The following is a 64,251-nucleotide window of genomic DNA, read 5'->3' as shown; positions in this document are numbered from 1 at the left end:
CGCCTTCCTGCAAGGCTAAGTGTAGCATAGCCTTAAAAGACCCTACTCACCCTCACAGCACCCTGCTGTAAGTGGTGAGGCTTGCCCTTCTGCAGGGGTCATCCTGGAAACTGGGTTACAGTTAAGTGATGTGTAATGCACTGTACAGTGTGGCCTTGTTTCTTTAGAGAGAGGCAGGAAAATGCAAACACAAGATGTTGAATCGGCAACAATTCAGACTAAGTGGGAGGATATTAGAGGATAGAGTATTAGGAGCGTCACTGACCCAGATTAACCCCGCGTCTCCTTGCTGGACCACCAGGCCGCACGCTTGACCTGTTTCTAATATGCCCCCAAACCCCCCCACTTCTAACCCGGCTGGTTAAGCTTAGCATGCTAATCCTTTATTCCCAGTAACCCAACAGAAAAACATCTGTTTTCTGCAGTAGAGGCTGAGGACAAATGAGGGGTCACGCAATCTCAAGCTTTCCTGGTTGTTAAAACAACAGGGTGGGCAGACAGCGCCAAGGTCACCGGAGGCCAAAGGTGAGACCAGACCGGTAGCTAATTGCTTTTTCTTGTCTGCAGGAAGGCAGCTTCGCCTACTCAAAGGCTAATGTTAGCTTAACAATTCTAAGACAACGACCATAATGAAGAAAGACCATATGTAACACTCATAAAGAGAACCATCCAGTGCAGTTAAGTTCAGTTTTAATTCAACATTTATAAAATAGGCATGAGGGAAACATATAATGTGTAATATAGCACAGTATTTCACAAATACAGGGTTGTGTAAGACTATTAGCCAGTGGCGAACTGTGATTACTAGTGCTAGGCCTTCAGTTCAGGTCATAAATGTCAAAATGAGGGAAAAAACCCCTACGTAAATGCTGGTTTCTGCAGGCATCATTATGGTATTTTAATAATATGTTAGTGCTAAGCTAACAGTGGCCATTCTAGATTAAACACACTCATAAAAAACATTCCATGCTTTATCTTGTCTCGGACATATTAATGCCCATTTTACCTTACAGCACTTTTACAGTGACTCCTTCAGAGCTGAGCACAGAGCTGCTGCTTTTTTCCCCTCCTACTGAAGCGTGTTGGTCAGGCAGTGATGTAGCTAGAACATCCAGAAGATGTCGAGTGACGTTTTTCTCACAAAATTGGTCCCATGTGGTTGCTTGATTTCTCGGTCAGTTCCCAATTACGTTAGTGATTAATCTTAGGCCTACAGTTCAGCTCCTGTAATCATAACCAATGGGAGAGCTCACTTGGCTGTGTCTATGTAGATACCAGAGAGAAAAAAATTACTACAGTACTTGCAGTAAATACAACAGGCATCTTGATTATATTAAGAAAATAATACCTAAAATTACAAGCATGTTTTTATTATTATTATTATTATTATTATTATTTCACAGTAATTATAGAAGGCATAGAAAGTCTTGAGGGTTCCTCACTGCTATGAGTGAACAATAACTATGATAAGTAAGAGAAGCAACAATGGAAAACAGAAGATAATAATGAACAGCATCAGAAAAAAAAACAGACTGGTGTTTAGAGCAGTTTAGGAATGTAGAGTTGTAATGTAAATAACAATCACAGGATGTTTTGTGAGTCACAGGATTAGCATATTGTGTGATTAGTGTACTGTATATCCAGCATCAGAGATGTTTGTGTGAGGTAGAAATGACATGACTGATTGTTAGCTTGAGGGCTCAGGGATGAAGACTGTTCCCTCATCTGGTGATCTGGGACTTAATGCCTGGTGGTGATTGAGTAAACAGTGTGTCTTAGGGATGGTATGGCATGATAATTTACTGTCATTATATCAGTTTTTGGTATTACTTCAGTATTATTAAAATATGCTGGAAAGCACGTTAAGGGGGAGGACGAGGCAGGATGCAAGTGTAAGTGCTTGGTTTTGTTAAAAATCCATGACAAAAAGGTATTTACAAAGGTGACAAAACAAAGACAGAACACTACTGAACAAAATACTGAAACGGAAAAAAATACATGAAGAAAACTAGAAAACAAATGAGAGATAACCAAAACAGTGCAAACATAAAGCACACAAGCAGGGGGATAAACACACATAGGACAAACCAGAAAAACCTGGGACTAATGAGAGGACGGGGCTAAAGACAACAGACAGGTGAGACAGATGACAAGAAGGCAGGAATGTGGGAGAAGACAAACACCAGAACAACAAAGGCACATGGAAGAGGAAAACAAAAGGCTAAAACAGAAAGACAAGGACAGGGCAAGACAGGATGTTACAGTACTAATACACATTGAAATTATTACACCATAGGTGTGTAGTTAAACTGATTATCTCGTATGTTTTTATAACACCATAATATAAATTACAATTCACTGAAATATGAAATTATCAACAGCACTACTACTGTACACTGTTCAGATATTTACTATGTAAACAATATCTAGTGCTGTCCTGGTTTATGCTGGGCAGAGAAAATATAATTAATTAATTAATAGAATTATTAAAATTCGAAACAGTATGATTATCACTGAGTTTTATACCACCATGGTTAAAACCTATAACTGCCTCATTCCTAGTCTGTAGCTTAAGTGTCAGAAGTCTCTGATAATACTGCGAGTTTCCTCTTTCTGTTATGAATGTGCCATGTTTCAGAAGAAGGAATCTCAGCCCAACTGGAGGTCTCATGGTTTTATGAATATGGGAATTGACTGAAACAAGTGTTCTGTTTCAACCTCCCAAAGAAGAGACAGGACGTTGATTTAGTCATGCTTTGTTGCTCTTTGTCAAACTAAATGATGTTCCAGTGTCTTCCTAGAAAAGCAAATAATGTAATTCCAATGCCAGCAAAATCAATACAAAAGCAGCAACAAATGCCATTTTCAGTTCAATGTATGATACGCTGCATTTCTGTGGGGAAAATCAAAAACTGAATTTTCACAAACTCACTGTGTCAAAGACTCTGTCCAATTCTTACTCAACTAAAACGGAAGTATGGAGCAAAAAATTGACTTTAGTGAAAGGAAAAAATTGAGAAACATTCAAGTCTATACAGTCAAATGCAAAAGTTAAGGCCTGCGCAAAAAGTTATGTTGCTTTTAATTTTTTTCCCTGATATGTTAAATTCAGCACATAAATAGAAATTGTGCAATAAAATTGCAGAAAAATGGCATATTTAAGGTTGTTCTCTGTAAAATATGTGTAACTTATTTTCACTTACAAAATCAACAGGACACGTCCTTTGGCCAGGGGTGTTCAAACTTGTACAAACGACTGTGTGTACTTGTGTGTATCTTTTTTATAGTACATTTTTGCTCCATAATATGACCTCGAATGTTTGCATACAACTCTTAAAGTAAAAAGTAAATGTTTAAAAAGATAAAATAAACAGTCAGCACAGCCTTCTTGATTGTTTTAGAACATTAAATTAACTTTAATGTTGGGCGTGCGCTCATAACACACTACATAACTCAGACTAATGAATCTGCCTTGTCATAACCCTTTTTAACAAAGTTTTATAAGAGTAACAACAGCAACAGAAAAGGAAAAAAAAAACAGAATACAAGAAAAATCTCCTGGCCTTTGAGATTTTTAACAAGGACTTCAAAGATCTAATTAATCCAATCCAGTGCTCCTTGGGATAAATAATATCGCCATATCGTCTATTAAAAGTCTGTTTGGAGATACAAGGTTTTGTTCCAGTCTTGGGATCATAACCTTGTAAGTTTCTAAGGTCTGAATACTTAATCGTTTTTCTCAGTATGTATATTAATTTTTTTCTGTGAGACCACAGTTTGAACTAATTTGCTGGAATGGTCCATATGTACATGAAAAAATGTATTGGCTTTGGAACGTTTTCAAAATCGTTGTTCATTTTTCTCAGTCAAAAATAGCTCAGAACCCAGGTTCTTCATTTGGGCATGAATGATGCACGACCTCAGAGGTTGATGTATGTCTCTGGTGACGAGCCCTGCCAGATCTTTGCTTCATCACTATCATGCCCTATTCCTCCAGCTGAGCTGTTGACTCAAACAACCAAATAGTGTAGCTGAGTGGACCCATCTCTCATTTCAAAAGCCTATTAAAGTAATCCTTGTTTTCGCTATTCAGGATTTATGTATACGGGTTCAAGTAGCTACAGGTGCAAGATGATAAACAAATTTGAATGTGGAAATGATGAGCACTGTGGAAATCGGCTGTCTAAACAATGCTGCTGAGAGTATTATTCCCACACCATCACGTTCGTAGATGCAGATTCTTCGGTATGACGCTCCATTTCCTGTTGTTCCTGTGCTGTGGTTGTTTTTTTTTCACAGAAATGAGCGGGTGGGGTCTCTGCATCTCAGAGCTCATCTTCTCCGTCTGGGTGTGTGTTTGTGAGCGAGTGAGTGCGAGAGAGAGAGAAAGTGCTATAATGTTGGGTGTGGTGCAAGTGTGGCCACTTTAGGTTATGTGGGCAAGGGTGTGTAAACCATAGCAGCTGTGAGCCCTGTTCTACAACACCTCTAGTTGTGGTGTGTGTGTGTGTGTGTGTGTGTGTCTGTGTGTGTGTGTGTGTGTGTGTGTGTGTGTGGTGCTGTTGGCCCTCAGATAATATCACTGAGAAGTGTCTTTCCACATCCTGTAGTTTTATCCTGTCTCTCCTTTTGTTCCTGCAGAAAGCCCTACAATTATGGCACTTGCGTGTTAGAGAGTGTTTTGATAAATCTTACTTAATAACAATGCAAAGTCTTAAATGGTTTTACCCATAATTGCATGCTTTATCCCAGACGGTGGCTCTTGTAAAAAATGCTGCAGACACTGGAGCCCGTATGACTGCGTGGATGAACTGTGGTTACTACAGACTAGGGCTGAACAATCTATCACTTGTTACTCAGTATCGCAAAACTATCGCATTTGCTTTACTGGTATTGTAAAAGGCTGCAATATGCAAATAAGTCTTTTAACAGATCACAATTTTACTGTGCAAAGAAAATTCTGGAAAATCTCAGAGGATCTGTTTTGATGAATGGAGTACACTCTATGGCCAATGGTATATGGACACCCCTTCAGATTATTGATTTCAGGATTTTCATGTGAAATCACATAAGCACATGGCACATGCAGTCTCCATTGGCAGGCGAATGGGTTGTATTGAAGAGCTCAGTGACTTTAAATGTGGCACTGTCATAGGATGCCACCTTTGCCAGTCAGTCAGTCTGTGAAATTTCCACCCTGCTAGATCTTTTTTAATTAAAATCCTGAAGATTAAACAGTTTTGGATTATCTATAGGAGACCACACTCACAGCTCCATGTTAAAACTATTAACAGGCAAGCTTATGCTGACTTTAAGGTAAGCAAAGCTTTATCTGGGGTACTATTTGTTAAAAAGCATTTTAACATGATGTCCAACATTACAAAAATAGTAAATCACACTGATTCATTCATGACATTCTATCTGATTTATTCATGACATAGTAGTAGATACAGTGTGTCAGAATTAAGAAATCAACAGAATTATTACTCATATCCACTGAGAATGCAGATAACTGCTCTCCACTTGGAAAAAAACTTCACTTGCATTCTGCAGAAATGCCAACACTATCATAATGAGAGTCCCATGTAATTGTAATGTTAAATGTACGTTTATTTAATTCAGGTGAACGCTAAAATGTTTAAAAACATCATATAACATTAACATACATTAAAAGATAAGAACATTTTGCTTAGTCCTGAAAAATGATCATTTTGCAAATATATATAGTTCTGTTAGGACAATAACATTTTGTTTAATCTTCTTGGTATATAACGAAGAAAACGCCTTTTTTGATGTTAGATTTACTCTCATCTCTTTCCTATTTTGTTTAACGGTAACATAGTAGACCCACTTGTAAAATAGATTTATGTTGATTATTTAGCTTTACTGTGGTCCTTCTTCCCCAAAACTCTCTAATCACTAACTGTCTAATTATAATATTGATTATTCGTCAACCAACCAGAGAATGATTTTCAGTTTTTTTCTGCTTTTAAAAGAAATCATCTCAATATCAAAAATCAGAAATGCACATAACAGCTGCAGCAACAAGCAAGCATAGCTTAAATTGTAGTTCTGCAAACTGCAAATGGACACACTGTGCTTTTCAGTGTATACCATTACAGTTGTATGTCTGTGTGCACTGGTGGGCTTGGTTTTGCAAAGCTTGATATTAGTGCATATCTTTGGGAGCTATTTTTAAACCAGCGGAAAAGGCGGGTGCAGAGGGAATACAGAGAAGATTTAACAGGCTCAGCAGAAACATTGCATAATGCTGCCCACATATCTTCTTACAGCTCCATACATACATACATACATACATACATATCTATGTAGTCCCACTTACTAATGTGTGTGAATTTCTTTCTCTCTCCCATCATTTCACTGCCCTGGAGAAAATGTTCCAAAATATCATTTAGATGACATGAAATAAATGCAAATGAATTCCCTCTCCGCTCCTGAAACCCTTTTCTGCTTACCAGCCGCAAAGAGAGAGCTTCACAGAACAACGGCGCTCTTCCCAGTAAAGCCCACTGCAGCACTGATAACACACACACACACACCACATCTCCTTTCACGCTTTGAGGAGATGAGAGATGTGAGGAATTTCTCTGGGATTACCTACAGTTCAGCGGACTTCCCAGAATTCCACACACTCGGAAAAGGACTTCCAGGAAGTGGTGATTAGGGCGAACTGGCAGAAAGCCAGACGAGTGGGATCACCCGTTAAAAACCTCTTTCTCTCTCTCTCTCTCTCTCTCTCTTTCTTTCTCTGTTTCTCTGTCATTTTCTGTTCCTCCCCCTCTCTTACTGTCTTGCTCTCTCTTTCTTTCTGTTGCTTTTCTTTCTCTCTCTCTCTCTCTCTTTCTGTTGCTTCTTTCTTTCTTTCTTTCTTTCTCTCTCTCTCTCTCTCTCTCTCTCTCTCTCTCTCTCTCTCTCTCTCTCTCTCTCTCTCTCTCTTTCTGTTGCTTCTTTCTCTCTCTCTCTCTCTTTTGTTCTCTCCCTCTTTGTCTCTTTCTCTGTCTCTCACTCTGTCTTATTTCTCCCCCTCACTCTTTCTCTCTCTCTTTCTTTGTGTCTCTCTCTTTCCTCTTTTTTTGCCGCCCCCCGATTCCTCCACCCAGTTATTTATTCAGCCACAGTAAATAATACATGTTACACAGACACACTTTGGAGCCAATTAGTAACACTTACCCACATCAGCACTGGCCAACAGCCAGATACAGAGTTTAGAAAACACATTTTATGTCAAGGAAATGGAACCAGACAGGTAATCTCTCTCTTACCTCCCTCCCTCCCTCCCTCTCTCACTCCCTCCCTCTCTCACTCACTTTCTTTCTCCCACTGCACCCCCAACTCTCACTACCTCATTCACTCTCTCTGTCTCTCTCTGTCTCTTGTCTCTGTTTCCCCCATCTTTCTTTGTTTCTTCCCCTCTCTTTCTCTACCCGTCTCTCTCTCTTCTCTCTCTCTCTCTCTCTCTCTCTCTCTGTCTCTCTCTCCCTCTCTCTCTCTCACTCTCTCTCTCTCTCTCTCTCTCTCTCTCTCTCTCTCTCTCTCTCTCTCTCTCTCTCAGGTTTCAGTGGTAGAATGTAAAAAATCCACCTGCCCTTCAGCTAGGAGTGTTAAAGAGGTGTGGTATCATTTGAGGATGAAGTGTGTGATTTTTAAACACCTCTGAGAAAGGAGAAAGATTGAAACACATATTTCCACCACGCAATTCTACAACATCTAGAAATTTCAAAAATGAAAACTTTGTATATAGTATTTTATACATTGTTTCACATTATTTGACCACAGCAGCTGTCCTGCACATGGTGTAAAAATTATAATAATGATAAATGGACTGACAGAAATTGTCGAGAAATATTTGGAATAAAATCTTATTGCATTAACTTGCATTAAAACTTAAGAATGTTTCTGCCGTCTCCTGTAAAGGTACTGTTTAGAGACAAATGGTTTTGTTTTGTTAGAAAATGTCTCTGAAAAAAAAAAAGTTATTTGAAGTTCAGTTACTTATTCTCATTTCTTTCTTCTGTAGTTTGATTACTAATTGGCATATTTGGAAAACAAACTTCTCCAACTTTTGTTTAATTTTCACTGTTATTCTGACCTGAAGAAATAAACTGCTGTCCACCTCTGTTACTTCCACACATGAGATGTAATTAGTCATAATTAGGCAAAGAGGTTTGTTTAGCTCTTTAATGAAGTTTCTGAAGTGATGACTTCAGGCAGAGACAGACAGAGGCAGAAAAATAGAGCAAGGAAGAAAAAAATAGTTTGTACATGTGATACTGAATGCAGTATATCTATTACAGTGACTCTGCCAATTACACACTCACGCACATGTTCTCACACAGCCGCAGGATACATAGCTTAATACATGACCTGTAACACATCAAAGAATCACCCTCCCTCAGCTCAGAGCCCAGCAGTGTAGTGTGGCATTTCTGCATTTCCAGTTCTTCATGGCTTTCTTATTTTATCTTCTTCCGATCCATTCAGATAAACCTTACACCCAGACAGAAGCTCAGGCCTTTGAGATTTCTGACTGAAAGGGGCTGAGTGACTGACCATCATTCTCAGAAAACTTGATGGTCCATCAAGGGGAGATTACGTGCAATAACTGAGTTTATTGAAAGCAGATGTCCTTTTCCTACAAGTCACGGCAGGGTTATATTCTCCGAGGTTTAAACTGAGCCCGCTGCGCCTGCTGTGACATAGAGGACCTGGGGTGTGTGTATGTCTTCATTTGTTTTTGTAGATTTTCAGGAGAAAAATCTCCAGACTTTGTAGAAAACAAGAAATGAAATTCTAACCTACAATGTCAGGACCAACAGATTATATATATATATATATATATATGTATATATATTATATATATATATATATATGTGTGTGTGTGTGTGTGTGTATGATTCACTCACACCAGCACAACACCAGTCAGTGTCACTGCAGTGCTCAGAAGATCCACCACCCAAATAATACCTGCTCTAGAGTGTAGAAACAAAGAGGTAATTTTAATGAAGTTAGTTAAGTAGTATAGGTAATACATTAATAATGAATTTATTATACACTAATATACTTATTTATTATTTACTTCTATATGTACTGCATACATCCGTTTACCATATTTTTGGTGTTGGCATTAAATCTGCTGACGAACGCATACTGACTTATTTAGGACTTGGGACTTGACTTGAGACATGCCTTTACTGAGACTGCCTTTCCAAACAATTGACTCAAACAGTAAGTAAACCGTCTCAAACCCTTTACACAATGCAGTTATACAAATGATCACAATTGTCTGTAGAAAACGAGGCTAGTTTTTCCTGTGCTGACTTTTCTAGCATGCACCAGACATTTTCTCCTTTAAAAGCCTAGAAAAGCCACTCTTCCCCTTTGACCTGTGATCATCTAAAAATACCAGAAACGAAGGCAGGTATATGTTTTGCTATCCTATTGCATTCATAATTGTATTGGCATGCAGTTTCAGCACATTGCAAAAATCTTCAGTCTTCAAAGATTTAGATGTCTGTTCCTCATTCATAATGTTAAAATCTCTTTTATCATTATGTGGAGATAAGGTTCTGCTCTGACGACAACAATGTAATATATATGGGACATGTTCTTATTATACACACGAATACACATATGTACATACACTTACATACTGTTGCTGTCATTTTTATTTTTGTTTTATTTTATTTTTTCATTAAAATATATTTTCCTACATTATCTAAACACAGCAGCTGTCTGTTACATTGTGTGAAAATTTCATGATCAATGAAGCAATAGAAATGCTCCATTTGAAATAAAATGTAGTCATTTCAACCTACAATAAAAGAAAAGAACGTTTTTGCCTTCTCTTGCAAAGTTACCATTTAGGAGATACTTGTTAATATTTGGAAAGCAAAATATATTCAAGACATATTCTTATTACATATAAGTAAGTACTTATATTACATATGGGACGTATTATTATATATACACTTACGTAATCCTTTTTTATTTGTTCATATGGGTAGGTCCTAACAGTGTATAATAACAAGTGTGTGTCGTGTGTGTGTGCGTGCTGAGAAGGAGCAGTTCTGTGAAGGGTGCCCTGCCCGAGTTCTCTGAATTACTTGGCATGCAGTGCCAGCTGATGCTTGCTGACGGCAGCCTCTCGGTCTTTTTCTGGATGGACTTTAAAGCTACAGAGAGAGCCAGCACTGAGGCTTCCCCCTGCTCTGCTCCACTGCCCTCCCCAAGAGCCCAGCCATCACTCTCCCTCCCATCGTCATGATGTAACCTGACGAAATGCAATGACGGGCAACTGACTGAGCTTATTCAGCATGGTTAATGTAGGCCAATACAGTGCCTCCCACTGCAAGCCCTGTAATGTGCACTAACGTCTGGGGCACAAAAGCACTCAGATGAACTGCTGTCTGAGGTCAGCAGGGTGAGGACTGTTTCAGCGTACGCAGAAGCAGACCTGCCTACTGGAAAGCATGCAGCCTTCCTGGAATGCGAGAGTGAGTGGATAATTTGCTATTGATCTTTCCACAACTGGAGATCCGAAGAATGTGGCCCTGCTGGTTACCATGGCGATGGAAATGTGCTTTCATTCTTGTCACTTTTTTTGCGGCCTCTCTCTCTCTCTCTCTCTCTCTCTCTCTCTCTCTGTCTTGTGAAGTGTTTGAGAGCACTTGTGTGTTTGTGCAATTACACATCACTTTGCGCTGAGACAGTCAGACTAGGCTCAGTATTATTTCATTAGTTGAATGGCATTGGTTCATGGCATTTTTAGATTCCATGGCTTTCAGTCTAGCTAAGAGGGCAATATATCCCATATCTGCAACCTGTACTAACATTATCATAACTGAACTGGAATGATATCATGGAAATGAGAATGTGCTTTGAAATTAAATGTGTAATTAAGTGAGAAATAAACTGGTTGTTCACATGATCCAAACAATTGATTTAAACAGTAAATAAATCGGCTGCGTCGTTTCAAACCCTTTACATAATGCAGTTATGCAACCAATCACAGTTTTCTGTAGAAAATGAGCCTACGTTTACTTTTTCCTTTGCTGATTTTTTCTAGCACGCACCAGACATTTTTTCTTTTAAAAGCGTGGTAAATCCACGTCCCCTTTGACGTATGGCCATCTAAAAATACCAGAAGTTTAACACCTGACTATTACATTTTTATTTCTAGTGCCCTGCAGTTTCAGCATTGGGCGAAAGTGCTCAGTCTTCACAGATTTAGATCTGATTCTGCTCCTCATCCACGATGCTAAAATCTTTCTGTAGACCACTGTGTCAAACTAAACAGTTAAAAGAACTGATAATTATCCGATCAGTTGAATTTGAGGCAACAGATCAGGGAAACACTACTAACAGGCATTACATACGAGTCTCAGCGACACCAGTGAAGACAAGTGGGAATCATATGAAAATATAGTTTTCCACTAACATTCACAAACTGAAGCCCAATTTAGACAAACCAGGTCTGCTAGTGCTACTGATCAGCTTCTACTACTGCTTTTAACGGCCACGCTGTTGTTGAAAAGATCTGTGAGTTTAGAGCGCCCCCTGCTGACTATTTTTTATAACTTTATTTTTTTGTGGACTCCATTATTATTTAACAAGTCAAAACAAACATGGTTAAAATCATGGTACATATGCCAAGTATGGACAAACTAATGTATCAAAGAGGAGTATTGGCTGCCAGCTGAAAATCCTTGTTGCTAAGATCCTTGTTTAAAACTACAGCCTCAAAAATGACCACAATATTGAATCAGAGCCTCTCTGATGCCGTCTAAACTAAAACTATATATTATGAGCTTCAAAGGCAGGAATTATTGGCAAGGTTGCAGTTCAGAATACCTTGTGTCTATGGCCAATACATAGAGCTGAAGTGGTATAACCTGATGTAAGAAGAACAATTTCAGGCCCCGCTGAGTAGTGGGAAGATGTGGTCTGATTACTGATCTTTCATTCTTCTTAATTCCAGTTATTTTGGAAAAAATATTATATCAGGAGAAAATGAAAGGATTCATTCAATCTGCTGTTTCTGTTCCCAGCTGATAAATATGCTGGTTAATCCATAATGTTGTGTGTTGCCATTTCATATTCTATGTCTAGAGTATGTGTAGTGAATTCTCAGTGTAGTCACCTAACAACTATGAAATTTGATGCTGTTTTACATGAAAAATCATTGCTGTCCAAATAATTGGTCTCCTCAGTTCCCAAACACTTACAGAGTGCTGTTAAAAGAAAGGCGATGCAGCACAGTGGTAAACATGACCCCGACCCAACGTGTTGCTGGCATCAAATTCACAATGGGCATTTATTTTTCAAACAACAATAAAATTTCTCAATGATGCCAGGAGGCAGATCCAAAGCTGGCGCTGCTGTATAGTGGTCTGTTGAGCAATCCTTAAGCTTCTGATTACTTCTTTTCATTATCTAATATTTTGTTAGGTGATCTTGTTATTTTATTGGTCTCCTGTACACTGTGAAGGCCAATGCTTAAATAATGAAGATGTTATTTCAAGTTACACACCAGATTATCCTGAGCAAAATGTGCCTGCAGACAAACAAGGTGGTCAAAATATTTTCCAGTACAGTTTAGTGCTGGAGATCATATTTGATTTATGTATTTGCCTCCAATATATTTTTGTTACAGAAATGTACAGTTTTACATTGTAGTCTATTATTTATCTCTTGATGTTTGCAGTCATAGTCCATGCTGTTTGGATAAAGTGAGATTAGGCACATTCCTGCAGAATTGCTATATATATATATATATATATATATATGTATATATATGTGTGTGTGTGTGTGTGTGTGTTCTTTTTTCATTTAATGTAACCACTAGGGTGACCTAAAATTTGCCAATAGTCATGACAAATAAAACAAAACAAACAAACAAAAAAAAAAACAAAAAGGAAAATTATGATTTTTTGTATTAACCTCTTTCTGTCATTGTATTATTGCATTTTTGTGAATGACCTGTCCAGGGTGTATCCTGCCTTCCGCCCAGTGACTGCTGTGATATGCTCCAGCTAGCCCATGACCCAGAAGGATAAGCAAAAAATGTTGAGCCAGAAGGCTTTGAAAATGTGTGTGTGTGTGTGTGTGTGTGTAGGTGTGTGTGTGTGTGTGTGTGTGTGTGTGTGTGTGTGTAGGTGTGTGTGTGTGTGTGTGTGTGTGTGTGTGTGAGAGAGAGTTGTCTGAACTCTATCCTCCAGCAGAGGGCAGTGAATATATGTCTATGTTTTGGTCAGAGTTTCTTAGTACAAAGAAGGAAATATAGTAATTTAGACTGCTAAAGGCTACCACACACAGGAGGAAAACCACTGCTTCATGCTGGGCCGCCACAGGTTCTCTAGCGTTGGACAGCAGAGAGTACCTAGTACAGCTACAGCACATAGGAAGTGTCAGAGAAAAAGCTCCCATAAACTACAAATCGTAGTTTCCATCGTGGATCTGAACATTGATCTGGTGGACACCTACAAATATCTGGGTGTCCTGCTTGACAACAAACTGGACTGGAGTGTCAACACAGAGGCTGTGTACAGGAAGGGGATGAGCAGTCTCTACTTTCTGAGAAGGCTCAGATCCTTTAATGTGTGCACCAAGATGTTGGCAATCTTCTACCAGTCTGTTGATGCAGGTGCTGTCTTCTTCGCAGCAGTCTGCTGGGGAGGCAGCATCAGAGGGGCAGATGCAAATAAGCTCAACAGACTGATCAAGAAGGCTGGCTCTGTCTTGGGATGCTCACTGGATAGTTCTGAGGGGTGGTTGAAAAGAGGTCTCTTAATAAACTCACCGCTATCTGGAACAATACATCACACCCCCTCCATGACCACCTTCAGCAACAGACTCTTTCAGCTTCGCTATAGTAAGGAACAGTACAGGAGGTCATTTGTACCAACAGATCATTTGTACAACACCTTGTCACTGTGCCGGGACGTTACTGTATGCTGAGCCACTGACAGAACAGTCTCACTGGGCACCAACTGGACATTACTACATCTCTCCACTCATCTTACTATGCACTGCCACTTTGATTATACATTTATACGTATTCCATATTGCACTGCCACTTTGTTTATTTGTCCACAGATATTGCACTTTGCACTGTCACTTTGTTTATGCATCGTTATGCACTTGTTCATGCATTGTTTACAGTACATAGTAACTTGTTCATTCACTGGATGGGACCACTGCACCACTGCATCATCAACCGCATAGTATTTATGCAATTTACTTGTTACTTTTGTACTGCATATTATTTATTGTTTTTAGTATATCTGGGATTCATGAGGTGATCTATCTATCTATCTATCTATCTATCTATCTATCTATCTATCTATCTATCTATCTATCTATCTATCTATCTATCTAATTGTCCTCACACAATATGCTGACTGTCGGTTGTTGGACACCGTCAGGCCTTTGGTAAGCGCTGTCCAACTGTTGGCAATTTGAGCATGTTAAATCAGTGCTAGCAGTTGGCAATGAAAGAGAGTCCTCTCATTGGCTGTTCAGCAATGTTGTAAACTTATGTAATTCGCTCTGGATAAGACGTCCGCTAAATACAGTAAATTTAAACGCAAATGTTCAGCCTAGCGAGAAGAGAAACAAAAGTTAGCAATGCAAGCAAACAACAGCTGAGGGCACTGATTTTTCAACACCAGTGCAACTAGTACAGTTTTATCAGTAGGGATGACATTTTCTCTATTCAAATGTCCAGATGGTTAAATGATTAGCAGGAGATCCACCAACCAGTTCTGATGCCGCGTGTTCAGCTCTTCACAACCCCGTGGCTTTTCCCCAGTGGTGAATGAAGGCTATAATGCCAGGAAGCCTCACTTGTTCCATCTCCAAGCCCAGTGTTTCCTTCATGAGGTCGAGCTCAGCACCAGCCACTAAAAGGAAGCCTAAGTGAAAAAGGCACACCTTCTGCATAGGTGCAAGCCAGACATTGTGCACTCAGCTCAGGCCCATACCATGACTGGGAGAGGGACTTCAGCTGAAAGGTCATCACTTAACCCTTGGCAGTTATGCTGCTCTTTTGGAATAGCCTGACGAGCCAGTGTCAATGAGGGCAGTGAGCTGTACCTCGTCTGTGCTGCACTCAACCCAATATCCGCGGCGCCAGCCGATTTTCCTGGCTGGTTTCCCTGCCAGCTCCAGTTTGCGGCATTGCCTGGCGCAGTGTACCTCCTTCTTGCACCACCAGCACACCCGTATTGTGACATTACTGTTCATTCTTTAAGTGTATTTTTTGTAATGTTTTTGGCTTTTTTAATGGGTTTATATCACAATGTAAAGGATCCTGATGATTTAACAGGTTACCAGTGGCTGAAACTTAATGCATTTGATGGTTTCCTAATGGGATCTAAATGTATTCCACAGGAAACTAGTGGTCTCTATTGGAAACCGTTACGGCAATACCCCTTAGAAAGCATGGTTTCTAATGGCTCTTTTTCAGCAAAAAAAAAAAAACCACTGAGTTTTGGGGAATTGTTGTTGGTATATTAAATAATTTCATACTACTTTGGTTCATTGGTCACTCAAGAAATGCACTCTTGACTGGTTGGATATCGGGGACCCTCTTTATTGGAACTTTTCTTTTTATTACAGAGCCTGGCATGAGAGTAAGTTTGCATATGGATGGTGGGGACAAGTCCCTACCAATATTTTAGGAGGACAAAACTGTTCTTACCAATATTTGAGCAAACTTGTTCACATTATCTTTGGTTTGAAGTCATATTAGATAATTCTGATGTGCCCTCACAGAGGCTGCATCTTCAAGATGACCAATTTAGGCATGCTAGCATTTGACTGGCCAAAGGGGAGGGGGCTATCTGAAAGCTCATGACGAGCAAATGTCCTACTTACTGCCAAACACTAAGCAGACTAGAGCTGATCAGTGAGCTGACAACAGTAACTCATCTGTAAGTTACCTCAAACATGGATGAAAATGTATGCTTTCAGATGACCTTCCTCTATTGCTATCACACATAAGGTAATTTTGTCAGTGTCACGTTTTGTACTTTGTGGATATCATACCAAAAACAGAAGGGACATCACCAGCTTTTTCCCCATCCAGAGCGTAAGTAATAGGTAGTAAACTAACCAGCCAGTAGATGTTTATTTAAAATGTAAACCTGCTAGCTAGACGTCACCAGTCTATCCACTGTGAACATAGTTAATGTAACTTAGTTAACCATGTTAGCCAGCATAAACCAGTAACCTAACCTGGCATCTGTCATCTGTAAGCTAGTCAGGCTGTGAGCAGAAGTAAACATAAAATGGGTGGATATATTCAAAATTTCAGTCTAGAAATCCCCTTTAATTGTTACCATCAATGAATTAGTTTGTATGGACAACAGGAAAGACAGCAGCAGGCAAGAGAAATAAGATGATAACGTAACAGGTAAACTTTCAGGGTTTCAGGTGAGGTCCTACGTTTGGATTTGTAGAGAAGCATCAGCATTAGTCTTAGGATGTTCAGCAAAAATAACATTTGAAAATCAACACAGTTGATCATGAGTTTATTTTGACATCAGAACAAGTTGGTTTCATAAGGTTTCATACTATTCATTCAATATTTAAGACTGCCCACAAAAATAAAATGGGACCCAAGGTTTAATCATATGTTTGTATGTATCTTATTCATCAATGCATCGTTTTATTACATATATGAAAATTCAGAAATCAATTGAAGATGCCGTAGGGCAGGTTAAGGGAGAAACAGCTGGACCTTCAATGCTTCAGGTTAGGTCTCAAAATGATACTGGACATTAAACATATGCTGTGAGTATTATTGGTTTTGCAATGTATACAGTCCCGGTGGGTGTGTCAGGGGACGGGTGTCGTGTCTTTACCAATACTGAGACTAAACCTACGCCCTTGGAGCCTGGGGAAGCTGCTAAAAATGACAGCTGACAGAATGCGGAGAGAATTTAGCCAGCGTTACAAGAAGTGCTCTAACTTTACATATAAACATACATACATACATACATATAAACATACACACATACATAAATCAATAAATAAGCAAGCAAGCAGTCACTGACGCCGCCTTTAGGACGCGTCATCACATGGGTCTCAAAGGGAAATACGAACTTTTCTGAGGTCCACTTCCACTTTATGCTGAGACCCTCGTTCTGAACAGATGTAACTCCAGCAACAATAAAGTTTATTCAGGATGAGGACTGTTTATCTGAGAATGCTGCTCTTATTCCAAAGCGCTGTTTCCTCCTTAACGGAGTTCAGCGTTAAAGGAGAGATCAGGAACTTTGCTGTTGGAAACGGGAAAGTGTTCGTCGTCACCGACTCTCAGCTCCTCCAGATGAGGCTCGATCTAGTAGAGGAGAAACACAAGGACATATCTAACCACACACATCACCAAGTTAATATTTTACTGCCTTTCGACGCGAATAAGACCCTGATAACCTGCGGAACCTCTGACTGTGGATACTGTGAACTCCTGGACATCAATGACATCAGCAGAAGTCTCTACAGGGAGGATGTTACAGTCGGACCATCTGTTAATAAATCATCTGTTTCCTTTATTGTAGATTTTGATGAAGGAAACGGAACTTATATGTTGGTTGCCAGAGAGAAGGTTCCTGATCATTGTGACTCTGTTGGTGGAGTGTCTCTGCGGAACACTCTGGACTCTCAGATAGGAGGAATTTTCTCTAAAGCAGCCTCTTCAAACGAAGCCAGCATTTCTCCACAGAGTGATGCTGAGTGGATCGACGGCTTCCAATCATCTCCTCCCTCTCACTCGTACCTGCTGATGAACGTTAAGTCTGGAACAGGTCCAGCTGTGGTGGTCTTAAGGATGAAGAACAGCCGCAGTAAAACAGAAATGACCAGATCTCTACAAGGTGCAGTGCTACAGTGCTGTGATGATAAAGACCGTAAAAAGCTCTTATCCTCCTCTGCAGTTCTCTCCTCTGGATCTCCTCTTCTCTGGGCGGGAATATTCACTGCGCAAGAAGCGCACGACCCCCAGAACACTGCTTTGGCCATTTACGACCTCAGTCAGATCAGAGACCGAGTACCTTCATATTTCAGCTGTAAACCACAGTGCACAGCTCAGGTGAGAAACTACTAGAGATCTCTAAATTCAATAGTAATTATGATTCATAATATTTTAACCATTTCTTACATGAATCATGAGAGGATGTTTTAAAAAGTTTCAGTTGTCTTACACAAAATGTACTTAACATCAAGAGCAAACAAATAAAAATCTCTGTGGGGGTCCTATTTGGGTATATCTACACTGGGGACACCTATTTCTGATCTGATCTCTTCTAAATATTTATTATAACGAGTAACTACACAATTCATTTTCATTTTTCTTTCAATGTAAACATGTTACCATAATGCAACACTGTAAACATTTGATTTCTTGAAATTCAAATAGTCATTTAACACCAAAATGAACTGAATTTTTTTAACTAAAGTGAGCACTCTAATAAAATATACTGTATGTTGATATACAGTACACTGCTACATAACAGACCTGACTGCAGTGGGCTTCTGGTCAGTAACACGTTAAATTCTAAATATGTTAGATTTCTGTCCTATATGAAAAAAAAACTAACCACACAATTGTGAACCATATTGTAGCATCCACATAAAAGAATATGCAGTGAACATCAGGCATATGAGCAAACATTCTTTTATAATTTTGAGCAGGCACTTCAACAGGCAGCACAGGGAGGGGGTAACGCTGGAGGACATGAGGAGGGTAAACTGTTCAAATACTCTGTAACTCACCCTCCTTGGTCACAGTTACTCTAATTAACTTCCATAAACAACAACAACAACAATAACAGCAGCAGCAGCACTTTTTAACCCGAGCTTGACGCCTCCCGAGAGCCGCTTTGCAAGTTCCTCACAGCAGCGCGGCCTGTGGCAGATAATACTTCTGAAAGAGTAACAATTCATTTTCTCAGTCCTGTGCAGTAATGTGTGTACATTTTCATAACCTAGTGTCTTAAAACAGAACAATCAAATAAAAGGTCTGGAGACAAGACGGGGTGTGTGGAGTCAATACAACTTAAAAAATACAATTGCAAAGAACTGTGGTACAGTTATGTTCCCTGACTAAAGGTACTGAAGAGGTACCATTGAGTGTTCCACCAAAATGACCCTCAGCATCTATAGATCAGTAACTGTCATCTCTTTCCCTCAACATGTTTCTGGTCTCTGCAGAAAGGAGATCATGCTCTGAGTCCTCGTGCTGTGGTGCTCAAACACAGTTCAATGTCATCTGTAGCAGCAGAAAAGAGAGGATCCTGGATTGAGCTCTACATCGGAACTGCAAATGGACAACTGATGAAGGTCTGACTTTCTGTCCATCTTCTAATACATAACAGAATATGATCTATATCTGTCTCTCTCTCTCTCTCTCTCTCTCTCTCTCTCTCTCTCTCTCTCTCTCTCTCTACTATTACTATTCTTTTTCATCATGATTTCTTAATCTTTATGTGTTTCCAGATTGTGCTGGACAAGGCTTTGAATTCTGGCTGTGTGACGGTGCTGTACAAATCTACTGATGACAGGATGGTGTTTCCCAGAATGCACTTTGACCCAGTGGATCATAAGTACATCTACATAGCTTTGAGAAATCAAGTGAGTGTTAGAGCCAAACACCCATTAGCATCATTAAAGATATCTTTCATAAACAGGTGGCATTTTAAACAAGTGACACTGGCCTTAATAATTATGCTTGCAGAACTTTCTGAACTGACATTTCAGATTATTGAGAGGCAGTGCTCTAAATGAGAGCTTTGTTACTGCAGAAATTTCAGGAAACACATGTACCTCAATGTTTTAAAACTAATACCATAGATATTTTATTGTGAGATTAAATTGGTTGTAAATGTCTGTGTTGTAGATCAGGCGGGTAGCAGTGACTCAGTGTGGTCTGTACAGCACTTTGAGAGACTGCAGAGCTTCTCAGGATCCGTCCTGTGGCTGGTGTCTGACTACAAACGAGTAGGTTTCTCACTCATTCATACACATCTCTTACATTCAAAAGTTCAGTACTTATTTTTATTAATCATTTTTGTCTCACGTGTAATGATGCATTACATGGCAGGTGTTTCTACAGTCAAATAAATAAACTGCTGCATGAACTCAACTTACGCCACACATTTCCTTTAAGTCAAATAGAGTAGAGTTGGAATACTCAGACTTTGCTACCTCAATGTAAAGATCAGTTGTTGATGGAACAAAACTGACAATTTCAGTTATTTGAATTTCATTTGAATGGATTTCTCTTTGGATCAAAATAAACAGGTTCATGAATGTTTATCCATTGGATAAACATTCATGGATAATGTGCAAAAGCTACCCTATATACCCTGCACATTATTATTTACAAGTCTATTTTGGGACCATAGTTCTACTTAAAGGTTAGTGATATAAATTTTCATCTATCTTTTGTTTCCTGGGACATTTCACGCCCATCTCCTCTTATCTCCTCTTGTCCTACCTCTGTTCAGTGGGGATTCTATTAAAATAAAATAAAATAAAATCGAACAAAATAAAATTGACTCACTCTTGAAATTTTTGAAGGTTTTAAACACTAACTTAAAGCAGAAGCCTCCCAGAACACCAGCAAAGTTCTCAGAGTTCTCTCTCCTCCTGCAGTCACGCAATCTCTGCTCCATAAGCTGAAAGGCATGGTTCAAACTAGCAAACTCTCATTGTAAACCTGCTACAGCCAACAGAGGAAATTAGAAAATTGCCACAAGGAAAAAAAGTTCAATTATATTTTCATATACCAGCTGAAAATGAAGACAGTTACACCTGTGTTGTTAGGTATAACTTCTAGGGCAATATTTAGAGTAGATTTGATCACACTGGTACATTGGTTTGAAACCCTGAAGGCATGAACATGTTTTGTGTAATGAGTCAAGTAGCCATAACTATTAGCAGTCCATATTCCTTCAAACTTTTTTCTGAATAAGGACAGTTATGTATGATCAACATGTAAAAAAATTACAGATGACCTATGAAACCTTGAGGTATTTGACTAACAAGCACAGTGTGATAAAATAGTTAAATACTGTATATCATTAACTGTATAACACAAGGCAAACCCAGATGACATATTTTGTTGAATTTTGAAGTGAAAAGAAGTGAACACCTCTGCAGCAAATTATTTAAAGAAAAAAAACAATTTTCTGCAAATGATAATTGATATTTGATTAAAGCTGCACTGTGTCAATTTTCAGGCTTTGGAGACCTCTTTGGTCGAAATGTGTAATGTGTGAAAGAACATCTTATAATGTGGTTTGTGCTTCAGACCCCTATCCCGAGTGGATGAATCTGATGATTGCGAGCGTGAGAATTCAAAGAAACTCTTCTTTTAATTTTAACAAAAAATCTTAGATCAATCAAAAGCATAGTGTATCTTAGAAAAGAAAAAGATATTGTGACAGTGCAAATGTGTGGAGACCCTACTAAGTCAGTGCTTAGTAACACCCCTTGGCAGATATCACAGCTTGCCAATTTTTTTTTATAGCGAGTTTGGAGTCTTTTTCTTGTTTTTGTAGACTTATCAGCCACTTTTCTTTGCAGAATTTTTGTAGTCCTGCTATATATAATTTAGATTTTTTTTAGGTATGTGTTGGATCATTGTCCTGTTCATAAAAATTTTCTCCAAACATAACTTAGGTGGTTGTGGTCAAAGAGTTTTACAACACTTGTTTCCAAAATGCCTCTGGCTTATCTAGATGTTGTTTTGCATACTTCAGATTTGGACTTTTGTGATGAGGTCACAGGTGAGTTTTCTTTCTGATGACTCTTCCATGCATATCACGTTAGTGCAAGCAGTATTTCACAGTAATACAGTGCACCATCACTCCTGCATTAGCAGATTCTTTGCTGTTATATGGAAGTGCTATCTGGGCGTTTTCTCAGTCTAATCTTGCATTGACTTCAACAGTTCCTTATTTCTTAATGGTATTTCAGGCAGCAGAAATTGTTTTGGAAATGCGCTTTGATATCTTTTTTCAGAAGCTCCTTAGAGGAGACCATGCTTGTTAAGTGTAAACTGCGTTAACATTTGCAATAAAAATGATATTTTTAAAATATGTTGCTGTAGAGGTTATGCTTACTTCTTTTCACTTTCAAAAATCAACAAAATATGTAACTTGATCAGGGTCTAAACATTTGCACACAACAATTTGTGCAATTAGTTAAAGAGCATATGTGCAAAGACTACACCAGAGGGAAATGGGACAGTATGTACAGTGGTTAAAGTGATTATGCATTATGCAAAGTGTGCATTAAAGTGCATGTGCAGCTGTTTACTGCAGAGCAATGTGAGAAGAGTCATTATTGAGAAGGATTACGTCCTTAGGAAAGAAGGTGGTGGTTGGTGTTTCCACCATTAAAGCTGATACACAGGGTCATCCAACTACATTACCAGTGCTGTCATTCCATGTGTGATAATGCTGTGTAACACTTATGTTTGAAATGTTGTTTGGCTTTAGACAAGAAGAGTTGTACTATTCTGCTTTTTGAAATATATAAAAACTACAGATAAAATGTTTCTGTGTTAACAGGACATTTGTGAGCAGAGTGTAAAAGAAGGCTTTAACAATGACATTATTGGAGAAACATTTCTGTTTTTGACACTTTTTTTATATTCCATTTACAAACAGTGTTTATGATTTTGTTCAGAAGAGCCATCAATCAACGTTGCTAAATTGCTGAACATTTTGTTTATATATAAAACCTCACATTAAGTAAAAAGTTACATTTTACATGTTAATTTTAAAAAGTTTGGGGGAAAATAACCCTACAGTAAGCTGGGCTGAGCCCTACATCATTAAAGACACAGCCAGTGCTCCTAGCAAGGAACCATACATGCGTGCAAAATATCATCAGGTCCTTTAGAACTCATGTCCTAAACATCAATTATCCACCAATTCAAATTCTGCCTTTCTTCCTCATTTTGGTCACTAGATGCTCTATCCAAGATGAGTGTTCAAACTCTATTTGGATCTCCATTCCTGAAGACTCTTTTCAAGAAGAGCTGATTTCTTTTCATGTGAATAAAGTCTCCACCAAGGTACATCACATTTTCTTCTTGAGTGAAATCTCAAAAACATTTATCTTTGCTTTAGACAATTTATACCACTACTATCTGTCTCATTTAGGTCATTCTGAATCTTTACCTGAATGTGGAGGTCACACACAGCCCTTCTTCAACATGTACCTTTAAGACAGGAGATAGGAATCTGTGTGACAGCTCTACTGTAGCCTTTCCCAACTGCTCCTGCACTTTCTCCAGCCAGCACCTGCCTCCTGATGGTCAGTTTTGATCTTTAGATCTATATAATTGGTACACTTAGGAAGCCCACACTATCATTAGAACAACCAAAGATGAACAACAATGGGGAAACTCATAAATTGGCCTGAAATTTAGGAATACAATGTTAATTTTCTTTAATGCAGCACACAAGAAACTCAATGCTATTCAAGAGTTCTGACTACCTTCTATATCTCAGCTTGTATATTGAGAAAATGTTATCTTTTGTATATACAGGACTCAGAGTCACAGCGACTGTCACTATTGGAGATCAGAGAATCACAGAGAGTCTGAAACTGAGGAGCTGTCCAGACATCACAGAGACATCATCATATGATAAGTAAGAGAATCCAGATCATTACAAAATGCTCTGAGCAGCAACTGTCCTGTAGTTTGAAACATATACGTATACTGTACAGTTCTGGCCACCATTATTGGCACCCCTGAATTTTAAGTACATAATGTACAATATTTCCAAAAATAAAATGTGTTGTGAAACCTCTTTGGCCAACAGCTAAGGATAAAAAAATAATAAAAAGCAATGGAGGAAAAAGCATAAAAATGGAAATATGGATATGACACAATTATTGCCGCTCTTTTGATGAATTCCATTCAGATTAGACTAGATTAGACTCACTTGTGATAAATTGGAAATTAGAATCACCACAGAAGGCCACTTTACTTTCCCTGATCCCTCACAGTGCTGAAGACAAGAGAGCTGTCTGAGAGCATCAGAAGTGCTATTGTCTCCAAGTGCAAGAACGGTGAAGGATACAAAGCCATCTCCAAAGTCCTTGCCATCCCTGTTTCAACAGTGCGTAATGGACTTAGGAAGTTTATTGCTAATGGATCTGTCAAGAACCTCCTAGGACATGAGTCAAAGAGGAAAATAAGTGAGAAAAGTCTTCGAAGGTTGAACTGTGAAAAAAACACCATGTGTAATATCCAAAGAGCTAAAGGCAGACACAGAGCAATCTGGAGTGATGGTTTCAATCTGTACTATACGCCGCACACTAAACCAAGAAGGACTTCATTGGTGAAGGCCAAGGAAGACGCCATGACTAAAAGAAAGACTTAAGAAAGCACGATTGATGTTTGCCAAAATGTACCTAGACAAACTGCAATCCTTTTGGGCAAATGTCTTGTGGACTGATGGAACAAAAATAGAGCCCTTTGGTAAAGCAGACCAGCAATTTGTTTATTTAAGATTAAATGAAGCTTATAAACAAAAGAACTTCAAATATGGTGGTGGATCCATAGTGTTGTGCCATTAATTATATCCATGCCATATTTTGTTTTTTTTTTCTCCTTAAAATGACTTGAAAAGACATGATTATTTTGTTTACTAACTTTAGACATCCATTAAAATATTCTTTCACAGACCTCACAGTTTCACACTAGACACAATACAATTATTTAAAATGTACACATTACACACGTCTAATACATGATTATCGGCTCGGCTGCCTTTTCTGCTGTGACGCTGCACTGCACGTGTGTGTTTTATATGCAGGTGTGCAGCGTGTATCTCGGCTGGGTGTCAGTGGTCTCCCAGTAATCAGATGTGCAGTTGGTCTCAAGAGTCTGCACCACAGGTACACACACAGGTAAGGTTATGTAAGAAATAAGGTTATGACAGCATACAGGTGAGTTCATGGCACAAACAGACAGGTTTACATATTAATGAGCTCAAGACTGTCAGGTTTTGTACAATGTCTAATATAGTTTTAATTTTACCAACCCAATTCCAAAAAATTTGGGACAGTAAATAAAAGTAAATGAAAACAAACAGCAATGATTTGCAAATCCTTTTTGACCAGTATTCTACTGAAAACAGTACAAAGACAATAAGCTAGCTTTCAGCTAGTCAAGTTTTTGTATAAGCATGTTCTAAATTTGATGCCTGTGGCACATTAAAAAAAAATTGTTACCTACCACAGCATTCATTTTAACAATGTTCAGTAATCATGCGGGAACTGAGGACTCCAATTGTTGTAGTTTTTCCCATTCTTGCTTGATATAACACTTGAGCTGTTGGTCTATTCACTCACACAGTTTTACCTATACATCTGTTTGCCTGTGGAAAGTTACTAGACAGGAGTTTTTGGTCATTCTACAAACTTCCCAGCATTACGTTGCCCCTGTCCCAGCTATTTTAGAATGTGTTGCAGGCACCAAATATGGAATTTTGCAATTAAATACCTGGAAAAGACAGTTAACAGTTATTTTTATTTATTTGTTTTTCAATTAAAAAATGCTCTGCGTTGTGTTTTGCAAAATAAATGTAGATTTTCATTTAATAAATCAAGTATTTATTCTTGATTATATTTGAGAAATCCTGGAGAATTTCCAACCGCAGGTGATTCAACTCCAACTGCAGACAAACACAACTGTTCTGTAAAAAATGTTGTTTTGAAAAAGTTGGCATTTGAATTCAGTTGTTTGAACAAAGTAAAAATGTATGAATGTTTTGTGAAATAAAATTTGTTTATCTTCTCTGTAGGATACTTGTAAAGAATTACTTTCTGAGAAGGACACAGTAAGTAACTTTTTTCACACAGTAGAAAATAGATCTGTCTTTGGGGAATGTTTGAAAAGGGAACTAAAGGTGTGAAAAGGGAACTAAACTAAACTTGCTGTTTTCAACAAGAAACACAGTATGGTGGGTCCTGTGTTTCTCTTTTGGAAAACTGGACCCCCACTGTAAAACAGCGTGGGTTAATAATCCCATTTGAACTTCACATGTACGGCCAGTTAGCAAATAGCTGCCAAAGCTAGCTGGCACAGCTAACACAGTGTAGTGCACAACAACAGCACAGAACAGGCTAATTAAAGCTACATGACTAATGGTTACACCATGACAGGGCCATGCAAGGGCTTATGGGTATGCAGATGAGGCAACATAACACACACAAAGCCCCAACCACCCCAGTGTGAAAGATTGGTGTTAAAGCCAGTTTCAAATGCATCTTCTCTTTATCCCCATTATCAGCCAGAGATTTTCTCCCTGGAGCCTAATCAGGTCTCCTTTCACGGCAAAAACAATGCAGTGCTAAAAGGAAGAAACCTGGAATTGGTCAAGAAAATCCATTTTCAGGGAGTCATGGAGTGCACTTCAAAGGAGTGAGTGTTAACAGAAGTGTATTTGTGTGTGTGTGTGTGTGTGTGTGTGTGTGTGTGTGTGTTTGTATGCATGATGTATTTGATTTGTGTCTCTGTGAATCTGCTGTTTTCCATCAGGACTCCAGTGTTGGAGCGCTCCACTGACACTCTGAAGTTCAGTATTCCGAGTGGGAATAAAGGAACTGTGAGGGTGTGTGTGGTGACAGAAGACGGCCATTGCCACGGTAATGCTGCAATCACTTATGGCTCCCAGCCCACCTGTACTGGACTGCAGCCTAGAAACACCTGGACCAGGTAGAGCAGAGGCAACACAGACACTCTTCATAACAAAAGCATGTCATCCACTTTCAGGGTAAAAAATAATGCACAATTGACTCCCTTCATTAAAAACCATATATTAACCATTCCACCCTATTTTGGATTATCAGTTACGTTGTTTTCTTTTACATTTACTTTTATCTTTAATGACCTCTTTGTTTTATTTATATACTGAATTTCAGAACTGAATTTCAGAACTTAATTCAAATGAAAAGTGAATTTTTCACAAAATACATTAACAGAAGCTATACAGGAAGAAAAAGACCAACCAGTATCGACACGAAACAACATTTTTAAAAAACTGTTCCTATGTGACTTGTCTAGATGTATTTTAATGTATTCTGAATATGTTACTTTTTTGTGTTGTAATCGAATATACTGCTGAATACATTTATGTTAGTTTGTTCAGTAGTAAGCCATCACTACTTTTTCAGTATTTTGTGCAACCCTGTCTAGACGTTATTATTCCCTGAGAGGAAATTATGGAAAGGGCTCTGCTCTAAGGAGTAGATACCTTTTCATTTACTCTGCATAAATGACAGAAACAGATGGTACTTGGTATTTATTCTATAGCAGTCTTGAAGATGAAGAAGAGTTTCCTACCAGCACCACTGCTAAATGTGTTTTGCTGTCTTCACTTCTCTTTCTCCAGTCTCTAGTCATTTTGTAAGTGTTTACACTTCTGCTATAGATGTTAGGCTGGCAAATTACTTTGTTTTATAAGTGGAAATGGAGCCAGTGTTTCTCAGCTTGCTAAAGTTTTGGTAATTTAGTCCTCACTTCCTTCTGTATCACTTCTAGTTATCAGAATTCATTGGCTTAGTCTTCTTCAACTCCTACCTCTGCTGTTCTGAATCCCTTCTCTGATTGGCTGAATAAATATCTAATGTTTTTCTTTCAGTGGTTGGAGGAAGATCCACGTGTTGGGAAACAATCTGGAGTTTGTGGATGAAGTTACTGTTCATTCATCTCTCAAACTGATCACCCTCAACTCAAACAAGGTATATAAGTGTGATCATCTCTCAGAATGAGTTGAGCACAGCCACTCTGTTTTACAATGTAACACACAGTCAGTAACTCAAATGCATAAAACTTGCTTATGACTCAGCTTGAACAATGTGGATTTATGTACAATTTGGCACGCACACATGGAAGTGGCAAGATGTTACAAGAGAGTTTGCTCAAATGTCCAATTCATCACTCATATCATTAAAATCTGATGTATCTGTCTGATTCTCTCAGACCTTTTGGTTCCACACTCTTAATCAGAGAGAATACATGGACTCTGGGCCGTTCAGTGTCTCTCTCAGAGTGGGAAACTCAAAAGTGGAGTGTGCAGATAAACTGCTTTACCTCCCAGATCCAGAATTCACCAGCTTCTCCACCTCTAAAGTGGACAGTGATGTGCTGGTCACCATACAGGTAGGGTCAACATTTCTGTTATAAGTTGTTACAATTGTAAACTAAGTCCAAGATCACTATCAATCCATTAAAAATTAAAAAAAAGCAAAGTTTATAAGTACCTCAGCAATGAGCCTTATTTGATTAACTGCTGGAACATGAGAGCCAAAGTTTTAGTAGAGCCATTAGTTTTGAGTGCAGCATCATTAAAGTTAGATTCAGGCTGTGTTCTGTAGCCCTTTATTTGCAATTGATTGTAATAAAATGTAACTGTATCTTGGCTCTGCTTTACTGTATCTCACTCTCTTTCTCCCACACTTTACTGTTCTCCCACTAGAAAACAGAAGACATGCTCAGTATCAGTAAAGAAGATGTGATAGTGTGGGGGCTGCAGGAAGAGAAGCAGTTTGAGTGTGTGATTGATGTGATTAAGTTTACTGCTCTCACCTGTGGAATTGTGGGAGAAAAGGGACGAGAAATCAGAGTGGACTCAATCAAGGTATGACAGTTCAGTCTGTTATTGCTTTACTGGACCATTCTACCAAATTAGTTCTAACTGCACTCCTACAGTAAGAAACATATTGAGGCATTATGTAAATCGAGGGTAAATACCTGATTCTGATATTTTCAGGAAAAGGATCTTAGTTTTGCCACAAGAAGAAAAATATTTTTATGTCTATAGATTGGTCAAATAAAAGGATGTGAACTGCTGCTTGTGATGCTTCAGAATGTTGGCAGCAGCCTGATCCCTTCACAAAATGAAAAACTCATCAGATTTACACAACTCGTTAAACATTTATCATTAAAACAGCTCATTTTGACAAAAAGTGTTTGCATGCATGTGTTTCGAATGTAATCCTGCTGGTAATCACTATTTACTACCTGTAATCTTATAACTGTCTCTTTTACTGTAACTGGACAATAATACAGTTGTCTTCTTTGTATTCTGATCACGTAATGTTGTTACATTAATTCCTTTACTTCCCAGCCCAGTGTACTGATTAGTGTTTTTGAGTTCTGCTAAAAACTAGCTAAAATTGTCACTACCTAAACATTTGGTACAGATATTGTAGTGTTATGATTGTTTTGGTCGTGACAAAATAGAATGATCAATCATTTATTTTAAACAATAGGAAAATGGTTTTAGTCTAAATTCAAACTCAAAAGTCCAAAATGGGTTTTCAACTCTTGATTTTAAATTCATTTTTAGAATGATCCTACTGCAGACTGTAATGTCCCCATTATATTATGGACACTAAAAAGCCACAACATGAGTGTGAATGTTTAGTCGGAAATCTATATTGGAATTAAATGGCTTTTTACATAACATATTACAAATTAGCGGTGAACTGTGAATGTTAGAGCTGAGCCTTACATGTGGGCAATAAATGTCAAAACTTAGTCAAAATATGAGGAAAAAACCCTCAGTGATAATGTTTACACAGATAGCATCCCAATGGGATTCTAGTAGTTTGTTAGCACTAAGCTAACAGTGATTTGCATGAACACTTTCTGACAAGAGTAGTATAAGCAGTAGCATAAAACTACAACAAACTACAGCTACAGCTACAAACCAAACATCTGATTTCTTTAATCTTTTTCAGATCATTGTTGGCAATTTTACCAAACTTATAGAGATGACACAGCATGGCACAGGGTATTTATATGCACTTGTTGCAGTGGGCATTTTGATTCTTCTTGGTGCTGTTGGTGAGTATTGAGCTGCTGGAAGATATTTATGTCTGTGGTTACTGTTAACTGGTTACTTAAGTAAAATGTGTTTCTCTGTCTCTCTTTCTCTGTGTGTGTGTGTGTGTGTGTGTGTGTGTGTAGCTGGATTCTTATTTATCAAGTCAAGAAATCGATGACTTCAGACTCAACTTGACAAAATCAAAATGGCTTTTGGATTTTAACACCAGTGACTTGAACCCATAGTCATTGGTCAGAAACAGCATAATAGGGTGCAAACAGGTGGACCAGAGCCTATATGTCCAGATCTATATGAGTTTATAATTGCATGCTTGTAAAAAGCAAGATATTTTATTGTTTGTGTTTAGCCCAGGGGTCAGCAACCCAAAGAGCCATTTTGTCAATTTCATAAAAATCAAACCACCTTGGGAACCACAGTATTTTATGTCTCTTCACAATCTTGGCTGTAAATATGTCTCTGTATGTGCCAATGTACTAGTATATTCTAAAAACACAGGAAAACACAGACTTACTTCTTTAAGCTTTAGCTCAGCTGTAGTCGCTTTTCTCGCATCTCTGGCAGGAAACTTTTCTGCAAAAGTAGAATAGTTTCTTGTAAAATGTTTCTCAACATTCACTTTTTAGGAGGCTGAAGTCAGCCTCTCTTTCGCCAGCTTCTTGTTACCACCTTAAATGGTGCCAGAATGTACCAGCTGCAGTATTTAAGATGGAACAGGAGGATTCAAACAAGAAGCTGAAACCTTCAGCTTCACAACTTTTTAGTGTTTGATAGTTTCTTTTTACAGATTAAACGTATCAGGAAACCAGCTGACTGCTTATAAATGCAAATAAATCCGCTCGGCTCCAAATTAAATCTTTCTCTTTGCCTTTTCATTAGCTGCTAAGTTAGCTAGGCGAGATACCGTGTTGCTGTGGTGACAAGCAGTCTGCGCACCAACCGTCAGGGTTAAAGGGTGAATTAGCACTTATAGGCTGCATTAACTCCAGCATTTAAGACCATTTATTGTTGAAACTGTGTTAGAACAATCAGCAGAGCTTTATTTTACAGCAGAGAATTATTTTATTTTTACGTAAATATCTAATTCTGCTGTGGAGCCACAAAAGGGCAGTAAAGCCGCATGTTGCAGACCCCTGCTCTAGACAATATGTGGGGTTCTAACACTACTGAAGAACCTAAATACCCATGTTTGAAAATGAGATTTGTGGGATGTGAAGAAAACCTTCTTTGAACCTTCTAAAGGTTTAAAGAACCGTCACATGATATTAAGTATCTGTACCAATTTAATGGGTCTTTTATGAACATTTACACAATGTGGAGGTTCTTTAGCTTTTAAAAAGGTTCTTCATTTCCAAAATGGTTCTTCCCATTGAAAGGTGGTCCTTCATCGCTCAAAGACCCCTTACAACTAATTTTAGGTGGAACAAAATGCAACAAAACGTTTTGTGAAAAGTGGAACACATGAAGACACAGTGATAGTGTCCTGAAAGAACAGGTTTTCTTGTATAGCCAACTGAAGCCAGCATGACCAGCAATATACAATATATATACAATATATATAGGTTCTATCTGACATTTTTGTCAAAATTGAGTCATATTTAGTTAGACATTTAAAAGCCTATGTTAATTGAATCCATTATTTTCTAGCAAGAAATGCTTTTAGATCTTTTCAAATAAATAATAAAAATCTAAAGTTGTCACAGTAATAGTGGATTTTTTCTTGTATTAGTGATTTTACCTAATGACTCTCGTTACTGAATTGGCACTTCTGGTAACATACGCTACTAAATTAAATGACAATAAAAAATAAAAAGATAAAAAGGCAATAAAAAGACAATTTTCACCAAAAATGACTGTATAACAGAGCTGAAACCTGGGGAAGTAACATGGTTGAACACAGATCACCCCAATAAGGGAAAGTTGAAAAATTGTTTTAATCAAAATGATTTAATTTTTGTTTTAATAATTAGATTTTATTTTAAAGTGCAGAACCCTTCACTTTTCACAAAAAAAACACTTCATTGTCACTTCATTGATTTCAAAAAGGTAGTGATACAAGTACCAAAAGGTTCCAGCTTACTAAATGGCCTTATAAAGTTCTTTCCGTATAAGCCAATCAGTACCGCCGATGAATGTAGGACAACCAATCAAAATGCAAGTTTTACCAATGTGCCTAATCTGTTTAGAGGGTTTAGCTCGGCTATGATGCCTATTTAAGTGAGCCTTTAGACTTTTTAAAGAATTTAGTAAGAAATCTTAAGTAGCCAAAGGTAAGGTGAAAGGCTAGTAAGACTGCAAACTGACAAGCTAATGTAACATCTATGCTTTTTTTCACATTAGAAGCAGTTATTAAGCCAGCGTCTGCTAATATTCGCAAAGGCTGGTGAGTTAGCTTGGTAGCCTGCTAGCTAAATTAGCATCTCTACAAAACAGAAAACTAACTAACTAAAGGCTGAATTCCCTGATTAACTAATACAGACAGTTGTTAGTTAGTAGGAAATTAAACACCAAAGCTTACATAAATTATCTAATCTACAAACCAGCAAACCAGCTACCAGGGTAGCAAGATATATTAGCTAAAATTATGTAATAAAAGTGCATTTTAAATAGTTGATTTCAGAAACACTGAAGATAAATGCAGCGTGAAGCAGAGAAGCAGAGACACAAACAGCAAAGAGAGAAAGATTTACACATGCACAGCAGCAAAGAGAGAATATTTCTATTGTTATTGTACTCACTGTACACACTGTACACCTCAGACTTTAAGTACAACTCTGAGATGTGCCACATGCAGAAGTTTTTGGATGACTTCCATTGTGGCGTGTGTAAGGGGAGGTCAGGAGGAGGAGTACAGGAACCTGATGAAGGACTTTGTGGCATGGTGCTATAGGAACAACCCGCTACTGAACACTTCCAAGACCAAGGAGATAGTGGTGGATTTTCGCAGGGCCACTCACACAGCCAATCTCTATTCAGGGAGTTGAAGTGGAGAGGGTTAAGGCCTAGAGGTATCTCGGACTGCAACTGGATGATAGTTTGGACTGGTCAGCCAACACAGACATCCTGTACAAGAAGTGGCAAAGCTGGCTCTATTTCCTGAGAAGGCTGGGGTCCTTTAACATCTGTAGGAAGCTCCTGCAGATGTTCTATCAGACCGTGGTTGCCAGCTGTCTTCTTTATTCTGTGGTGTGCTGGGGAGGAAGCATGAAAAAGAGAGACGAGATGTAAAAGATGTACAAGCTGGTCGGGTGTGCGGGGTCTTTGGTCACTGTGGAACTGGACTCTGTGGTTAAGGTGGCCAAAAGAAACACATTGCACAAACTGCTCTCCATTATGGAGAATGATGGCCACCCACTGCACACCATCATCATGGACAAGAGGAGCATGTTTAGTAGCAGGTCTCACAGACTGTCACAGAGCTGGTCAACCGACAGATTCAGGAGATCCTTTGTCCCTAGAGCCATCAGGCTCTTCAACTCTTCCCAGTGGGGCCAGAAAAGAAGAGGGAAGAGGATAGATGAGGACTGAATCTCTCACGCTAAATTACAGGTTTATTTTATCTATCTGCACATACGGACACCTTACTGTACATATTGCACTTTCTGCACACCGTAACAAACATCTTGCACATCTGGACACGCCACACCTAGACACTTTATTTTCATTGTCATTATGTGCTGTTACCTGTACCTCCTTGTACATTCATTATTGCATTGCCTTTTTTTTTTTATCTCAGGATAGATCTTATTGCATATTTTTAGTTGTATATATGCCTGTAGATAGGTTTTTTGTATATATTCTTCATTTTATATTGTATCATTCTTATTATTAACTGTCCTGTGTTGTGTGACTGCTAAATTTCCTTTGGGATCAATAAAGTATCCATCCATCCATCCATCCATCCATAAAAATTACATCAAAATTTACACAGTTGGAGCATCTTTTCAGCTTTTTTCCCCTTAAATTATGTAGCACCTGCTCTGATGCTTATTGTCTTGATATTTCCTAATCATTCTCATCGCAATATATTTTACATTACAGGCTCATGAAACGTGCAAATGTCTGAAAGTTAAATTAATGTAAAACAGTGTACAACGCTGTATTACACTGAAACAGCTGCCTTCATAGTTACATACATATCATGCTTTATAAGTGTTTATGATGAAGTTTGAGTGTTGAACAGAAGTTTCCATTCCGGTGTTTATTCATAGATACCTTCTAAACTTAAAGCTCTCAGAAATAAAACATTTTCTCTGTGTTTGGTCCATCACAGAAAAGGTAATTCCACATATGATATGATTTTAGTGTTCAGGGGTATCGCCACTGATTCAGTGGTATCGCAAGACAATGACTTTATTAGGCTATGAAAGGTGATTGTACCACTTAAGAGTTTTGCTATTTTGAAAGTGAAATCTTTGATCCTCAGTATCTTGAAAACTTCACTGAACACAGATAGTACCATTATTCTAAGTCAATGAAATATCTGTGTATGCTTTGTCTTATTCACTCACAAATTCTGTCACACCGATGAGACTGAATGAGTGTTACAGTACACTATATACACTATATAACAGGACAGATAACAATAAAATCTGCAGAGGGCAGATCGACAAGCCCTAGTCATGCCACAGACACTGAGGTGTCAGTTCATTATGTACACCTATGCTGTAGGTACACTCACTGGCCACTTTATCAGGTACACCTGCCATACAGTGCTGTGCAAAAGCCAGAGACCACCCTTTAACCCCCTTTATTTAATTTCCAGTCAGAACTGTCATTGAGTACAAGTTATTTATTTTCAGAACAAATTTCTGAGGATATTAAATTACAAGGATAAGGAAGGAAAGTCAACGCAAAACAAGTAAAAAAAAAAAACAGGAGATTCCAAAACTTGCTTTTAAAAAAATGATTGAAAGATACAGAGGCAATTTGACTTCTAACAACTGTGCAAAACCTATTAGACCACCAAACCTGTCACCTTCAGATAAACAGTGCAGGAAAGAACTGATGAGGTGACAGGGTTAGTCAGTTACGAGAGAGATCCAGAAACGCCAGCAGAGAAAAACGCCACCTCGCACTGCCCCCTGCTGTTCATCAGTAAGTACAGCAAGTGGATATTCCATACTAGAAATTCGTGGCAGTTAATGGCAGGGCGCCGCCTGGCCTGAGCTTCCAGCCCCGAATATCTTTAAGCCATGCAGGTTAATCACTTCAAGTAAAAACTCAAAAAACTCTGCATTTTAAAATATATAAAAACTACAGATAAAATGTTTCTGTGTTAGCAGCACATTTGAGAGCAGATGTGTCGAATATGACTTTAAAATTGGGACTACTGGAGAAACGTCTTTATTTTTCTATTTTTTTTTCTATTTTCTGTTACAGTGTTTTTTATGATTTTGTTTATAAAATCCGCCAATCAACATTGCTGAACGTTTTGTTGATGTATAAAATCTCACATTTAGTGAAAATCATTTTTCTGGCCCTTATTAAAACTAACAAGATACCACGTTGCCAGTTATTTTTAAAGTATTAAATCAGCTTTGGCCAGACTAAAACCAGGTTTTCCTTCCAGGGGAAGACTGGATCTCTATCTGTGTTATGTAATTTCTCTGGCCCGATGTGAATCCACCTGGAATTTATTCATTTACTTGTGGGCACCACTGCTCTATGTGCCACGTTGTCAGTTATTTATTTAGTATAAGTATTTAACGAGATTAAACCAGGTTTTCCTTGCAGGGACAGAGTCGTTCTCTGTTTGAGATCTGTTATTGTTATCATGTGAATAAATCCCTCTGAAATTCAGCTTCTTTCCCATTTACTTTTACGTACGATAACTCACACTGTGCCATACTGCCATGCACATAGTGCTCATTCTTAATTCTTTATTTATGTCTTCATTATTAGTCTCTCTGAGTCTGTCAAAATGGAAATTGCGCAGCAAATATGCGAATGTGAACACTCCCTTTATTTTACCGTCGTTCGCTGAATGAGGAGCCGTCAATAAGGAGCAACTTCAGCCGGCGAATAAGACGCTGCGATTAAAGAGCCAAACGAATCGGCCTCGTATGATATCGTCCACTGCGCTGCGCGCCTGATATAGACGATCGTGCAAAAAAGCATATGCATTTGTGCGCCTCTGCCGTTTTCTGGCTTGAGACTGGGTGCTCTCTTTCTCTCGAGCTGGAGTGAAACGTATGAACTGTGAAGCCCACGCCAAGCGATGACCCTGTGTAGTGCCTCATAGGACACCCCGGACGTACACAGAAGTTAATAGAGTGAGTGAGTGAGTGAGTTACAAGCCAGGTCCATCAGGTGGTTCCCTTCTAAAAACACTGCAGACACATCTCAAGATAAACTCATTCCATCGGAATATCAACACTAGTGTTCTTACAACAAGAATACTTCGTCAATCAAAGCACAATCACCTCAGAAGCAATAATAATCGTCGACATTACGTTAGATGCACTAACGTACTCCATGTAAATCTGTGCGGTGGTACACAATGATGCTCTTTAGTTTGATTTGTATTGTAGTTAATATTCGCTGGTTGATCATGTAAACAAGAGCTTGTTTCAAAAACTCATTACAGAAGACAATCATTGCAAAACAGAGAAATATATCTTCTCATGAAGTGACTGAAAAAAAAATCCAATACTCACCTGGTCTGCATCATTTGGTCACATGTTGTCATCAGAGATAATCTCAACTCTTGTACACAGAGTGGGACCATATCGAAAGAACTCCAGTGGTGATTTCTTCATACAAATAGTCATATTTACATACATATCATTTATTAGGATTTGATTGTTGTCGTCTAATGTAGTATTTGTGATTTAGCTATAATTGATATCTAGTTTTTGTTCATGTTAGCTTTTGGAGTTCAGTGTAACAGTTTTGTAACAACGTATGCAAGAATTTGAAAATTGAGCTGTAGAAATACACAGTTTTGCTAAAAGCTGAGGCTGAGTGAGAGGAGAATGAAAAAATTGGGAAATTGTTTTACTGAATATATTTTGTATTCAAACATACTGAACCGTGTAGAGTTTTGAGAAACAGAGCTCAGAGCTGAAAAAGCTTGTTATCAATATTTAAACTCTATAAGCTAAAGAGCTCAGCAGCTGTATCACTTCAGTCTGATACTAATGATGTGAGGATGAGCTACAAACACATTGAACACGGAAGTTCTCACCTCCATCCACTTAGAGCAGAGACGCTCTGCAGACATTAGTCCTGATCTTCTCTCATCTCCACTTGTAGATCAGACTGACTCTGTCTGAGTTTGAGCTCCACTCAGACCTGCAGGATGAGGACTGTTTATCTGGGAATGCTGCTCTTATTCCAAAGCGCTGTTTCCTCCTTAACGGAGTTCAGCGTTAAAGGAGAGATCAGGAACTTTGCTGTTGGAAACGGAAAAGTGTTCGTCATCACCGACTCTCAGCTCCTCCAGATGAGGCTCGATCTAGTAGAGGAAAAACACAAGGACATATCTGACCACACACATCACCAAGTTAATATTTTACTGCCTTTCGACGCGAATAAGACCCTGATAACCTGCGGAACTTCTGACTGTGGATACTGTGAACTCCTGGACATCAATGACATCAGCAGGGAGGATTTGTCTGTTGGACCCTCTGTTAATAAATCATCTGTTTCCTTTATTGTAGATTTTGATGAAGGAAATGCAGAGAGATACATGTTGGTTGCCAGAGAGAAGATTTCTGATCATTGTGGCTCCGATGATGGTGGAGTGTCTCTGCGGAACACTCTGGACTCTCAGATAGGAGGAATTTTCTCTAAAAGTAGCCTCTTCAAACGAAGCCAGCATTTCTCCACAGAGTGATGCTGAGTGGATTGACGGCTTCCAATCATCTCCTCCCTCTCACTCGTACCTGCTGGTGAACGTTAAGTCTGGAACAGGTCCAGCTGTGGTGGTCTTAAGGATGAAGAACAGCCGCAGTAAATCAGAAATGACCAGATCTCTACAAGGTGCAGTGCTACAGTGCTGTGATGATAAAGACCGTAAAAAGCTCTTATCCTCCTCTGCAGTTCTCTCCTCTGGATCTCCTCTTCTCTGGGCGGGAATATTCACTGCGCAAGAAGCGCACGACCCCCAGAACACTGCTTTGGCCATTTACGACCTCAGTCAGATCAGAGACCGAGTACCTTCATATTTCAGCTGTACACCACAGTGCACAGCTCAGATGGGAAATTACTAGTAAATAAAATATCAGTTATGATTTATAACATTTGAAATGCTCAGCACTTTTATGCTTCATGTCATTCAGCTTCTAAATTTCTTTCCCTCAACATGTTTCAGGTCTCTGCAGAAAGGAGATCATGTTCTGAGTCCTCATGCTGTGGTGCTCAAACACAGTTCAATGTCATCTGTAGCAGCAGAAAAGAAAGGATCCTGGATTGAGCTCTACATCGGAACTGCAAATGGACAACTGATGAAGGTCTGACTTTCTGTCCATCTTCTAATACATAATCACTCAACAAAATAAAAATCAATGTTAGAATATTAAACTTAACTTTGTTTTGTTTTTTGCATGAGTTTGAACCTTTTAATGTCCTGTAGTTGTGAACTGTCTCATAATCTTTACTGTCTGACAGTCTCTCCAAAATATCATGATTATCTGATCACATAATCACATCAACTGTTTCTTTTATGTACTTGTAAAATATATTAAACTCTTCTTCAAAAAACAAGAAACCTTCAAAGGTTTGCAGAACAAACACATAGTGATTCCTATTGTCTTAATTATTTATATTAGTTGGGCAAACATTATTTGCTTTCTTTTTTCATTTTGGCTAGCAGCCAGATGCCAGATTACCCTGATTTTTTATTCTTCTGTTTGTGTTTCCAGATTGTGCTGGACAAGGCTTTGAATTCTGGCTGTTTGACGGTGCTGTACAAATCTACTGATGACAGGATGGTGTTTCCCAGAATGCACTTTGATCCAGTGGATCATAAATACATCTACATAGCTTTGGGAAATCAGGTGAGTCTTAGAGCCAAACACCCATCATCAGAAGATGACATAAGCACCATTAAAAACAACCTACCTAAGAGCTCTTCAACTCTGGACACTGAAATAAGGAATTTTAGGTGCAATTGTAACAAGTAAAACTATTTGCCCTTTTAAATGACTGCTCAGCTTTTTGCAATGACAATTCAAGTTTATTTAAAGTCAGTTTATTTAAACTACAGCAATTTCAGGGAAGTGAACTAATATCTTAGACATTTAATGTAAGATGTATTGTTTGTATATGTTTGTGTTGTAGATCAAGCAGGTAGCAGTGACTCAGTGTGGTCTGTACAGCACTTTGAGAGACTGCAGAGCTTCTCAGGATCCGTCCTGTGGCTGGTGTCTGACTACAAGCAAGTAGGTTCCTCACCAATTCATACACATCTCCTTTTCAACGCTAAATCTCTGCCTTTTTATTTATAAGTATTAAAGCATTGTGTGCTGGTTGCCTCTGTAACTGTCTTTATCCACCTTACATGCAGTTTAAACTGATCTCAGCAAAACAAATCAATACTGATATTTTGCAAAATATTAACTACACCTGCTTTACAGATTAACAGATAAGCAGCTGCACCACATAAGACCATTTTTAAGTTGCAATGTGTTTTGGGACTTTGGTTCTACTAAGGTTTTAGGTGACTCACTGTAGCATATCTTACACCCTGTGAAAGTCATAGAAGTCTCATTTTGACTTACCTGTATTAGACCATATAACAGTAGGGTATACCCCACCATGATGCTGTATTCTTGGATTAGCAAATTAAACTTGGATTTAACTCAGCCTTAACAGCATCATAACAGCAGCTTGACAGTCAGTAAGCTCTACGTTCTTAGGAGACTATAGCTTGATTTATGTAAATAAGTTTATTTTCTATTCCAAACATCTTGACTGGCTGAAAGGGAGGCAGTAAAAAATAACAAACTACACAGTATATAGCTCACTCTCTTTTTTGAAAAAACTCTTTAACTTACTGTAAAGAAAATCATTGGCTCATTCATTCACCCTAGAAAGAGAATCATAGCAAATACTATGATACTACTTCTTAGACACTATTTTAGGGATTATTTTCATTATTGTTAGCTTGGTGTTAACAGGAGGAGGGGAAGAGGGGCACACAAGGTGTAGTTGGCTGCATGGATGTATATACATGTATGTGGAATATAAAAAAATAATACATAATTACAATAAACATGAGAATGTAACAAAGCTTATAAACAGGACAAAAATAACAGTAATAAAATACATAACACATACAGCTCGGTGTATGCATATTTTGTTGTTTGTTGAAGTGAAAAGAAGTACGGCATCTGCAAAAAGCTATTTTTAATTTTTTTTTTCTTATTGTAGCCAGCTTCCGTTTTTCTATTTTTGTTTTAGGAATTTCTCCCACTCTTGCCTCCAGAATGCATGTTTAAAATCTACTCACAGATTTTCAGTGATGTTCAAGTCAGGGAACTCTGAGTTCAAGTTTCAAGTTTCAAGTTATTTGTCATTTGCGCAACATGTCAGGACATTCATGCATTGAAATGCTTGTGGCGAGGCTCAGGTAATCACTCTACAGAAAGTAAATAAGTAAAAATAAAAATACAAGAAAATACTAAAACTGAAATATATTAAATATACACAAAATATACACAAAATATACACAATATAGAGACAGGAGGGACCTATGTACGGATGTAAGGGAAAAACAAAAATAAAATAAAATAAAATAAAGATAAAAATCCTCTCTGCTATGTACAAATATATTTATATTAAACAAGGGATAAGGGAGCTCCAGTCCAAAAGCTTCAGCTTGTGTTTCTTGAAGTGATTCATGCTTTGAAGTGATTTAACTTCAAATGTAACTTGACTAACTTTATTACATTTGTGTCCAGAATTTTCTTGTACTTGGAAATTCTTCCATTTACAAATAAAAAGTAGAGTAGTTGTGGATTAACATTTTCTGAAAAAAAAATATAGTTTATAGTTTGATGTAGAGATGGCGTTTACTTCTTTTCACTATTTCGTTTTACTTCCTTTCACAAGCTGTTAACATGCAGTCTTATTTAAATAAATCTGATATGATCTGTTTCTTTAGATAGACATGACTGTCAGCTGTGAATTGCAAAACATTGGTCTCTAATGAACAGCAGAACCCAGGGGCAATGACTGGCCTGGGTTTTTATAATACTTATCATTTTATAGTACAATCCCATTTCCAAAAAAGTTAGGATGCTGTGCAAAATGTAAATGAAAACAAAATTCAATGATGTGCAAATCATTTAAACCCTATATTTAATTGAAAATAGTACAAAGACGACATATCAAATGTTGAAACTGAGAAATTTTCTTATTTTTTGAAAAACATATGCCCATTTTGATTTTGATGGCAGCAACACGTTCCAAAGAAGTTGGGAAGGGGCAACAAAAGGCTAGTAAAGTTGTATAATGCTAATGCTTAAAAAAACACCTGGTGGTCATAAGTTAACAGGTCAGTAACTCACTGGGTAGAAAAAGAGCATTCCAGAGAGGCTGAGTCTTTCAGAAGTTAAGATGGGGAGGGGTTGACCACTCTGTGAAAAACAGTGTGGGCAAATAGTGCCACAATTGAAGAATAACATTTCGAAACCTAAAATAGCAAAGAACTTGGGGATTATGTCATCTACAGTACATAATATCATTAAAAGATTCAGACAATCCAGAGAAATCTCTGTATGCAAGGGACAAGGCTGAAAACCAGTATTGGTTGGCCAAGATCTTTGGGCCCTCAGGTGGCACTGCATTAAAAACAGACATGATTCTGCAGTGGAAATGACTGCATGGGCTCAGAAACACTTCTGAAAACCACTGTGAACACAGTTTATCACTGCATCCATAAATGCAAAAATGCATAAAAGTTAAAACTCTAAAACGCAAAGAAGAAATCATATATAAACAGGACCCAGAAATGCTGCCACCTTCTCTGGGCCTGAGCTCATTTGAGATGGACTGAGGCAAAGTGGAAAAGTGTCGAATCAAAATGTGAATTTCTTTTTGGAAATCATGGACGCTGCATCCTGTGGGCTAAAGACCATCAGGCTTGTTATTAGCACACAGTTCAAAAGCCAGGTATGGGGGGGCATTAGTGCTGTGAAGACACCATTAATGCTGCATGATATATACAGGCTTTGGCACCATTTAGATGATGTCTTTTTCAGGAATGGCCCTGCTTATTTCAGCAAGACAATACAAAACCACATTCTGCACATATTACAACAGCATGGCTCTGTAGTAAAAAAGTTAGGGTGCGAAACTGACCTGCCTGCAGTCCAGATCTGTCACCCACTGAAAATGTGGCACTTTATGAAATGAGAAATACGACTAGAGACCCAGAACTGTTGAGTAGCTGAAATCCTATATCAAGTAAGAATGAGAAAACATTTCACTTTCTAAACTACAGCAGTCGGTCATCTCATTTCCTAAAAACTTACAGAGTGTTGTTAAAAGAAGAGATGATGCAACACAGTGGTGAACATGCCCCTGTCCCAAATTTTTTGGAACGTGTGGCTGTCATCAAATTCAAAATGTGCATATATTTTTCAAAAAACAGTTTCAACATTTGATTTGTTGTCTTCGTAGTATTTTCAAATAAATATAGGGTTTAAATGATCTCCACATCATTGCATTTTGTTTTTGTTTACATTTTGCGCAGCGTCCCAACTTTTTTGGAAATGGGGTTGTATTTACTAATTACTAATATTTATTAACAGTTTTTAACCAACCCGGAATCATCACATGTTTCTCCGCAGGAGGCGTGTGGAAGAGATAGTTGATGTGGAGAGAGAGAAAATATACAGGGGTTTTTAATAATGGCATTATTGGGCAAACAAAACAGTGTTCACTAGTCATTTCTTTTGTTTTTATGATTATGTTTACAAGACATGTCAGTGATCAATGCTGAATTCCTACTAGATTATTGATGTCTAGATTCTCACATTCAGTAAAAAAGGTTTTAAAATCAGACTGAGCTCCGGATCTTTACGTGCCTATAGTGCCCCTGGCAGAAACTCACGGTCTTAATATGAATATTTGTAGCACTGGAGGCTATAGTTTATAGTTATAGAAGATATAGTTTATTTGCAGGTATGTCGGCCAGTGGAGAATCAGCACTACTTGCGTTATGGCCCTGAATTTTACTGGCTGCTAGTTCAGCATGGTTTAATACAGCTCTAACAGACATTATGGTGTAAATTCATAGACCAGACACTCTAGATGATTCAACAGTGAATATTGATTTTCTATAGATGATGAGCTGTGAAATGTTCTTTTAAGGTTATAATACAGCAGTCTTCCTGAGTAACCTAAAAATCACAAAATACTGTATCTAGCATAAGCCCACATACAGAATCTAATGCCATCAGTGTAAATGTCCTTCTCTGAAATGTATTTGCTAACCCACAATGCAGAAAAAGAATGGCATCAGCATGTCCAAATACAAATGACACATGGATTAAAAGGCTCCTGTCATTGGCTGGTGAACTATACTATAACTACCTATTGAATAACCAGAACTAACAGCTTTCTGGATTGTCTGAGCCTTTGTAATCAGGGGTGCTGCTGAAGGAGAGAATATGCCCCTCAACTTTCAACAAATCAGTTGGTCCCCTGCACTTTTTGTCAAGCAAAATATGACACCCATGATAGAACTGGTAAAAAAAAGATCTAAAAAAATCTAAACTTTAATGGAAGTAAATTTGTCAAAGAAAACAAACAAAAACTGTAATATTTAAAAAGCCATTATTATTATTCTTATTATTATTCTTCCTATTCTTATTCTTATTATTCCTGGCACCCATAGAAATTCTAATGAGTAAATAGTAAGTGAAGCATGTTCCCTTTTATATTTCAAGTCCACTTTAGTGATGTTGCATGTCTTCCTGTTTAACTGGGTATGAGGAACCACAGAGGCCAAATTCGTGTAGTCATTCATCAACATGGGGAAGATTTGAGAATACAAAAAGGACCCGAGACAATGTTTTGCTAGCCTTCAAAAATTAGACTATTTAAAAGACCATAAAATTAACTACACAACTGAAAATGCTTGTATCCACTGTTACGACAGCAATTCAGAGTTTTCAAAGTTTAAAACAACTGGAGCTGTAGTAAAGCTTCTAAGAAGAGGATGCAAATGTATTTAAAGTGTGTGGGGGCAGAGGTGGTGGTTAGAGGTTTTTTCCTTCAAAGGCTTTTGGAATCGTGTTAGGCTAAATGACGTCATGTATTCTATGAAAAAATGGACACCAGTTCCAAAAAGATACCATTCAATTGCGGTTTAATTGTCTAATAGGACAAAAGTCCAAAACATACATCCAAATCCACACAAAAATGGTTTAATGACTATTAATGCTGCTAACAGCAGCACCAAACTACCTTGTTCTTAACACCTTGAGAACAGTAGAGTTAGATAAACTCAGTAGAGAGAAAGCAAGTAGATATAATGAAGACAAGCAATCTTTAGTTGTATGATTGATCATGTTGTTTTTAACGATGATACTTGCTTGGTTGCATCATGTTCATATGAAAACTATAGTTTTCAGCTGTTCAGTGAAATTCAGTTTGCAGGTTCTAGCATTCAATCTAAAAGGGGGCCATAGTGGCCTGAAGATTTAAAAACAATTATGCAACCTTATGGCCAAATAATAAGAAACTGAAAGCCATGGATACATAGTTGCTATGAAATGTATAGCCTGAATGGTACTTTCAGCTGATTTGTATAAAAGTTCTGGATAAAATTAATTTTATTTCTTATCAGATATTTTCAGTATTCAGCACAATGAGAAAATTGCCTAATCACATTGTGATAATATGTGAAGAAAAAAAAAAACTGAGTTACTTACATGCCTATGACATGCCAATTTACTAGTATGTAGCCCCTCCCTATATGAGGATAGCTGTGCTGTACTGCTCTACAGTATTTGATAATGTGGAGAGCACATAGAAAGAGTTCTGAAATCATTCCTGCATACTGAGTAACACCACATTCCTCATAACCCTACAGTGGCTCCCAGGACAGCAAAGCAGGCTGTAAACATCAAGTATCCACCATGTGTGATCATGTGACTCAATTTCTCATTGTGGTCACTCTAGATGCTCGACCAAAGACGAGTGTTCAAACTCTACTTGGATCTTCATTCCTGAAGATTCTTTTCAGAAAGAGCTGATTTCTTTTCAAGTGACTGAAGTCTCCACTGAGGTAAATGTGTATCTTTGATTTAAAATCTCAAAATCACTTCACCTTTATTTTAGACATTTATCGATTTTTATCCACTACTGTGCTCTCTCCTTCAGCTCAGTCTGAATCTCTACTTGAGTGTGGAGGGAACAGAAAATCCTCTTTCAACATGTACCTTCATGAAGGAAGATGAGAATCTATGTAACAGCAGTTCTGCAGTTTTCCCCAACTGCTCCTGCAAATTCTCCAGTCAGTGGCTGCCGGCTAATGGTCAGTTTAGATTTTATAGCTCTGAACTTTATCATCCATTTAAATTTCAAAAGCCTATTTTAAATTATCATTAGTACAAGAAGTAGCTGTTGTAACCTAACAGTATATAATACTATATAAAAATGTAAACAGCATTTATGAATATGCAATACACAAAAAACAAATGATAATCAAGCGTCTCAACCTCTCTCTGACTAACTGATTATGATAACTCTCAGTAGTTAATCATGTTCACACAGAAAGTGTTTTCTTTTGTATGTCCAGTCAAAGCGACTGTCACAATTGGAGATCAGAAAATCACAGAGAGCCTGAAACTGAGGAGCTGCCCAGACATCACAGAGACATCACCATATGATAAGTAAGACATTTTAGATAAAAGCTCTCCAAACAGCAGCCGGTCATCATGATACATTTTGTCTGGCATGTTGGGCCACTTCAGGTAATTTTAATGTATATGTGATATACAGTCATATAAAAAAGTTTAAACATCCCTGGTCAAATTACAGGTTGATTTGAAAGTGAAAATAACAAATGCAAATTTTTCTGCACAATTTCTTCTTATTTGCTAAGCTTAACATATCAGGCAGTTAAAAAGTCAGTTGAGCCGATTATCATGTAGCAATTTATGTTTTAATGTGTATAGCTGTTTCACATTATACACATTAAAACCTAAACATTTACACATTATACACCTTAAAACATTAACATTTACCCATTAAAACATTAAAATCGCTACATAATAATCGGCTCAACTGCCTTTTTAACTGCCTAAGAAACTGTTGTGCTGTTTGATCTTTTAACTGAATGTAGTTGAAAACCATGATCATGGATGTGTGTGTGTGTGTGTGTGTGTGTTTGTTTTGTATGCAGGTGTGTAGCGTGTGTTTCAGCTGGGTGTTATTGGTCCAGCAGTACTAATATGTGCAGCTGGGCTCTTGAATCTGCATCACAGGTACTCACATTCTGACATTTTATTTGTATTTATTTATTTATTTAATATTTATTTACTATAACGACCCTGGAGATCATATTACCCACATATGTGTACTCCAGTTCAGAAAGACGCACACAGATTTAATTCATGGTCATATTGTACACTGACTATAAATTTTGTTTCAGTACAATCATGTTTTTAAACTGTATTTTATTTGTGAATTTATTTGAGAAGTTCCAACTGAAGAGGAATTATTTTTATTTATTTTTTTATTTATGTTTAGGGGGCAGTGATGGTGAGTTAACAACTACCAAATCACTAAAACTTCAAGATACCCTATTTTTTTAAAAAAGCAGTTTAGTGTTTATGAATTCAGTGGCAACAAGGCAATGAATCTATTTTAATACTAAAATTAAGTGTTTTCTGTAATTTATTTCTCTCCTCTGTAGGACGTGTGTGAAGGATTATCTTCTGGGAGTAATGCAGTAAGTGACCCACAAAACTGTCACTCACAGTGTCAGTGGAAATAAGATCTGTGTCAGGGGGAAGCTTAGGGTTTGAAAAGGGAACTAAGAATAAGAACATACTGGAGAAGTACCCCTCTTATCACTGGGGCAGTACCCCTCTTGTCACTGGGATGGTACCCTCAAGGGTACATCTCAGTACTTTTAAGCAGACACACACCCCCTGTCTCGTCTCCAGGCTTTTTATTTTATTGTTCTGTTTTAAAACATTAGGTTATGAAAAAGTAAAAAAAAAAATACACTTTTCACCTGGAAAAACATTTTTAAAGTAGAAAATTGGACCTTGAAACCACTGCTGTATCTTTGAGGTACATTTACATTGTTTGTACCTGGTTGACCAAAAAATGTCACCTGCACAGAACCTTTATTTCTAACAGTGTAGGGTGTGTCTCAAAGGAATCGGACATTTCCTAGAGTGTCTTGTTGTCAAAATCGTTCCAGTGCACTAGAACTTTTGTTTCCTAAAAAAGTTGCCAATGCACCATAACAATCAGTGAGCATCAACTGTTTCAGCTTAGCTAAGCAGGTCCATTGGGAAATATTCAGTGACTTTAAACTTGTCAGCTGACATTTTAGCATTTTAGCTATAGCTGCTATGAATTGCTTAGGAGAAACATGGTTAACTTGGCAGCAGTGACACTAATGTAATTTGTATTTATGCTAGCTGTGTTAATCAGCTGAAGAAAGGCTTAAATTTATCAACCATTACAGAATGTGACACACACATGGCCGTACCTGGGTCTCAGAGTAAACAAGATGAGACTGTTCATGAAATAACTGAAATATCCATCCTAAAAATCACAGTGGATGGAACAATGCTCTTGTATATTCATGACTGAGTCATCAGAGTCCCGATGTTCCCATCTCCAGGGATCTAGCCAGTGCTCGAATTAGTTTTTACTATGTATTGATTCACTCCATATACGGAACTAGTGAGCGAATTGGGACAAGTATGATGGCTCCTGCGTTTCTATTTTGTATGTTATGAATAGTTTTTATACAAATAGAACACAATTTATTATTTATTTCAGTTTTTAATTTATTTTTTACTTTCATATATTTATAAAACATACTCTGATATGTTTTCTATAAAGATAAAAAATAAAACTCTAATCTAAGTATTACATCACTGTGCACAGAAGACAGCACTTCTTAACTGGTTGTTTGTACACATAATAATACAGGTGTTTTCATATGAAGGGTTGGTTAAAAGTGAGTTTCAAATTTCTCTTTTTTATCATTTTTCTAGCCAGAGATTTTCTCCCTGGAGCCTAATCAGGTCTCCTTTCATGGCAAAAAAATGGCAGTGCTGAAAGGAAGAAACCTGGAACTGGAAGAGAAAATCCGCTTTCAGGGATTCATGGAGTGCACTTCAAAGGAGTGAGTGTTAACAGAAGTGTATTTATATGTGTGTGTGTGTGTGTGTGTGAGTGTGTGTGTGTGTGTGTGTGTGTGTGTTTGTATGCATGATGTATTTGATTTGTGTCTCTTTAGTGAATCTGCTGTTTTCCATCAGGACTCCAGTGTTGGAGCGCTCCACTGACACTCTGAAGTTCAGCATTCCAAACGGAAATAAAGGAACTGTGCGGGTGTGTGTGGTGACAGCAAACGGCCGTTGTCATAGCAACACCAAAATCACTTATGGCTCCCAGCCCACCTGTACTGGACTGCAGCCTAGAAACACCTGGGCCAGGTACAGCATGAAAACACTAAAAATCTTTGTGTAGAATCTGTTTCTACCCAAATCACTTAATTTTAATACTGTTTCTCAGAAAAAGATGATCAATTGGTTGATGATCTTTAACAAACTAATCCACAATTAAACATGATGTGAGAACCACTGATAGTTAACACCAGATGAGGGAGAGAAAAACATATAATTCCCACAAGAACTTTAATATTTCCCAGAACTTTTACAGAGCCTCTTGAACTCTTGAAATGGGACTAGTGTTTCTTGAATTGCTAAAGTCCAGCTAAAGCTTTGCTAATTTAGTCCTCATTTCCTTCTCTATCACTTCTAGTTATCAGAGTTGGTTTAATCTCCTGCAACTCCTACCTCTGCTGTCCTGAAATTCTTCTCTGATTGGCTGATTAAGTGTTGTACCATTTTGCTTTCAGAGGTAAGAGGAAGATCAACGTGTTGGGGAACAATCTGGGATTTGTGGATGCAGTTACTGTTCATTCATCTCTCAAATCGATCACCCTCAACTCAAACAAGGTATAAGTGTGATCATCTCTCAGACTGAGTTGAGTGCAGACACTCTGGTTTACAGTGTAGCATACACAGTCATTAATTCAAATGAAGTATGAAGTAGTTGTAACACAGAGGATTGAACAATGTGGATTTATGTACACTTTTGGTTCATCACTAATATCTTTAAAATTTGGTTTATCTTTAACATCTCTCAGGTCTTTTGGTTCCACACTCATGATCAGAGAGAATACATGGACTCTGGGCCATTCAGTGTCTCTCTCATAGTGGGAAACTCAACAGTGGACTGTGCAGATAAACTGCTTTACCTCCCAGATCCAGAATTCACCAGCTTCTCCACCTCTAAAGTGGACAATGATGTGCTGGTCACTATCAAGGTAGGGTCAGCATTCCTACTGACTTTAATCATGTCCAAGATTGCTATCAATCCCTTAAAAATTAAAAAAGCAAACTTTATTTGATTAACTGCTGGAACATGAGAACCAAATTACATTCATATATGTTTTCTCTGCTGTTTTATGCTTCATTCAGCTCTCCAAGGGCTTAATAAATGACTGATGATAATAAGGTGTTCTACAGTAAAAACTGTTTACGATTTTATGAAAGTGCAGTGCTTTAGGCTGAGTATGAGCTACAACATTTATTTTGAGTGTTGCGTCATTATGGTTGTGTTATAGCCCTTCGTTTGCAAGTGATACATTCAAAATGTAACTGTATCTTGGCTCTGTTTACTGTATCTCACTTTTTCTTCCCCACTTTACTGTTCTTCAACTAGAAAACAGACGACATGCTGAATATGAGTACGGGAAGATGTGACAGTGTGGGGGCTGCAGGAAGAAGAGCAGTTTGAGTGTGTGATTGATAAGATTATGTCCACTGCTCTCACCTGTAGAATTGTAGGAGAAAATGGACATGAAATCAGACTGGACTCAATCATGGTATGACTATTCAGTCTGTTATTGCTTGCTCAATGAGTCCCCCAAATTAGTTCTAACTGCAATCCTGCAGTAAAAACTGTTAAAAGTATTCAGACCTAGTCTGAATAGTTACAAAGATTATGTGATGATCCATTTTAAACCAAGGCACTAATTGAAATTAATAAGTAATAATGAAAAATAAGCTAAATACATACAAAATCATTTAAATGTTTTTTTTTTCCTTTTTTCAATGTTTTTTCTTTGTAATTTCTTTTAAATTGAGGTTGAAAGATTTAAATTTATCATGAGTTTAATTAAAAAAAAGAAAACTTAATTCAAAAAATGCTATCCTACATGTCACTACCAAAAGGTTTTTGTCATAGGCGGAGTCTTATTTTAGCCACACCCCTGCATTTTATAGCAGGAAGTGAAACTGCATCCCCTCATGGCCACATGGTGAGCAGTTAGATCTCATTGACTTTAAGCAAATGTGTCCCAAAGTCTAATAACCCCTGCGTAAAAAAAAGAGCTAAAATTAACTGTTTCTGGCTGAAATTAGCTTTTTAATGCAGTTTTTCATTCCACCTTAAATTGCACAGCAGTTACATTTTGGTGCATTTAGGCACTAGAATTTAACTGCTGTTGCATTTAAGGTAGAACGGAAAATTTAACTGCAGGACAGAATATTAAAAAAAGGCAGTTATAGCTTAAACACAGACATTTATTTTTTCTTACAAAATTCCTCTGTTACTTTGTAATTATGCTGATGGTTAATCTAACGTGTTAGGCCTTCTTTCAGCTCTTGAAGTTCTGAACAATAGGAGAGCTCGTTTAGCTGTATCTACCCTAGATACCACACAGCAAAACAATTCCTGATTGACCATTTTCCCCCTCAGTATTTTTGAGAATTTCACTTTTTTGTTTGCATCCAAAACTTTGCAATGAAACAAAAGTAATACTGTAATACTTGCTGAGATTAAATACAAGCATGAGTCTACCAAATAAAACCAACTAAAAACCACAGAAATGTGTGTTTTAGTTCTCAGAAATCATTAGGCTTTCTCTGAAGGTCTAGAAGGTCCTGAAGGTTCCCTTCTGCAAATTAGAATGTAGTTTTACAGAAACACTTGCAAACTGGAATCTAAGTTAACGCTCAGCTACAAACCAAATATCTGATTTCTTTAATCTTTTTCAGATCATGGTTGGCAATTCTATCAAATTTATGACACAGCATGGCATAAAGTATTCATGTGCACCTGTTGCAGTAGCCATTGTGATTCTTTTTGGTGTTCATGGTGAGTATTGAGCTGCTGGTAGATAATTGTGTGCCAGTTAGGTGTGTCTGTGGTTACTGTCATCTGGTCTCATATGCTTAGTTAAAATGTATTTGTTTTTCTCTCTCTTTCTGTGTCTAGCTGGAATATTTATCAGAGGTGTGGTCTCGAGACACATGACTCGGATCTCAGGCAGATTTGAGTAGAGCAACTAATGATTTCATGGCAGCACTTAAAGGTCACAGCACACCAGATTTACCATGAGGATTCGCATCGCTCAGTGCAGCGTACAAAAGTTCAAAATGAGGGTCCACGTGCTGCCTTTACGCTGCTCTGGCACGTCCACGCACCGCAACGTAACCCATTTGTCTTCAGTGAGAAGCATCTGTTCCGTCAGATGCGGCCATGCGGTGCATGACGGTCCAGCGTGTCGAGTCTGTGGGATGGGGTGTTTCGAAAAATCGCAGGCCTTGGGGTTCAATACACATGGGAATCCTCGCGTTAACAGACCGAAAATTTATGTGTTAACACAAAACGATGTTTACATGTTAACACAGGAATTCTCAGGTATTTTGATCCCAAAGGCCTGCGACACAACTGGTCTTCGATACCAAAAAGTTGAGCAAATCTGAACTTTCTACAAATGAATCAGGCCAACGCAATTCATCTACCCAATCAGGAGGCAGCTGGTGTTTGCGTGATTCGTGTCTGCAGCTTTTAAAGATTGGTTCCACTTTTAAAGATTGGTTTCACTTATCAAACGTTTCTGTATGACAAGTAATACCAGCAGCAATAGCTAATATATTCAAGCGCAACTGTTTACCTCCTGAATTTAAAATCCAAGTGAGAAAGCGATTGGTTGGTTGATAATAAACCGAAATAACTGATTGACTGCAAGTGGTAATCAGTGACCTAAATTCTAATCTTTATAATTTAACCTTATTACCATTTTGGCAAAAAATTTGCTTAATGATGGATTCTACAGTGACTTTCTGATTGTTCAAAAAGTAGAAGCATTTCTTAGGTAAATATCGAGACTACATCTCAAATGGATTTTGCAGGGACCTCCCTAGTAATACCCACATGCAGCCAACTGAAAGGGGAGGATGCGTTTATGTCCGTCGATGCACTGGAGCAGAGTAAACGTAGCATGATTTAACATGCAGTTACTAGTCTAGCCTTTTTCAGCACGGCCTGGCCCCACCAGTTGTCGCTGTGGAGCAGTGCACAACATGATCAATAATTCAGTGTAACAACTTTTTATTTTTTTTCATTATTCTTTTTTCTTTGTAATTAACATTTTGGTGTGTTTATTACATATGGCAATGGTAGTGCTGTCCGATACATTCTAAATATCTTCCTGTACCTGTTGTGTTGTAGCCTACCTACTTTTCCTGGCAGTCTTGGTTTGGTGAGCGTGGGGCCGGCCCATCAGTGTTCGTCTAACCAAGTGAGCAGTTAAAAACACTGCACATGTTCAACATGCTTTCAATAACCAGCTGTGGTGCATGATCATGTTGGCTCCATGCAACCAATAAAATCTAATAAATTTACATACATCCAGACTTTAGTAAATGTAGTTTACAGTATGAGCTTTGCTACACAGCTAGCCATTGTTCCTCATCAGTTGTGGTAGCTACTCCTAATAGCAAGGCAATATAATGAGTCAAGTCAAAAATGTAATAAAAGTTCAATTTGGTTTACTGCCATTAGAGCAGAGATGAGAGATTAAATGTTTGGGACCACACCAGCCAGAGGATTTCAACATCATTCAGTCTGGAAAGGACAAAAACTGCTCCTTCAATTCAGAGAGGTTCAAGAGAAAAACCTGGCTAACTGCGAGTGCAGCTAAAAACACTCTTCTGCTTGCCTTGCCTGCCCCTGCTATGCTATCACTTGAATTCGTTCATGGATTGGTGGACTCTAAGAGAAAAGGTTTTTGACAAGTTTGCCTAGATGAAAGATCGCCACGCATCTTTTCTTTTCAAGCAGTGAACGTCTCTGGTGAGTCGTTCTGAATTATTATAAGGCGTGTTATTCCTAATGCCCGGAAAGCGATGTGGTTCCCCGCTCTGAAATGTTGCTTTGGATGTGTATTTGCAGATCACAGTGATTGTGTACTGCTAGATAACTTTGGGTTTGTAATGCGATGATGTATAACAAGGTTTTTTGAGACCTAATGTTATTATCATATCACTCGTATTCCTGTCTCCGCACCACATTACGTTAAATTGTGAATTTCTGATTTCATTGATGGAGTAGATCACACACCTGATTACTGACTGCAGCAATTTTTAGAGAAAGTTAAGCTTTAAGATGAAATATTTACTGTATGAATCACTGAAAATTGCAACATACAAAGTAAAAACTCTGGTAAAACTTTATTTGGATAGTCCACGTTAGATGCTTTGTAGATACTTAATTAATACTTAAGTTACATTCAACTAAATATTTACTACATTGACCATAATCTTCTTTAACTCTAAACCTGGCTCTAATCCTTACCCTAACCTTAACCTCAACCCAAAACCTAAGCCCAACCCTAACCCTGGTCCAAATCCTAACTCTAACCCCACCACTGTTTAGAATAACAGTTTCAACAGACAGTTTGTTAAAAATTTGAACATCTGTAGATAATCTATAGGGGACTATAGTGGACTATCCAAATAAAGTGAGACCAAAACGGAATGTGTGTTTTAAATAGGGATGTGTGTTTTAAATAGGGATGCATCGATACCATTTTGTTCAGAAGTATGTATTTTTTAGTACTTGCAGATACCAAATCTGATACCATAACGAATTACCTATTTAGAATAAAGTAGATGTTAGTGTAAATGAATACAGTGTACCTTAACAGTTAAATCATTAAAATGTACCTGATTTTAAATGATGTGAATTAGCTACGTTACATTAGTTAACGGTGCCTTGGATTGAGTAGCGCTGCAGTAGAGAAGAGTGCATTTTGTTTCACATCAGAAAAGCATTTCTATACTACTGTAGTTTTGGTCCTCATCTGTGTCTAAACAGCAGTCTCTGTAGCTCAGTGACAGCAGGAATCACATCCAGGGCTACTGCAGCCAAGGCTAATCCGAGGGGCTCACTTGTGGAGTTTTACGTTTGAAGACTTTTGTTTGGCTGGTTGAGCTGTAGCTGAATGTCCTCTAAAGCCAGACATACTGTAGTGAAAAGTTTAAATTTAATATGTTTTTTATAGACCCAGTTAGGAAGCTCGACCCTTGCTTGAGCTCAAGCGGAAGTCAAGAGAATGACTCACAGAGTCAGGCAGTAAACTGCGTAGTTTACTAAAACACACTGATATATATATATATATATATATATATATATATATATATATATATATATATATATATATACAGCAGTTATGAGACAACTCTCACACCCACACCCGCTAGCGCCCCCAGCCTCAAGCTTCTCCATCTATGTTCGTTTTGCTGCCTGAGGCGAGAACGAAACTGATCTTGTATTTTTATGACCTATGAAAGAGGTTAAGGTCAAGAACAGTATGTTCCTGCATACATAAGCACTTCTAAGATGTTTTCTAAAATCTGCAAAGTCCCCTTTGTCTTTTTTTTTTGAGGCCTTCTGTGGAAAACAAATTTATACAGATTTTTACATTTACATGCAGTCCATTAAACAGTTCATAATCCGACCAATAGCTCAATCAGAATAGATTGCATCCATGTATACACACCAGTAGAAACATTCTAGTCCAATTGAGGCCATTCGGAATACAATTTATATCCAACTGAAAGAGGCTTATGCATTGAACTTGGGTTCACGGTGGGACGGGCATCCAGTTTATGTGTCTCAGAACATGATGTCTACATAAAGTACTTTTCCTGAGTCTGCCATAATTTTAAAGCAATTCAAAGCACAAACGTGCCCGTTGAAAACTCAGGTAACACACTGCTGCTCGTCTCACACTGACTGGACTCACGTGATGCTTGTTGTCATGGTAACGGTACTCTACACCTGCGTATAATTTGAATCAGATTACTTGTAGTGTGCACGGAAACTGAATTTTTCCATCAGACTGTTGACTAGAGTGAGCGTATAAACACCTCAGTCTTAGTCTATAATCTGAATGCATTTAATTGGATTGGCAAAAATCTTTACATGTAAACACAGCCACTGTGCACTGAAGCTAAAAGCCAGGCGGTGATGCACACAATAGGACAGTACGGTGTCTCTACAGCCTATTTTACAAAAAAAAAAAAACAAAACATATATTCATACCTTGCTATTCTATTCAGTCAAACAAAGTAAAGTGGTAGGAAATGGCAAATTTTTTCACCTCTTTAGCCACCATACATGTCTCCATTTGTGTTGGGGAAACAGCTGTGATTCTATGCTTAAAATGAGCTAAAATCACACAGTGTATTCCTGGTGGGTATCTGCCAATGGGGAATGTTTAAAGTGATCAGTGATACTGGCCTTTTCTCTGCTGTCGAGTCAATTGGTTCTCAAGGCCATACAATGACATTCCGTGCTGGTGCAACTCCTGAGACTGGTTACAGTTCCTTTTTCCCTCTGTTGTGCTGCTAAATCAGAACCAGGAAATACTGAAGAAAACTACAGCAATTAGTGGCTAATAGCTACATACACAGCATACAACATGTATGATTTAGTGTGTCACTTCAAATAGGCCCTTTTTACATTTCTGCATTTTTTCTAAGCACTTGTTGCAGGTTAATGCTGCTTCCGCTAAAGCTACACCAACAATGATGAGTAGAGCATGTGCGACTTACTTAAGTGTTTAAGCTTGAAGCAAAAATAACCTTATCTCAGTTTCAATGGCTTCTCATCTGACGATCAGCAGAAGAAAAAATGGTTTTGTGCAGTGACGATGAAGGAATAAACTTTGTCATATGGAGGAAAAGAACATCTGTGTCTGCATTTCACCTCTGCTGACTAACATTACACTGAAGGCAGTTTGTGCTTGAAAGCTGGTGCTTCAGCTTCTTCCAGAGGAACAGTTTTCATTCTCTCCCTCAGTGGGGAGCAGATGTTCATTGGACTAGAATGATTATCCTCTGTGCTCAGAATCTTTTGGCCCTGCAGTGGAAAAGAGACCTTTGTGCCTGACTGTGACCAAATCAGTAGCACTTCTGTGTGTGAGCAGAGCCTCCTTCACTGCCAGCTTGAGTTATTTGTTCATTAGCATGGCAGCTACACTTGGCTTATGTCACAGATGGTGTCAGAATTGTTAGTATTGGTGAAACTTTTATGAGTACAAGTACATGAGCACAGTATTTGATCGATACCCAATACCAAAATCAGTATCAATGCATCCCTAGTTTTAAATGCACTTTTCAGTCAGTAGCATTAAACCCAGGGTGGATGAGTGACTATAAACTACCATTAGCTGCTACTGGACATTTTTGCAGCAAAGGCAACTTATAAGGTTGTAACAGTTGCCATAGAATTACATTTGCAGCAGTCACATGTTTATAAGCAAGTTAAAAAGGTCTTAAATTTTATGTGTTGATAATTGCAGATATCTTGCTTAAAGTAGTGTGGTAACTTACTGCATTGCTATTGAAAGTTGATTTAATTCCTTGCTCTCTCTCTTTTATTTATTTATTTTTTGTAATATGTTAAACAGAGGATTCACTTTAAATCTTTTTAATTAGTACATAATGTTTTGCATGAAATTAAATGTAATAAATGAATAAATACAGAATTAATTTCAATAAAACATGATTTATACTGGCTGATATCATTTTTATTTTAATTAATAAGTTACCAAATTATAGGAGTACCTATATATAATATATCAAAAGATTACTTATTTATTTTAAGGTGTTTTATTTGGCCCCATTTGTAGCCCACATGGGCTAACTTGCACAGGGCCCTTATGAAGCTAATGGAAAAAAAAATTGTGTGCCCCAACTGTCTTGCACAAAGTGGGCCCAATTACTAGCCCATTGTTAACCCATGTGGGGCTCAAATGGACAATAAATGGGTCCCACCATTTACTAGCCGTAACTTTTCTCAACCAAAGTTTTTTCTCTTTTGATCTCCCTTTAATAAGCCACAAAAACAGGTGGGATGTATGATGGTGGAGTTTAAGGCAGGGGTGCACAACTCTGGTCCTGGAGCGCCAGTGTCCCACACAGATTGGTGATTGGTGAATTAATTGGTGCAAGAATTGGCGTAACTGTGGGACACGCCACAGCAGATCGGTGTCAACATTGGACGTCCCTGGCCTGTATTTTATGTTAAACCTGAATTCTGAGAATTCCCCCATCCATACTGCATGTATATACCCTAACCGTCTGGTTAAAATTGCAAATATAGGATAAAATTAAAGATATCATTAATTTTACTAGAGATATTTTTTTGAAGATGTAAGATAATCCACATGTATATGGAAGGAGAAAGTCAAAGAAAATAAGTGAAAAAATCAGGAGTTTACAAAACCAGAGTTACTTAAATACAGCCACGGTTTAAAGAAACACATACACACAAAGAGTTTACATACACAGCTCGGTGTATGTAAACTTTTGACCCTCTGGAGCTCTGAAACAGTAAATTAAAGCTGAAATAAATCTGTGTCTAATCGACTGCTTTATAAATTCTTTACATTTTGAATGAAGTACATACTATAATTGACTCACCAAAAGAAATTATTGAGCGAAATTATTGAAAGAAATTATTGAGCGAGATCATGAATGCTAGTTATTCACAGAGCATCCAGTCAGTTTTTATTTAACTTTACTCACTCCATTTGGATGCATGTAGAGAGTGCTGGCACTTTCATTCAAGATATGATAATTCTGTTTGATTTGATAGCAAAAGTAGTGCAATAGAGCTGTTGCAGTGAGAGTGCATGATGTAAAAGAATTTCATACTGTCCGTTAAAGGGCTAGCATGCATTTTTTATTACTTGATATTAGAAGTAGGCGATATGTCAAAAAACAGAATCAATATGGCTGCATTTAAAAAAAAATACTACTGAAATCTGTGAACACAGTGGTTTTTATTAAGTATTTTGCTTACTGCAAGCAATAAAACCAGGTAAATGGGACTAATTCTGCTCACTTTACAATGAAATATGCAGTTGGTCAGTGCTCTATAAGTATTGATGATATCCACAATATGTTCAGAAAAGCATATTGTATTGTAACATAATTAATCAAAATACTGATAAATATTGTCATGTATATATCACATATCAGCACTACTTGATATATATGTATTTTATATTTAATCATGAATTAATTAAATGTAGTCTTTTTTGAAAAGCAGAAGAGCAAAGCCTGTTTATTTGCTATGGGTGTTGACTGAAGTGATGACACCAACACATCAGCTTGGGGGGGAGCGGGGCATTTATTTTCTCAGCCTGCATAAAAAGCACACATCTGACTCATCTGACCACATCTCTAAACACCAGTTGTGCTTGTGGTTTTACACATCTGAACTCTCACATGTGTATTTGAGGACAGACTGTTCTTTGCCAGCTACATTGTCAGCTGAGGAGCAGCTGCTCTTCCATCTTTGTTCAATATCACACGAATGCACGAGCAGAATGAGGAGGGTTTCTTTAATCTAATCTGATTACTTTCTGTTTGTTTTGGATTACTTATCTTTTAAACTTGTATAATGAAATAAAGATGAAAGAAATATCACTTCCACCAGGCGCTTTCAACAAGATTTAGGTGAACATAATGCGAATAGGAAAACTGCATTTTATGAAACAGACTGATAGATTATAGGTGACTTAAATATTGTATCTCACGCAGTCACTGATGTCACATATACACTACACACACTATCTGAGCATATTTACAGTGTGTACAAAAAAAAGGAACCATAATAACGGACTGCAGACTGCTACTTATGGAGAAAAATAAACATCCTGTTCAGAAAATTTGTTTCTTTGGAGAATAACTGCTGTACTTTTTTAAGTGAAATGTTTTCCCATTCTTACTTGATATAGGTTTTTAGCTGCCCAACAGTTCGGGGTCTCCTTTGTAATATGTTTTGTTTCATAATGCGTCAATGATTTCCAAAAAGAATTTCACATTTTGATTAGTCGGACTACAGGACGCTTTTTCACTTTACCTCAGTCCATCTGAAAAGAGTTCGGGCCCAGAGGCGTTTCTGGATCCTGTTTATATATGGTTTCTTCTTTGCATGGTAGGGTTTTAACTTGCATTTGTCAATGCAATGATGGACTGTGTTTACAGACAATGTTTTTCAGAAGTGTTCCTGAGACCATGTAGTGAATTCCACTACAGAATTGTATCTGTTTTTAATGCAATGCAGTCTGAGGGCGCAAAGATTATGGTCAGCCAATATTGGTTTTCAGTCTTGTCCCTTGCATACAGAGATTTCTCCAGACTCTCTTAATCTTTTGATGATATTATATACCACAGATGATGAAATCCCCAAGTTCTTTGCTATTTTATGTAGAGAAATTTAATTTTATGTTATTCTTGAATTGTTGCATTATTTTCACAGAGTGGTGAACCCCTCCCCACCTTTACTTCTGAAAGACTCAGTCTCTCTGGGATGCTCTTTTTATACCCAGTCATGTTACTGTCCTGTAGCTTATTAACCTACTTAACTGTGAGATTTTCCACCAGGTTTTTTTTAGCATTACAACAACTTTATCAGTCTTTTGTTGCCCCTGTCCCGACTTTTTTTAAAACACGTTGCTGGCATCAAAAACAAAATGGGTATATATTTTTCAAAAACAATAAAGTTTCTTAGTTTCAACATTTGATATGTTGTCTTTGTACTCTATTAAATATAGGGTTATTTAATTAACCCTATTGAAATGTAGTGTTATTTAATAAATATAGGGTTTAAATGTTCTGCACATCATTGAACTCTGTTTTTATTTACATTTTGCACAGCAACCCAACTTTTTTTGGAAACAGGGTTGTAAGTGACAAATGAGGTCTATTTAAGAAGCAGTGCTTAAAGTGTGAAAGATACTAACGTCACTAAACAGCAGTAAAGAAAATGATGTTTGCAAGTGTGAGTGTGGCTTTGGTGTTTTTGTGTATTATGTGTGGGTTTGTTTGTTATAGACTGTGCACATTGCAGTGACTCAGTGTGGTATGTACAGCACTGTTACAGACTGCTTTTCTGGACTGTCTCTGTGGCTGGAGTGTAACCACACACAAGTGTGCTTATCTCGTGCCATGTTCATGTAGATCTTTCACATTTCACACTGCATGCTCAAATTCCACAGCGCACCTCTTTTGCTAATTTGCATGCATTTAATATTTCCACAGTAAAACAAACTTACATTTATATGATGCACAAAATTATTCTGTAACCATACACTGAATGCAGAGTATTCAAACACACTGCATGGGTTTATTTATGCATCTAAGCATACACCAAGTTCAGCTTCAAGTTAAAGTTAAAATGGATATGGTCTAAACAAGTTATAAAATGTGGCTGCATAAAGAGCATGTAGGAATAAAAACAAGCCAAAATAATCTCTTAGATTTACAGCAGCTCATGTCACATAGCTCTCCAATGCAGTTTTGGTCTTTTTTTTCCATATTCTTTTATTCACTTTGTAGGACTCATCTGTTCTTGCTCTAAGGTCTGGGTATGTTTTCCTTTCTGTTCAATTGATTTTCATTTCAAAATCCAGTACTGAAAAACAAAAAATCAATTTTCCGATTCTCGTTTTTAGTTTTGTTATTGTCAGTGGAAAGAAGATAAGAAATAGTTTAATTTTACAGGTTCACTAACTAATAATAAATTACTGAAATATTCATCATAAAAACAACTAATTAACAATGGGATGAGGGGCCATATTTTACTAATCCAAATGAACTGGAAATAAATGTGCAGAGTACGCTTATGGGTCACAAATTAGGGGTCGTGGTTAAAATTATGAAGACAGGAAATATCAAGCATGAGCGTTGAGAATATTTGACCTTCAGCGCAACATCGAGTGCTGCTGCGTTTTATCGCTCACAGAGATGTGGCTATCCACGGCAATACCGAACAACGGCAACCCACCGGCCGGCACACGGCACATGGTTAGACACACGTCTAACATCATCTTCAAGTTTGCTGAAGACAGCACCATCCTAGGCCTCATCACTGATGGAGATGAAACAGCCTACAGAGACGAGGTCAGCGCTCTGTCAGAGTGGTGCTGAAGTATATTTGAAAGAGTAGCTTTATAGAAGAAGGCAAAAACTCTCTTAACTTTCAGTATAAGTTGATGTTGTAGTATCTAGAAGTTCCATGTGTTCTGTTTTTGCAGGTTTGGAATGTTTAAGTTAGGGGGCCCCTGGTCCAAAGGCCCCATAGGGAGTGGGCCTCTCTCTCCCTTTCCTCTCTTACTTCCAGACAGATGAGATCATTTTAAAAAGGACCATATATTCTGTTCCCTTTTTTGAAAACAAGCACCTTATATATGCAGTTGCATATATTATTCTGTGGGGGACACTTTAGAATTGGCACGGATCCTCTCTCAGGTACTTTATAGTGCTTGATATGATACTGTTTTACTTTGTAATAAACATCTTATACAAGAAAGACAGTGTCAGCAGAGACTCCTTCATCATCTTCACATCATCGCTACTTAATAAACAACAAGAATTTGGCGTCGCGAACTTCAGACGTGTTGTGGCTTGCTGCATCACCGACAGCCTTAGCGCACTTACTCCCACACCTAGCCGGCATTTCAGGTGAGATTTTTAACAGGATTGTGCGCTGGTTTGTTCGTTGAGGCTGTTGGGTGTTTGCTGTCTAGTCGCACTGTAAAGAGTCATGTGTGTGTGAGCCATGCTGTGTTGATGTTCGGAGTGCTTCTCCGTTCTAAATTGGGGTTTATTGCGTTGTAAACACCGCAATAAGGGGGGAGTATAATAGAGAAAAGGAAGGCTGATGTAAAAGTGTAGAATAGCCTAATTAGCAATGATAAGGTGAGCTAAATAACATCATGCGAGATTAATGAAGTTTGGGCCCTTATCTTCTTAACGGTAAGACATGTGTATATCAGTCACTGCATGAAAGTTGGCTTAGAGAAATAGTCAGATTAGGTTAAAAAGGGAAAAAAGTGAAAAGTAACAGCCCATGGCTCTGGGGAAATTAGATTAAAGAAAAATAAGAGAAGTTGAAGAAAATAGAGAAGAGTTAAAGAGAAATAAGAGAAGTTATAGAAAATAGAGAAGATAAGAGTTAAAGAGAAAAGGAGCCGCAGATTTGGACAAAAGCCCTCTGGGAGGCGGTTTTAGACGGGCCTAAAATCCTGGAAAATCACTAGGTGAATTTCGGGTCAGTTCAAAGGAACTGGAGGTGTGGAATGGAAAAATTCAATTGTAAAGTTCCCACTCGAACACTAGTTGACAAACAGTGTCTGAAGCAGCTTTTTATTGAATATTCACACCTCATAAAGGTAGCATAAATTTAGAAGAAAAAGAGAAAAAGGAGCAGCAGGAAAAAGCATGCTATAGGATTAAATGTTATTTTTGTCTTCTGCGTTTTTTGAGCTCGCTGTGTGCTCCTGTGTGAGGGGGATTGACCCCTGCTTACAGTGTGTGTGCGAAGCTGAAAGATTCTGTGTGTGTGTCGTTTGTCTTGGCTATGTTCCAGCTGTGTGACTGGCTTTAGGAATGTATAAATGATAATATGTAAAAGCGTATGAGCCTCTACAAGAGGATGTTTTTTGGATTTTGTTAAAACTTATGAGCCTTTCTTGGGGGACATTTTTGGATCTGATAAAACTTATGAGCCTCAGAAAGCAGGACTTTATGAGTTTACATAACACTTATGAGCCTCTTTCAGGGGACTTTTGATAAGATTTATGAGCCTCTTTTGAGGGGACCTTTTGAATTGGTTAAATTGTATGAGCCCCCAAGAAGGACGTTTATGATTTTGGAGAGGAGTGGAGAGACCAGTGAGGATATGTTTGTGTGCATGGGTAAAGAAAAATTTAATAAGTATTTAAGGTGTTATTAGAGTGAAATAAACTGAAATTTCTTTATTGATGATAACTTGGTGTTTAAAGGAGGAAAACATTTGTTATAGATACAAATGACCTAAGTGTTGGCAGATAAAGTGCGTGAATCATATTGGCTTGCTTATTGTGTTGTTAAAAACCTAGTGGGTTCATTTGATACTTAATTCTGATTTGTTTTTTCCTTTATCCACCTATGGTGTGTGAGAATTGGAGGGGAGAGAGAGAAAGAGAAGAGGGAGCAGGCCAGCTCCAGTGCTGCCACGGATTGAGGTCTGTTGATGACCGCATGCCCATCTGACTCCAATCTGATTAAGGCCAGTGTGTTTTATCCAGAAAATTCTTTTTTGACAAATACCTGCATTCTAAATATATGTATGTATACTTATTTATAGTTATTATTGTTGATACATATATAATCTGCTTTTACTTATAGGCTATTATAAGAATATTTCTCAATTTGGGGTTAATAGAGTATAATTATTTGTTTATATGATACTATATGTTGTAGTTTTTAAAAAAGAGAGGTTTGGCAACAGACTGACCGACCAATGTATTTAATTAATTAATGGAATATACTTATTTGGTTTAAACTCTGTTAAGAATTGCAAATGTGAGTTTTATTGTTTGTGCATGGTTTATTCTGATTTGAGCTGCATTGGGGATTCAATATTGAGACTATTTGATGATTTGAGGTGCATGGGTGTGAACATTGGGTGATAAATAGGTGATTGTTTTGCTGCAAATAGTAATACATATGGTGATAGTTGGTCCCTTGTGGTGCGTGATTACTTTGAGCTTTATATCGGATTGGATTTTTTTTTATTTGCAGGATATTTGAGGAAATTTTACTTACAATTGGGCAGATTATTTGTGTGTTTAGTCAATATTATAGGTGGACTTAATGTTGTGAATTGTTATTATATGTTTCCGATTTCTTTGAAGTTGGCAAATTTCTTTCATTTTTATTGATGTGGTAAATTAGTGGTTTGAGAAAAAAAGAGAAAGGGAGAAGAATAATCCTTTAGTTAAAGGCAT

General features: G+C 37.8%; 1 protein-coding gene and 1 pseudogene across 1 annotated transcript; both read left to right on the top strand.

Moving 5' to 3' along the window:
* Positions 1–17,121: 17,121 nt before the first annotated feature.
* LOC118812050 (plexin-C1-like) lies at positions 17,122–30,453 on the top strand. The gene is made up of 16 exons (XM_036576730.1): positions 17,122–18,112; positions 19,234–19,362; positions 19,519–19,653; positions 19,919–20,019; positions 23,002–23,107; positions 23,196–23,349; positions 23,585–23,687; positions 24,861–24,954; positions 25,851–25,886; positions 26,340–26,470; positions 26,588–26,764; positions 27,690–27,789; positions 28,031–28,210; positions 28,527–28,688; positions 29,794–29,899; positions 30,023–30,453. The coding sequence occupies exons 1-16, from the start codon at positions 17,210–17,212 to the stop codon at positions 30,055–30,057; spliced, it is 2,652 nt and encodes an 883-aa protein (XP_036432623.1). The 5' UTR covers positions 17,122–17,209; the 3' UTR covers positions 30,058–30,453.
* Positions 17,156–61,408, top strand: LOC118811164 (annotated as a pseudogene).
* The last annotated feature ends 2,843 nt before the right edge of the window (positions 61,409–64,251 follow it).

Source organism: Colossoma macropomum, unplaced genomic scaffold (genome assembly GCF_904425465.1).
Source record: "Colossoma macropomum unplaced genomic scaffold, Colossoma_macropomum, whole genome shotgun sequence".
Lineage (NCBI taxonomy): Eukaryota > Metazoa > Chordata > Actinopteri > Characiformes > Serrasalmidae > Colossoma > Colossoma macropomum.
Note: the sequence above shows the minus strand (reverse complement) of the source record. Positions and strands in the feature narration are given on the sequence as shown.

Bases quoted from the DNA above. Each gene is read 5' to 3' on its own strand.
- LOC118812050 (XM_036576730.1), top strand. From the start codon at position 17,210: ATGAGGACTGTTTATCTGAGAATGCTGCTCTTATTCCAAAGCGCTGTT. The intron at 23,350-23,584 runs GTCAGTTTTGAT...TTGTATATACAG, and splicing joins CCAGCACCTGCCTCCTGATG to GACTCAGAGTCACAGCGACT. The intron at 23,688-24,860 runs GTAAGAGAATCC...TTTTATATGCAG, and splicing joins GAGACATCATCATATGATAA to GTGTGCAGCGTGTATCTCGG.